This window comes from Mustela nivalis (assembly GCF_964662115.1).
Source record: "Mustela nivalis genome assembly, chromosome: 5".
In the NCBI taxonomy this organism is placed as follows: Eukaryota; Metazoa; Chordata; class Mammalia; order Carnivora; family Mustelidae; genus Mustela; species Mustela nivalis.
The window spans coordinates 45,013,845-45,085,933 of record NC_139024.1 but is presented as its reverse complement, the minus strand read 5'-3'; the positions used below and the strand labels follow the sequence as shown (position 1 = coordinate 45,085,933).

Genomic DNA, 72,089 nt, shown 5'->3' with positions numbered 1-72,089 from the left:
TTATTTTGCCTGGCAGGAGACCTATTATTAGCATCTTTATAAGATTAGACAATGTCACCTTCTTTAGTTCCTTTATTTCCTAGGGGCAACCCTGTGGAGAATGGATTACAGACCTGCTGCTAATCCTGTCCCAGACAGAAAGTGGCTGCTCACTTGGAAAGCCCGGCGGAGAGCACTGCTCTGGGGAATCCAAGTTGAAAGCAAACATCAAAGTCCATTCTTCTTATCAAAGGAATGAGCCCTGTTACGGGTAGTTTAAAAACTCCTTTTCTTCCCCCACCCCCCAAGTTTGTATTTAAATTCAAGCTAGTTAACATACAGATCAATATTAGTTTCGCATGTAGAATTTAGTAGTTCATCACTTACGTCTAACACCTAGTGCTCATCACAAGTGCCCTCTTTAATACCCATCACCTACTTACCCCATTCCCTCACCCACCTCCTTCCAGTAACCCTCAGTTTGTTCTCAGATAATAGTGTTTGTTGCTGTGCCTCTCTTTCCCTGCCCATTTTCGTTTGTTTTTTTGTTTCTTAAATTCCACATGTCTGTCTTTCTCTGACTGACTTATTTCACTTAACATTATACTCTTCGCTCCATCCACGTCATTGCAAATGGCAAGATTTCTTTCTTTTTTTTTTTTTTTTATGGCTGAGTAACATTCCATTCCATATGTGTATCTCACAGCTTCTTTTCATCAGTTGATAGATATCTAGGCTCATTCCATAATTTGGTTGTTGTTGATAATGCTGTTAGAAACAAGAGGGTGCCCGTATCCCTTCAAATCAGTATGTTTTTATTCTTTGGATAAATACCTAGTAATGCAATTGCTGAATCATAGGGTAGTTCTAGTTCTAACTTTTTGAGGAAACTCCATACTGGAAAAAACTTCTTTTCTGTTTGAATGGGGTATACTTCTGCCAGAGATTTCTTTCCCTCATTGTTTTACTTATGCACCAGAGTTTGAGTTCCCCAAGCCCACATAATTTCTTATGAGAAGGAAACAACCCAGATCTAGAAAACACTCAGGCACAGAGAAATAGCACAATAGGAACCACAGGGAGCAGCTGCATTGTCTCTCTGGGAAATGTTCTTGTTTCATGGAAATCCTATATGAGGCCAACGGCCTTCAGATCTTATGGTGACACTAGTTGAAAATAGATTCTCCTTGATTCCACTTTTTATATGGATCTGGAATGAAAGCAGAATTATTTCTTACTTGTGAGGTTTGGATGAGTCATTCTTTCTCATAAAAAGGAGCACGCACAGATTCATTGACTTGCTCCAGTACAAACTTTACTTTTGGATTCAACCTGAAACTCCAATGTCCAGACTCAAAATCTCATCCTTTCTCTGTAAGGTGGAGACTTTGGCCATGTGATTGCTGTCTCATGAGTAACCAAGAACAATGCTATTGCCTTCTGTTGAGCAATTACTCTGTGACTGACCCCTCGTAAGCTCTTCACACAAGTGAGCTCCTTCTAGTTGCAAAAAGCCTGGAGACAGTGCTTATCCCTACTTTGCAGATGAGAAAACTGAGACACAGAACAAGTTGGGGGCAGATCAGAAATTTGAACCTAGGTCTCTAACTCTGACCTCTATTCTCACGGCCCGTTACATTGACTCTACTTGATAGCTTGGATCCCTCCAAACAAGCTCATTTCAATCATTGATTTAACTTTTTTTTTTCCCCCACAAATGAACAAGGGTGAATTTTTTCATTATTTTGACAGGGCATAGACATCCATGAGTTCAGAGCTGTCCTCAGAATCGAGCTTCTGTGGATTTTCCCATCTACTCAGATAGATGTGAAGTTTAAATTATTTTCACGCAGTCCCCTTTCTCTTGCACTGAATAGTCCCTCTCTCTCATATTCATCTCATTGAGATGACAATAAAGGATTTAGAATATGACAGAAACTTTGTGATTAAGCAGTGGCAGGGTTTGAGAGGATCAACTCCCATTTTGAAAGTTCTGCTGTGGGTAAAAATGCTATCAAACAAAGTTGCATGCTACAAAGAAATCATTCATAAAAGGAAGAGTCACTCAATGCAACAAACTTTATTGTTGTATTATTTTAAGAAATTGTCACAACCATCTTAGCCTTCAGCAAGCACCACCCTGATCAGTCACCACCCATCAACATTGAGGCAAGACCCTCCACCAGCAAAAAGGTTACAATTGCTTAAAGTTCAGATGGTAAATAGTCATTTCCAGGAACACAGTATTTTTTAATCAATTTTTGTACAGTATTAAAGCTACAGTAGACTTAATAGACTTTAGTACAGTATAAACATAATTTTTATGTGCTTTGGAAAACCAAAAAATTCATTTGACTCACTTTATTACAATATTTGCTTTATTGCAATGATCTGGAACTGCACCCGCCGTATCTCGAGGTACGCCTGGATGTATATTTACAAATCTTTATGTAATTCTTTTGTTGTCTATGTGCATATGTGTGCGTGTATCCTTTTCTACTTTAGGTCTAATATGACTCTGTCCTCAAGTAATGAGAACTTGAAGAAGGGATCATGGTGCTCTCTTTTCATTCACTTGTCCCTCTACACAGAGACCTTCCAGAAACCCGCCATAGAAAGATCTGTTTACTTTTCTTAACTTCCATGGGTAGAGAATGCCGGTGATGACAAAAGATGACCCTACATGTGGATAAATACAATCTGGTGATTATGATGAAGACTTCCGTTAAAGTACTGGAAAACTAAAGGCCAGAATGTAATTAAACAGAACATAGTGAAATACACTATAAATCATGCAACTCCCCAAATAATCAAAGCTTTAAAATGAAGATTAAGTCAGACTCTTGTTTCTCTGAGGCATCCTACACACGTCTTACCAAGCATTTCTATAATCAATATGGAGATCCTTGCCTTACCCTTCTAGTTTCTTGGAAGTCATGTGAAATGTCTTAACTTTCCATTTTGGAAGTACTGTAATTTCACAAGAAGAGCATTACAAACACAACACAAGAATAGCATTTGTGGGGCACCTGGCTGGCTCAGTTGGAGAGCATGTGACTCTTGATCTCAGAGTTGTGAGTTCAAGCCCCATGTTGGGTGTAGAGATCAATAAATAAATAAACCTTAAAAAAAAAAGTAGCAATCAATATGACTTGTGGTTATCCACTAACAAACACTGAAAAAGTGTAAGCTCTGTGTCAGTCATAGAGTTTAAAAAAAAAATGAACAAAATACATTAGCTTTGGAGAGCCTCACAGCTTAGAAATTAAGGTATATTAGGCTTATAATGAACAGTGCTTCTGAGGTTTAATCTCTTTGCTACATGAAAAGTACAGTAACTTTTAGGGAATTGGGGACGTGTTTGCCACTCTCAAAGTCTGAGGTGGGAATACAGGAACACAAGCTCTTCTCCACACGTGGTGACAGGACATTGCTGGGAGCAGTGGGACAGGAGCTCACAGGGCTGGTTTCCATTCTTCTCCTACTTTTCAGTGTGTGCTTCTGGCCAAGTCACTGGCCCTTTCTAAGCTTTAGCTTCCTTGTGCATAGAGGAGAGAATCCTTGTTCTACTCATTTCACTCAATCACTATGAGGTCAGATAAAAAAAAATGCAGAAACTTTATTTTAAAAATGTTTTGTTTATTTGAGATGCCTGCGTGGCTCCGTTGGTTAAGCATCTGCCTTTGGCTCAGGTCACGATCACGGGATCCAGGGATTGAGCTCCGCATCCAGCTCCCTGCTCAGCAGGGAGCCTGCTTCTTTCTCTGCCTCTCCCTTTGCTTCTCTCTCTGCTCATGGTGCCTCTCTTTCTCTCTCAAATAAATAAATAAATAAATAAATATGTAAGTAAAAGAGGGGGCAGAGGGAGAATCAGGTTCCCCAGTGAGCCAGGAGCCCGACGCGACTTGATTCCAGGACCCTGGGATCATGATCCGAGCCAAAGGCAAACATTGAACCACTGAACCACTAAACCACCCGGGCACCCCTACATACAGAAACATTTTGAAGGTATTTGTAAGGCATGAATTTTTGTGTTTTGCTCACCCTTGTATCGCCAGCACTGAAAAAAATGTCTGAATCATAATACATACGCCAGGCGTATTTATTGAATCAGTGGAAACCATTATTAAAAGCAATTGCATTTTGGGGCACCTGGCTGGCTTAGTGGGTTAAAGCCTCTGCCTTCAGCTCAGGTCATGATCCCAGGGTCCTGGGATCGAGCCCTGCATCGGGCTCTTTGCTCAGCGGGGAGTCTGCTTCCCTTCCTCTCTCTCTCTGCCTGCCTTTCTGCCTACTTGTGATCTCTGTCTGTCAAATAACTAAATAAAATCTTTAAAAATAAAAAGCAATTGCATTTTCCCACTAAACAATTCAAAATTATCGTAATTGATTCCTTTCTATTTCACAAAAGGAAAAAAAAAAACCCTCATTTTGTGTGACTTTTTCCCCCCATTTTGTGTAACTTCTAATAGTCACTGCCCCTTGAGGCTGCAAAGGATCTCACAGAGCATCCAGCCCAGCTTTGCGGGGCCAGCCTTGCACTCCCTGACTCAGTCCTGGCCAGGGGCTTGTCCAGCCTGCTCCAGATCACAGCCACCGAGGGGGCTGTTCCAGGACTGCTTGGCACAAGTTCCCCGTACACGGCTGAAACCTGCCTCCACCTAAGGCCACAGACCAATTCTTCCCCAAGTCCTTCACCTTCAAATATTTAGTTATCATCTCTCCCTGCCCTGAGATTTCTCACGTTCAGGCCAAATTGAGTGGTTTCTCATTTATAAACTTACAGTGCTTCATAACTCTATTTCTTGTTAATAGGATAAGCAGAGACTTAGAGTTTGTAAATAAATACAAAACAAGAACTTTCACTAGGATACACCTGCTGTTCCCTGCAGCAGCCTCTTGCCAGGGCGACCATTGTTGTCACCCCCTGTGGGTATGCAGCTGCAAAATGTCTGCAAATGTAAAATGAGGATTAAGGTACAGACAGCATAACTGCCCTGACTCTTGTCATAGCTGCCATTATATAAGATAAATACAAATATCACAGCAAAACTTGTAGTAGAAAAAACCTGGAATCTATCTAAGTGTCTATGCATAATGAGATAGTCAAAGGAATTATAGCACCTACTTAATGGACTATTACAGCTAGTAAGTTTGATGCTTATAAAAATTATACAATAAAATAGAAAATGCTTGCAATGTAATGGGATTAAGTGAAAAATATATATGCATTATCAAGTATGTATACATGCACACACATTCACAGGTTCCATATGATTATTGTGTGACTAGCTATGTTGTACATCAAACTAACAGTAAATGCAAAAATGCTATAATTGGTAGCTTTCTGGTGGAAAAGTTATAGATGGTTTTCTTTTCTTCTTTTTGGCTTTCCAGTGCTGGTGCTATTTTATTTATTTGTTTGTTTGTTTATTTGTTTGTTTTTATTGACATATAATGCATTATTTGCTCTCAGGGTACAGGTCTGTGAATCATCAGGCTTACAATTTCACAGGACTCGTCATAGCCCATACCCTCCACAATGTCCATAACCCGGCAACCCCATCCCTATCCCCCACTCCCCAGCAACCCTCAGTTTGTTTCATGAGATTAAGAGTCTCTTATGGTTTGTCTTTCTCCCGATCCCATCTTGTTTCATTTTATTCCTTCCCTACCCTCTCAACTCCCCCTGCCTCAAATTCCTTACATCAGAGAGATTATATGATAATTGTCTTTCTCTGATTGACTTCTTTTGCTCAGCATAATACCCTCTGGTTCCATCCACATCACTGCAAATGCAAGGATTTTATTTCTTTTGATGGTTACATAGTATTCCATTGTAAATATATACCACACTTCTTTATACATTCATCTGTTGATGGACATCTAAGTTCTTTCCATAGTTTGGCTACTGTGGACATTGCTGCTATAAACATTTGGGTGCACATGCCTCTTCAGATCACTATATTTGTATCTTTAGAGTAAATACCCAGGAGTGCGATTGCTGGGTCATGAGGTAGCTTTATTTTCAACTTTTTGAGGAACTTGCATGCTGTTTTCCAGAGTGGCTGCATCAGCTTGCATTCCCACCAAGAGTGTAGAAGTGTTCTCCTTTTTCCACATCCTCGTCAACACCTGTCATTGCCTGACTTGTTAATTTTAGCCATTCTGATTGGTGTGAGGTGGTATCTCACTGTGGTTTTGATTTGTATTTCCCTGATGCCGAGTGACGTGGAGCACTTTTCCATGTGTCTGTTGGCCATCTGGATGTCTTCTTTGCAGAAATGTCCATGTCTTCCACCTGTTTCTTGATTGGATTATTTGTTCTTTGGGTGTTGAGTTTGATAAATTCTTTATAGATTTTGAATACTAGCCCTTTATCTGATATGTCATTTGCAAATATTTTCTCCCATTCTGTCAGTTGTCTTTTGGTTTTGTTGACTGTTTCCTTTGCTGTACAAAAGCTTTTGATCTTGATGAAGTCCCAATAGTTCATTTTTGTCCTTGTTTCCCTTGCCTTTGGCGATGTTCCTAGGAAGAAGTTGCTGCGACTGAGGTCAAAGAGGTTGCTGCCTGTTTTCTCCTCAAGGATTTTGATAGATTTCTTTCTCACATTGAGGTCTTTCATCCATTTTGAGTCTATGTTTGTGTGTGGTGTAAGGAAATGGTCCGATTTCATTTTTCTGCATGTGGCTGTCCAACTTTCCCAGCACCATTTGTTGAAGAGATGGTCTTTTTTCCATTGGACATTCTTTCCTGCTTTGTCAAAGATTAGTTGGCCATAGGGTTGAGGGTCCATTTCTGGGCCCTCTATTCTGTTCCGTTGATCTATGTGTCTGTTTTTGTGCCAGTACCTACTGTCTTGATAATTACAACTTTATAATAGAGCTTGAAGTCTGGAATTGTGATGCCACCAACTTTGGCTTCCTTTTTCAACATTTCTCTCGGTTATTCGGGGTCTTTTCTGGTTCCATATAAATTTCAGGATTATTTGTTCCATTTATTTGAAAAAAAAATTGATGGTATTTTGCTAGGGATTGCATTAAATGTATAGATTGCTTTAGGTAAGATAGATATTTTCACAGTATTTGTTCTTCCAATCCATGAGCATGGAATGCTTTTCCTTTTCCTTGTGCCTTCCTCAGTTTCTTTCATGAGTATTTTATAGTTTTCTGAGTACAGATTCTTTGCCTCTTTGGTTATGTTTATTCCTTAACATCTTATGGTTTTGTGTGCAATTGTAAATGGGATTGACTCCTTAATTTCTCTTTCTTCTGTGTTGCTGTTGGTATATAGAAATGCAACTGATTTCTGTGTATGGATTTTATATCCTGACAATTTACTGAATTTCTGTATGAGTTCTAGCAATCCTGGAGTGGAGTCTTTTGGGTTTTCCATATAAAGTATTATATCATCTGCAAAGAGTAAGAGTTTGACTACTTCTTTCCAATTCAGAAGCCTTTAATTTCTTTTTGTTGTCTGACTGCTGAGGCTAGGACTTCTAGTACAATGTTGAATAGCAGTGTTGATAGTGAACATCCCTGTTGTGTTCCTGACCTTAGGGGAAAGGCTCTCAGTTTTTCCTCATTGAGAATGAATGATATGTCCTGTGAGTTTTTCATAGATGGCTTTGATGATTTTGAGGTATGTACCCTCTAAGCCTATACTGTGAAGAGTTTCAATCAAGAAAGCATGCTGTATTTTGTCAAATGCTTTTTTAGCATCTATTGAGAGTATCATATGGTTCTTACTCTTTCTTTTATTAATGTATTGTATCACATTGATTGATTTGAGGGTGTTGAACCAAACTTGCAGCCCAGGAATAAATCTTACTTGATTGTGGTGAATAACCCTTTAATGTACTGTTGGATCCTACTGGCAGTAGGATTTTGGTGAGAATTTTTGCATCCATGTTCATCAAGGATATTGGTCTGTAATTCTCCTTCTTTTTTTTTTTTTTAAAGATTTTATTTATTTATTCGACAGAGAGAGATCACAAGTAGGCAGAGAGGAAGGCAGAGAGAGAGGAGGAAGCAGGCTCCCTGCTGAGCAGAGAGCCCGATGCGGGACTCGATCCCAGGACCCTGAGATCATGACCTGAGCCGAAGGCAGCGGCTTAACCCACTGAGCCACCCAGGCGCCCTGTAATTCTCCTTCTTGATGGGGTCTCTGTCTGGTTTGGAGATCAAGGTAATGCTGGCCTCATAAAATGAGTTTGGAAGTTTTCTTTCCATTTCAATTTTTTTAGGACAATTTCAGAAGAATAGGTATTAATTCTTCTTTAACTGTTTGGTAGAATTCCCCTGGGAAGCCACCTGGCCCTGGGCTCTTGTTTGTTGGGAGACTTTTATATTTTTATTTTTTAAATTTAAAAAAAAATTTATTTATTAATTTGACGGCAGAGATACAAGTAGGCAGAGAGGCAGGCAAAGAGAGAGAAGAGGAAGCAGACTCCCTGCTGAGCAGAGAGCCCAATGCAGGGCTCGATCCCAGGACCTGGGACCATGACCTGAGCTGAAGGCAGAGGCTTTAACCCTCTGAACCATTCAGGTGCCCCTGTTGGGAGATTTTTGATGACCGCTTCAGTGTCTTTACTGGGTCTATTCAGGTTTTCTATTTCTTCCTGGTTAGTTTTATATACTATATACATAGTATATATGTCTCTAGGAATGCATCCATTTCTTCCAGATTGTCAAATTTGCTGGCATATAGTTGTTCATAATACGTTCTTACAGTTGTTTATATTTCTTTGGTGTTGGTTGTGATCTTTCCTCTTTCACTCATGATTTTATTAATTTGGGTCTTTTCTCTTTTATTTTTGATAAGTCTGGGCAGGGGTTTATCAATCTTATTAATTCTCTTAAAGAACCAGCTTCTAGTTTCATTGATTTGTTCTACTCTTCTTTTGGTTTCTATTTCATTGATTTCTGCTCTGATCTTTATGATTTCTCTTCTCCTGCTGGGTTTAGGTTTTCTTTGCTGTTCTTTCTCCAGCTCTTTTAGGTGTAGGGTTAGGTTGTGTGCTTGAGATATTTCTTATTTCTCGGGAAAGGCTTGTATTGCTATATACTTTCTTCCCAGGACCGCCTTTGCTGTGTTCCATAGATTTTGAACCATTGTGTTTTCATTTTCATTTGTTTCCATGATTTTTTTAAATTCTTCTTTAATTTCCTGGTTGACCCATTCATTCTTTCATAGGATGCAACTTAGCCTCCATGTATTTGATTCTTTTCAAGTTTCCTCTTGTAATTGAGTTCTAGTTTCAGAGCATTATGGTTTGAAAATATGAGGGAATGATACCAATCTTTTGGTACCAGTTGAGACCTGATTTGTGACCCTGAATGTGATCTATTCTGGAGAATGTTCCATGTGCACTAGAGAAGAATGTGTATTCTGTTGCTTTGGGATGGAATGTTCTGAATATACCTGTGATGTCCATCTGGTCTACTGTGTCATTTAAAGACTTCATATTTTTGTTGATCTTTTGCTTGGATGATCTGTCCATTTCAGTGAGAGAGGTGTTAAAGTCCCCTACTATCATTGTATTTTTGTCAATTTGTTTCTTTGATTTTGTTATTAATTGGTTTGTATAATTGGCTGCTCCCATGTTTGGAGCATAGATATTTAAAATTGGTATCTCTTCTTGTTGGACAGACCCTTTAATTATAATATAGTGTCCTTCCTCATCTCTTATTATAGTCTTTGGCTTAAAATCTAATTTGGCTGGTATAAGGATTGCCACCTCATCTTCCTTTTGATGTCCAATAATTTACCATTTTGGAATTGGAATTGGAATTTGGGAATTACTTTCCACCCCCTCACTTTAAATCTGGAGGTATGTTTGGGTCTAAAATGAGTCTCTTGTCGACAGCATATCAATGGGTCTTATTTTTTTTTTATCCATTCTGATACCCTTTTGTGTCTTTTGACTGGGGGCATTTAGCCCATTTACATTGAGGGTAACTATTGAAAATATGAAGTTAGTGCCATTGTATTGCCTGTAAAGTGACTGTTACTGTATATTGTCTCTGTTCCTTTCTAGTCTGTTACTGTTAGGCTCCTTCTTTGCTTAAAGGACCCCTTTAAATATTTCCTGTAGGGCTGGTTTGGTATTGCAAATTCTTTTAGTTTTTGTTTGTCCTGGAAGCTTTTTATCTCTCCTTCTATTTTCAATGACAGCCTAGCTAGATATAGTATTCTTGGCTGCATGTTTCTCTCATTTAGTGCTCTGAATATATCATGCCAGTCCTTTCTGGCCTCATAGATCTCTGTGGATAGGTCTGTTGCCAATCTAATATTTCTATCATTGTATGTTACAGACTCATTGTCCCAAGCTGCTTTCAGGATTTTCTCTTTGTCACTAAGACTTGTAAGTTTTACTAGTAGATGACGGGGTGTGGACCTATTTTTATTGATTTTGAGTTGTGTTCTCTGTGCCTCCTGGATTTTGATGCTTGTTCCCTTTGCCATATTAAGGAAATTCTGTACTATAATTTGCTCCAATATACCTTCTGGCCCTCTCTTTCTTTCTTTCTTCTTCTGGGATCCCAACTATTCAAATATTGTTTTGTCTTATGGTATCACTTATTTCTTGAATTTTGCCCTCATGGTTCAGTAGTTGTTTATCTCTCTTTTGCTCACTTCTTTATTTTCTGTCATTTGGTCTTCTATATCACTAATTCTCTCTTATGCCTCATTTATCCTAGAAGTAAGAACCTCCATTTTTTATTGCACCTCATTAATAGCTTTTTTTGAATTCAACTTGGTTAGATTTTATTTCTTTTATTTTTCCAGAAAGGGATTTTATTTCTCCAGAAAGGGATTCCCTAATATCTTTCATGCTTTTTTCAAGTCCAGCTAGCACCTTGATAATCGTCATTCTGAACTCTAGTTCTGACATCTTCCTAAAGTCTGTATTGATTCGGTCTCTAGCCATTGGTACTGCCTCTCATTCTTTTTTTGGTGGTGAGTTTTTCTGCCTTGCCATTTTATCTGGATAAGAATAGATGAATGAGAGAACAAAATACTAAAGTGGTAGCAAAGAACCCAGAGAAATACACACTAACCAAATCAGAAGAGACCCCAAACCAGGGGAAGAAGAAAGAGGGGAGAAGATTAAAAAAAAAATTTAAATATACATATATACACACATACATTAGCATGGTGAATATTAAGATTTTATTTATTTATCAGAGAGAGAGTGGGAGAGAGCGAGCACAGGCAGACAGAATGGCAGGCAGAGGCAAAGGGAGAAGCAGGCTCCCTGCTGAGCAAGGAGCCCGATGTGGGTCTGGATCCCAGAATGCTGGGATCATGACCTGAGCCGAAAGCAGCTGCTTAACCAACTGAGCCACCCAGGCGTCCCTAGCATGGTGAATAAAACAGAGCCACCCACTTGATTTGGGGTGTATTCTGGTCTCTTGGAAGAAACTACCTCCTAAAATTTTAAAGAAAGAAAAACTTTATATATATATATATATATATATATATATATATATATACAAAAATAAACGCAATGAAGTGAAATGATGATAAAACAAAAAGTAAACATGATGAAGGGATGGAATATGACTGTAAAGATGAAACTTAAAAAGATTCTAAAAAAGGAATTAATAAGATACGTTGGTGGGAAGAAGAAAAAAAAAGGGGAGAGAATGTGATCAGGCTGGAGACTAGAACAAAGCCATGCACTAGATTTAGGGTATATTTTGATCTATTAGAAGTTGTATCCCAAAATTTTAAAGAAAAAAAAAACTATATGTATACAAAAAATAAGGTTAAATACAATGAAGGGATAAAATAAAACTATAAGCATGAAAATTTAAAAAGATTTTTTTTTAAAAGGTACTGATAAGGGGTGCCTGGATGGCTGAGTGGGTTAAGCCTCTGCCTTCGGCTCAGGTCATGATCTCAGGGTCCTGGGATCAAGCCCTGCATCAAGCTCTCGGCTCAGTGGGAAGCCTGCTTCCTCCTCTCTCTCTCTGCCTGCCTCTCTGCCTACTTGTGATCTCTGTCTGTGAAATAAATAAATAAATCTTTTTTAAAAAGGGTATTGATAAGATAAAATAGTTTAAAAACATTAAAATAGGAAAGAGGCAAAGTTTTCAAAAATAGAATAAGAAAAAATAAAATTAAAAAATTTAACTTTGAAAAACTAAAGGATCATGGGGAAAATGCTATGAATTCTATGTGCTGCGTTCCTCTAGCTCTGGAATTCTCCAGTTCTCATTGATTGGTGAACTTTGTCTTGGCTGGATGTTCTTGCTGATCTTCTCAGGGAGGGGCCTGTTGCAGTGATTCTCAAATGTCTTTGCCTGAGGTGGAATTGCACCACCCTTGTCAGGGGCTGGGCTAAGTAATCTGCTTGGTTTTGCTCTCAAGAACTTGTGTTCCCTGAATGCTTTCTGTACAGCTTTGGAGGATGGGAATGAAAATGGCAGCCTCCCAATTTCTGGCCTGGAGGAATCGAGAACTCAGGTCCCACTACTCAGTGCCCCTGCAGAAAAAATGCGGTCAATCACTCCCTTCTCCCTGGTCTCTGGCCATGCTTTGAGCTCACTGGGCCTGTGATTGAGTGTTTCTGTCTCCAGCGCAGGGCTCTGTTGGAGTCTCCAAACCCAGCAGATTCCGGCCACGCACTCCTGCACCACTCTTCCCAGAGGAAGAAGGAGGGGGTCTCTCTGTATCTGCCACTTGTGGGGTCCCTGCTCAAAGATCAGTGGCCCGGCTGTGCCTCAGATCATGGTTTAAGGTAACCCTGAGTTGAGAGCTCACTCCTTGGCTCTGTCTCTATAGTTGGCTTCCTGGCTCTGATAACTGGGAGCTCTGCTACACTCAGACACCCCTGGTCTTTCTGTAACCCCATGGGTCTTGAGACCACAGTGTCCCGGTGAGGGCTCCACCCCCTGCTTAGCCTCTGGAGCAACGTCACTCAGTGGAGCAGACTTCTAAAAGTCCCAACTTTGTGCTCTGTTGCTCCACCACTTGCTGGGAGCTGGCCCCTCCCACCGCGGTCTATCTTCCCGTGGTTTCGTATTCACTTCTCACATCCTACCTTCCAGAAAGTGGTCAATTTTCTGTTCCCAGAATTGCTGCTCTTGACTTCTATCTCCTATTGAGTTTGTAGGTGTTCAGAAGGGTTTGATAACTTGCTGGTGCTATTTTAAAGATAAGAAAAATTTAAATGTTTTTACATTTCTATTAATATTTCCTTGAGATTTTATACACAAACATGCACACCTAGATACACATGTGTATGAGTGTGCATGTACTCACACACACACACACCCCTTCCCTTCCTTCTGTTCCTCCTCCTCATTATTATTCATCTTCTATTATTCATCACTGAGTGAATTTCTACAAATAGAGACATGCCCTTTGGTGGAATTGGAAACCTTAAGAATAGTATCAGTGGTGATTTGAGGAGAGGCAGAAGCAAGCGGAATGCTTTCGGCACCTGGGGGCATATTCCTGTTCTTGTTAAGCCTTAATTTCCTCCACTGTGAAGTGAGATAATGGTAAAGGCAGCAGCTATATCATAAGGTGGTTCTGAGGCTGGAATGAGAGGTCTGTAAAGCACTTAGAAAGGTAGAGTGTAGTGTTGAGGGTTCTATAATTATAAAATTGCAATGGATTGAAATTGTGTGTGTGATTTTGCATGTGTGTATGTGTGTGTGTAATGTGTGAGTTGTCAAGGAAGGCCTGAGGGGAAGGTAGCCAAAGGTGGCAAGACTGTGGCTTCAAGGTTGAGGCCATTCCCCCCAAGGCAAGTCCCCCAGGGACCTGACTGCCTGATGCTCCTGGCAGGTGAGGGAAGAACAAGGAGGGTGTGGTTAGGCTCTGGGTCAGGAAGGCTAAGGAGTCTGCAGGAATTGAGCAAAGGCAGGTGGTGATGGGCTGCCACTGAAGCAGGTGGCAATTTAGGGACTGCATTGGGGTCAGTCTGTGTTCTGTGATGGCAGGGATACACAGGCTGGGTCATACAGTAAAACCTGAGAGTGAAATCTTTCATGTAAAGATGATGAGTGCAATAGTGCCCTGAGGCAAAGGGATTAGGAAGAGAAAAGTGGGAGAAAGGTAGACTCCATGGGAAGCTGAAGCCATGCGGGGTTATAAGATCTCCTCTTGTCCTCACCTACCTGCCTGCATGTAGGTAGACATGCAGACATGGACAGGCATGATTCTGTGGGATACATGCATGGCTATAATCTCCAGTATGAGCGCTGGAGTCAATATGCTTTTCGTTTTGGAATAATTCCTGCGTGCCTTATACTGGCTGTGACATACTGTTTTGTTTTTTAAGATTTTATTTATTCGTTTGACGTGGAGAGAGCATGAGCAGAGGGAGGGGCAGAGGGAGAAGCAGACTTCCTGCTGAGCAGAGAGCCCGATATGGGGCTCGATCCCAGGACCCTGAGATCATGACCTGAGCTGAAGATAGACACTTAACCAACTGAGCCACCCAGGAATGTCATGCCTGTAATATAATTTAATGAATAATAGGAAGCAAGGAACTAGAACAAACAAGTCTCCTTTTTCCATTTGCTCTTAGTGAGTTAATGAACCCAGAACCAGTATACTACAGCTTTGTCATTATTGTGTGGTAGTAAACAAATAAGGAGACTCCAGAAATTTACTCCAAAATGCACAAGTTGGTTTTGAGAGAAAGAAATAGGGAGTGTTAGAGCCTAGGGCTACAAGTTAGCATAACAAGGCTGTAGTTCTTCCCCAGTGCACAGTGTCTCTCTCTGATGGTATAAAATGTATTCAGGTTGACATTTCAGAGTGGCTCAAAGCTCCGTCTTCCTGACTGAATGCCAAACATGAACTAAAATACGTTAGATGTTTTGTCTGCCTGGTCCCACGCTCTGTGGGTGGACGTCTGTACAATTCTGCCAGAGAAACAATAGGATTAGCTGCATGAGGAAAGCTCCAAGCAAACGTGGGCGCACTGTTTGGGAAGGAATGGAATGGCTACAGGGACAAGGGGTCCCGTCCAGGCACATGTGTGTGTATGACCTTCTCTGGTGTATGTTTATTCCATGGAATAGAAGGTCACAGTTGGTAAGGATGTGAGGAGTGCAGGCTGTAGTTGGTCATGCATGTTACATACACTCAGGCATAATTGTGCTACTTTAAGAAGAACAAAAGCATAAAGCCAAGATAAGGCAATAAAATGCAATTCATGCAGAGTAAGAGAAAGGTGACAATTCTCAAATCATCTAGGAAATGAGGTGGAGAGCTACCACTGTTAAATGACTTGGGAGAGAGTCACAATGACCAACTACAGCCTGCATTCCTCACATCCTGCATTTCTAAACACTCACTATTCTATTTATTTTCTGAAATTTAATTGAGCAACTGTATCATAGAAGTGAGTTGCGCTTGCTGCTCCCTTGGGTAACTTGGCATGGTGGAGTACCAGTGCCTGTGTGTGTGTGTGTGTGTGTGTGTGTGTGATTTTGCCTTCCTAGTGGGTTGATGATGGATTACCCTGTTCTTTGAAGAAAACAATTAAGTTAGAGAGGTCACTGTGTTATATATTTTAACATCTGAGAACACTGTCTTTTCATCTTTTTCATTTTCCTCAGTTGGTTCTTGCCGTATTATTGGACTCTCTGAAACTTTGCCAAATTTTCCTCACCCAGACACATTAACTATTAGGGATATGTCCTTCTCTGAGACAAGTCTGGATTTTTACTGCTTCCTGCTGGGCACATTGGCACAGGTCCTAGTTAACAAGGAAATAAATGGAGCTGTCCCAGGTCCTGGGGCAACGCTGAGCCCTGCCTTCTAGATGCTGGAAGCTGCCAGCTAGCCCATTACCAGCAGGCCAGGGCCACCTTCCCCTGGTTCTTCTCTGCTTCCTTTTCCTCTCCTCTCCTTTTCTGCAGTGCATTTTCCTAATGCCTCCAGGTTTCCTTTCTGTCCATTCTGTTTCCAAATATTTATTACTCAGATAGTTGGGATCATGCTTGCTGTGTTAAATCATTGTTTATCTTTTTCCACGAGAAATTTCTTAACTAGGTGTTGTGATCTGAAGAGCTGGAAGGGAATAGCTCTTTTGTATCCACCCTCCCCTTTGCCAAGTTTTCCCACCCCTGGTAGGGTCCAAGATAAAGCAAGGTAGTCACCATTGAATGAATAAATTAATTTCCCAAAGGATGATTCAGATTTTTTTTTTTTTTTTGTCTCTCATATTTATGTTGATTTATTTTCCTACTCCATTCCCCTAGTATCTTATGTCATCAATTCTTTCCTCTCTCAAACCTGTCTTCAACCTTCTCTCTTCCTTCTGGGTTCTTGCTGTCAATCTATAAATACGTTTAAGACTTTTTCATCCCAAACAAAGAAATAAATGAAGACAAAACAAAACAAACACAACTTGTCACTTGACTCTGTTTCCCATTAATTGATTCAGCATATGTTGCTTTGCCTACTCTGCCAGGAGCTGCAGCGAGTGCCTGATGGCGATGGAACAGTTCCTGCTCTCATGGAGCAACAGAGGGGACCCCAATACTAAATAGACAAGGAAGACTCCAGCTACAGCTTTATTATTCATGGTGAGGCAGTTTGGTTCCTCTGCTGGAAGACCTTCCATTGACCTGCAGGCTGATGCAGGGACAGAACATGGAGCTGGATTTTAGAATCTTGGACCCCTGGGTCTTTGTATGCTTGCACCGAGGTCCTTCACAGTCCTACCTCCAGCCCCTCCCCAGTCTCCTTAGAGGAATCGCCTATAATTGTCATCTTTACTCCTTAACCAGCAGAAATCTGACCTCAGTTTCCATCACATGACCTCTGTGCCAAGACCAATGGACTCTAGTTCTTTTTTTTTTTTTTAAGATTTTTTAAATTTATTTACCAGAGAGAGAGAGAGAGCATGAACACAGGCAGACAGAATGGCAGGCAGAGGTAGAGGGAGAAGCAGACTCCCTGCCGAGCAAGGAGCCCGATGTGGGACTCGATCCCAGGACGCTGGGATCATGACCTGAGTCAAAGGCAGCTGCTTAACCAACTGAGCCACCCAGGAGTCCCTGGACTCTAGTTCTTAATCACATAACTTTGAGACTTTGACATTATTACTCATCTCTCCATCAGGTTCCACCTTCTCTTGTTCATCTATTTCTCTAATTGTTCTTTCTCTGTCTTCCTTCCAGGTTTGTGTTCCAAGCTTCTGATATCAAGTCTTTCTCTTCTCTTGTCTTTTTACTTTGTATTCCCAGGAAGCAATCACATCCATTCCCACAGATTCAATCACACTCTCACTCCCCGATCCCAAGCTGTCTATAGATTGTCACTCCTGTATTCCTAAGACCTGGCTTCAGGGTGTTGTGACTAGGATCGCAGCACAAGATCCCATGCTTAGGAAAGCCCTCATTTGAGATTTAATGTTCTGTGGCCACCATATTGAATTTCTTAAAACGTTCATCTTTGAATTTGAATTTATGTTTTATAAATATATTGGTTTTCTAGGGCTGCCATAACAAAATGTCATAGACTAGATGGCTTAAACAATAGAAATGTATTGTTTCATTGTTTTGGAGACTGGAAGTCCAAGATCAAGGTGCCAGCAAGGTTAATTTCCTCTAAGGCCTCTCTCCTTGGTTTGTACATGGCCTTCCTTGGTACCTCTTCCCATGATCATCCCTTTGTGTACACAAGTCTCTGTGTGTCTTTACCTCTTCTTATAAGGACACAAGTCAGATAGGATTAGGGCCCATTCATATGACCTCATTTAACCTTAATCACATCTTCAAAGGCCTGTCTTAATCTGAGGTATTGGGGATTAGGACTTCCACTTAGGGTGCTGGGGTGGGAGCACAAATCTGGCGGGACAATGGAGCATGCACTGAGGGCTTAGGGTTCATGTGGTCCTGCTTTCTGCTGCCTTCATGGTAAATGTTCTTAGCTGTCAGCTCCCTGACTTCTTGTATGTTGACTTCCCAACTACCCCTTTCTTCTGTCCTGGGAGGGGATCTGGGTGCAGGTGCTAAAGGGGTCAGGGTTCAGCCATCCTTGCCCAGGGCTAGTGAGGTACTATATATCTGGAGGCGATTTGGCAGGGGTGAGCCTCGCACCTACCCCCAATCCTGATGTTGCAATCCCTTGGGGGTTACCCATGTTCTGTGGACTGGGGTCCAGATGGTGGCTGACTTCCTCACCTCCTGACCCTGGGTCAGTCAGGTCAGCCCCTTGGAGGATTTGACTAAAGCTTTCAAACCTCTCTGCTGCAAAGTTCACAAACATAGACAGCCATGAATTTGTACATTTCAGAGCATCCTGGACTCCATGAAGCCAATCCATGCATCCCTTGTATTTAGGCTGTGCCTACATTTCCAGCTTCCTCTCAGTGCTGCTCTTATCATGCTGTAGCCCCAGGAATCATTGCAGCCATCCCTGAATGTGCCTTATTCCTCCATGCCTCCATAATTTGCATATGTTCTTTACTCCGTTGGCCATATGTTCTTCTTCATTATGATTATAATATCCTTCAGAATTAAAATTACATTTTATCTTCTCAGTGAATCCTTATTGTCATTATCTATTCTAAAACAGAGTGTCCCTTTAGGGCCTCTCTGCATCTCTTTTATAAGATTTATAATGGAGAAGCCTGAGTATTTCCTACCTCCTTCTCCCTTCTACTAGATTACCTAGTTTTGTGAGCAGCAACTCTTGTCTTTACCTCCAGTTTTATTGAAATGTAAATGACCTTCATCCCTGCGTAAGTTAAAGGTGTGTATCATAATGGTTTGATTTACACGTATTGTGAAGTGATTACTGCAATAAGTTAGCATCCATCCTCTCATATGGATACAATAAAAAGAAAAAGCAAAAACAGAACAAAAGTTTCCTTGTGACAAGAACTGCTAGAATTTATCTCTTAGCAACTTCCCTACATATCCTACAATATTAACCATGGTCATTGCATGGTATATTCTGTCCTAGTGCCTGTCTCTTTATCTTCTAACTGGAAGTTTGTTCTTTTGGACCACCTCCCTTCAGTTCCCCAAGAACTGTGTTTGCATCACTGCTATTTTGACAATGTCTGCTGCAGAGTTGAGACCATAAATGTTGATCAAAAGCCCAATGAATGACTGAATAAGGAGCTACCTGAGCTCGTGGAGGAGAGCATACCTTTTGGAATCAAAGAGTACTGGGTTTAAGTCTTGATTCTAGCGATATTTAGTATTGTGACCTTGGAGAAAGTACTCTTAAACCTTGGTTTTCAAACTTCAGAATGGTGCAAAGAGAATTTAGCTCAAAGTAAACTGTTGTCCATGTGTATTGAAAAGCAACAGCTACGGCTACCTATAACTCAGTCTTGTCACTCAGTTACTGTCTGCTTAAAAGCTATTTTGGAATGAAAAGACAGAATTAAGAGACAATGCAATATGGGGCGCCTGGGTGGCTCAGTGGGTTAAGCCACTGCCTTCGGCTCAGGTCATGATCTCAGGGTCCTGGGATCGAGTCCCGCATCAGGCTCTCTGATCGGCAGGGAGCCTGCTTCCCCCCCTCTCTCTCTGCCTGCCTCTCCATCTACTTGTGATTTCTCTCTGTCAAATAAATAAATAAATAAAATCTTAAAAAAAAGAGACAATGCAATAGAGTTTTCATAGATTAATTTATTAACAACAAAATCCTCATCAAAGGTCTGCTGGGTGCAAGGCACTATACAAAGACTTGTGGGGAAATGAAATGTAAAGTAGGCCTATGGAGGGACAGGAGGAGGAAATATAAGAGCAAAACTCTCAAAGACAAGTTCTAAGAGAGGGATCAGAGTTTAGAAGGAGAGTTCATTTGTAGCTGTAGGAAGGCTTCCTGAAACAGGTAGCCTTTGGGGTAGACCTTGAAGGACAGCTGGGAAGATATTCCTGGCACGGGGGAGGGAAGAAGGGAATGATGCAGCCATGAGAAGGCAGAGGTACCTGGGAGAGAAATGGGGAGCTCCCCTGCCCTATTGGTGGTGATGCTCATGCTGGATGCTGTGGTCCCAGCCCCTGAAACTGATAGGACAATGTGCCCTTGCTTTCTGCCTTATGAGCCACTGGCACTCGGCCTCAAAGAGGCCATCAGATTCTGAATGCTAAGACAGTGACTGGCTGGTTGGCGCTGTTGCCTCTGCCACTCTGCTCTCTGGTGGCTTCATGGCATGCAGAGCAGGCTCCAAGGCAGGTGTGATGGGTTGCGGCCACATAAACAGGCACAAGCCACTGGAAGCAATGCAAGGAGTTAGGGAAGGACTCGGACACGGAGACATGGAGTTAATCCCACCTCCACCAGACGGCATGTGGGCTGCTCATGGTGCATTTTCCCCACTGCACTGTGGTCCTCCTTAAACCATGGTTCTGGGGGGCACCAAGCTTCCGGAGTTCTTCCTTTTACTAATTTGGGACCTCAGGCCATTCACTTAACCTCCCTAAGCTACAGAGTCCTCATTTGTAAACTGGCAATAATACTGCCAGCTATGGTATGTGAGTAGTGTAAGAAATGCCTTATACCATAAAGAACAACTTGGGGCGAGGAACACCGCACAGGGTTTCTCCCCAGATGCCAGCATGCTTCCTCTCCCATCTTCAGTTCTTTTTTTTTTTTTTCATTTATTTATTTTCAGCATAACAGTATCATTATTTTTTCACCACACCCAGTGCTCCATGCAATCCGTGTCCTCTATAATACCCACCACCTGGTACCCCGACCTCCCCCCCCACCCCCCCTCCCCACCCCCGGCCACTTCAAACCCATCTTCAGTTCTTTACTCAAGAGCCATCTTCAGTTTGGGGCCACCTCTGACCACCGAATTAAAACCGCCCCCCCCCCTTATTTATGCCCTTCCTGAGTAATTTTTTTCGGTATAGCTCTTATCGCTACCGCACATGCTACCTATTTCATGCATTTATGTTTACTGAGTGTCTCTTTACTGGAATTATAAGGTCCAGGAGGCAGTATCCCTAACGCCCAGATCGGTGTCTGGCATGGACTACAGTCTCAGTAAATATTTACTGGAGGAGTGAGCCAGTCTGCTAACTTGAAACTACTCTCGGTCCAGTCCTATCCTTTCGGGGCCCTGCTTGGGGGACATTTAGACTGTCTGTTGGCACCCACACCTGCAAGCAGAAGGCAGAACTGAAATGGAAGGAATTTTAATAGCTCATGATGGAGGACCTCGGCCTTAATGAACTTGAACTCAACGTGAGGATCTCTCATAAATCTTATTCGTGCTGCCCCGCTCCTTCTTGCTCAACTCATTAGTCAAAACTGCTCTGAGGGACCCACTGCAGAGCTGGGGAGGGTCAAGTATTCTCTGATTTCTTCTCCTTCTCCCCTGCGGAAAGCTCTTAACCAGATAGAGAGGGGTTAGTGTGAGCCGGGCAGGGCTGGGCAAAGCTCGCTTCCTCTTAGCCTCGGCGGCCCCAGGCTCTGGAGGCGGCCCCCTGCGCCCCTTGCCGCCGGGGCTGCAGGTCTGGAGCGCGCGTCCCCGCCGCACCGCCGCGCCACGAGCGACACGCCGAGGCCCCGGGCGCCGGAGGAGGTGGAGGCAGTGGCGACACTCACGCACCTCGGAGGAGCGGTGTCCGCGGGCCGGGGAGCGCCAGCCGGTAACAGCGGGCGGAATGGGCGCCCGGGGCCATGCCGAGCCGCGGCCCGGTGTCGGGAGGCTGGGGAGAAGGCAGTCGGGCTCATCGGGGTTGGCGGTGGTTCTTCAGTTGGGGGTGGGGTGAGGGGTGTTTGGGAGGGTGGGAGCGGGAATGAGATAACTGGGGAGAAGAGTGAGACCCCTTGGAGGGCACCCAAGTTGAAGACCTTGCTCGAAGCCCACGGACCTGAGTGGCCCGCCGGAAACCTTCCGGAAAGGCTGGAGGCGGTGGAGCTCGGGGCTCAGGGCTCGGACGGGTTTCCTCCTCTGCATTGGGAGGGCCGTGGAACACCTTCTCCCGCCCATGAGAAAACTTTCCGAGTCCGGGTCCTGGCCTGCCTGGCACCGCTGTGCCCTACAACGGAGAGCCCTTCTGGGCGCCGGGACCCTGCGAGTCCAGGGAAAACGCGCGGTTTGCTGACCCGCGGTGCACGCCCCCAGCAGTGGGCAGGGTTCCCGGAATCAACCCTGGCTGGACTGTTAATCCATTTCGTTAGCACTAGGGAGCCTGCCCGCAGGTCATTTTACTGATTAGAGGGTAAGATTGGTTTCGTTTTTCTTCGCTTTCCATCTTTTCTGCATAATTAACTGAGGAAGACTAAAGGTTTCCTCATTAGAAACTTATTTGGAGGCTTTGTGGTTCCTGGAGCAGTTCAGACGACAGGACGAATCCCAGCTATTTCCCAGGATTTAATCTCATGACAAAAGGGAGCAGTGTATGGTGTCCTGAAAGCAAAGGGAGTTTGGGGGTAATTGTCCATGCTACTCCAGGGAAAACAAGGGAATTTCCCTATATAAATCCTCATGAAAACCCCAAAGGTTAAGTGGTAGTATTTCCAGTTTGCACATGAAAAAAAAAAATTAGGTTGAGATAAGAGAGAAGTTTTTCTACTGAATCCCCTGGTCAAGAGTGGGGAGTAGTGGGTCTGGAAACTAGGACCCTGAGGCCAGTGTCCCTTAGGTGCACCTGGAGTGCATCGAGAAGAATGCATGCAGGAAAGTGGCTGCTACAGGTAAGGTCCAGAACAGAGAGGCTACTGTGAGCTGGGTGCCCACATCAAGGAGTCAGGCTCTGATCAGGATGATCTGCAGTGTTTATGGAAGATGATATCAGTAGGTTTAGGAGAAGGCAGAAATGCTCCCAGTTTATTTCTTCCTGGGTGCAAAGAAATAAGAGCCCCTTTAGAGGTCTTGAACCTCAAGACTGGGCTGGATAACTCAAGGCCCAAATAACAGGGATCCTAGAGCAGTGAAAAGTATTCAGTCACCTTGCAGCAGGCTTGATAGAGGACCACGGTACCTGACTTTTCCAGAGAGGGAAACATTGAAACCTGGCAACATTCCAGAGTAGATTTTTTTTTTTAAGATTTTATTTATTTATTTATTTATTTATTTATTTATTTGTGAGTGTGTTTTATTCTGTGTTGTTTATCCTGCTGCCTCTGTTAGGGTGTACACACCTCTCCCTGGCTGCCCACATTGATCCTTCTAGGCTAATCCCACTCTGCTCACGGTGGGGTAACCTTTTACTGTGCAAATTATATCATCTGCACATTCTAGAAAATGTAGCCTTCCTCCTCCCTATTTCTCTAGGCCTGATATTTTGCCAGTCACAATTCCTCTGAATCCTTTATTTTTAACCTTTTATTTAGTTTTTGAAGTTTTTATTTTATTTCCAGTTAGCATACAGTGTAATATTAATTTCAGGTGTATAATATGGTGATTTTTGCAATTCCATACATCGCCTGGTGCTTATCACAGGTGCCCTCCTTAATCCTCATCAACTATTTCATCCATACCCCCAACCCCTCCCCTCTGGTAACCACCCTTTGTTCTCTGTAGCCAAGAGTCTCTTTCTTGGTTTGCCTCTCTCTTTCCTGCTCCATCCCCTTGCTCATTTGTTTCTTAAATTCCACAGTGAAAGCATATGGTATTTGTCTTTCTCTGCTGACTTATTTTGCTTAGCATAATACTCTCTAGTTATATTCACATTGTTGCAAATGGCAAGATTTCGTTACTCTTTTTTTTTTTTTTAAGATTTTTATTTATTTGAGAGAAAGAAGGCACAAGCAGGGGTAAGGGCAGAGGGAGAAGTTAGGCTCCCCCCTGAGCAGGCAACCTGAATCCGGACTAGATCCCAGGACCACCTGAGCTGAAGGAAGACCCTTAACCAACTGAGCCACCCAGGCTCCCCAGGATTTCATTCTTTTTTGTGCCTGAGTAATATTCCATTGTATATATACACCCTTCTTCTGTTTGTCAGTGGGTGTGGACATTTGGGCTCTTTTTATAATTCGGCTATTGTTGATAATGCTGCTATAAATATCGGGGTGTATGTACCCCTTTGAAATAATGTTTTTGCATTGTTTGGGTAAATACCTACTAGTGTGATTACTAGATTTTAGTAGAATCTATTTTCAACTTTCTGAGGAACCTCCATACTGTTTTTCTGAGTAACTGCACCAGTCTGCATCCCCACCAGCAGCGGAAGAGGGTTCCCCTTTCTCTATATCCTCACCAAAACCTGTTTTGTTTCTTGTGTTGTTGATTTTTGCAATTCTGACAGGTGTGAAGTGGTATTTCATTGTCATTTTGATTCGCATTTCCCTGATGAGGAGCGAGCATCTCCTCCTCATGTGTTTGTCGGCCATCTTGTATGTCTTCTTTGGAAAAACGTCTATTCACGTCTTCTGGCCATTTTTAAATTGGATTATTTGTTCTTTGGGTATTAAGTTATAGAAGTTCTTCATATATTTTGGATAATAACCCATTATCAGATATGTCATTTGAAAATATCTTCTGCCATTGCATAGGCTGCCTTTTAGCTTTGCTGATTATTTTCTTCCCTGTGCAGAAGGTTTTTATTCTGATGTAGTCCCAATAGTTTGTTTTTGCTTTTGTTTCTCTTGCATCAGGCTGCTGACTTATTTCCGCTTAGCATAATACTCTCTAGTTCTATCCAGTGTCTGAGTAATGACTGCCTGTACTACCTTCAAGGATTTTTATGTTTTTAGGTCTCATATTTAGGTCTTTAATACATTTTGATTTTGTTTTTGTAGAGGGTGAAAGAGAATGGTCCAGTTTCATTGTTATGCATGTGGCATGCAGTTTTCCCAGCACAGTTTGTTGAAGAGACTGTCTTTTTGCCATGGAATATTCTTTCTTGCTTTGTCAAGGATTAGTTGACCATAGAGCTGAGGATCCATTTCTAGGTCTTCTCTTCTGTTCCAATGATCTATGTGTCTGTTTTTGTGCTGGTACCAGACTGTTTTGATGATGACAGCTTTGTAATAATGCTTGAAGTCCAGAACTGTGATGCCTCCAGATTTGCATTTCTTTTTCAAGATTGCTTTGCTATTCAGGGTCTTTTGTGGTTCTGTACAAATTTAATCCATGAGCATGGAACGTCTTTCTATTTCTTTGAGTCATTTTTTATCTCTTTCATCAGTATTTTGTAGTTTTCAGAGTACAGATCTTTTACCACTTTGGTTAGATTTATTCCTAGACCATACCGTTCCTGGCTATCTCTTTACTTTTGGTACAGTTGTAAATGGGATTGTTTTCTTAATTTCTCCTTCTGCTGCTTCATTATTAGTGTATAGAAATGCAACGGATTTCTGTATGTTGATTTGAAATGCAACGGATTTCTGTATGTTCATATGACTTCACTGAATTTATCAGTTCTAATAGTTTTTTGGTAGAATCAGATTTTCTATATAGACTATCATGTCATCTATGAGGAGTGAAATTTTAACTTCTTCCTTGCCAATTAGAATACCCTTAATTTCTTTTTGTTGTCTGATTGCTATGGAGAGGACTTCCAGAACTATGTTGAATAAAAGTGGTGAGAGTGGACACCACTGCTGTGTTCCTGATCATAGAGGAAAGCTCTCACTTTTTCCCCATTTAGGATGATATTAGCTGTGGGCTTTTCCATTAATGGCCTTTATTATGATGAGGTGTGTTCTTTCTAAATCTACTTTGTTGAGGGTTTTTATTACGAATGAATGTACTTTGTCAGACGTTTTTTCTGCATCTATTGAAATGATCACATGATTCTTATCCTTTCTTTTATTAATGTGATGAGTCATGTTGATTGATTTGTATAAATTGAATCACTCTTGCAGGCCAAGAATAAATCCTACTTGATTATGTTGCTTTTTTTTTTAAATGTATCATTAGATTTGGTCTGCTAAGTATTTTGTTGAAGATTTTTACATATATGATCATCAGAAATATTGGCCTATAGTTCTCTTTTTTTGTGGTGTCTTTATCTGGTTTTGGTATCAGGAGAATGCTGACCTCATAGAATGAATTAGAAGTTTTCCTTCCATTTCTATTTTCTGGAATAGTTTGAGAAGAATGGGTATTAACTCTTCTTTAAGTGTTTGATAGAATTCACGTGTGAAGCCATCTGGCCCTAGACTTTTGTTTGTTGGAAATTTTTTGGCTACTGTTTCAATTTTGCTGGTTATCAGTCTGTTCAAGTTTTCTTTTTCTTTTTCTTTTCCTTTTCTTCCTTTTTCTTCCTGTTTTGGTTTCAATTTACACAAATCAATCAACATGACTCATCACATTAATAAAAGAAAGGAACTTGTCCATTTCTTCTAGGTTGTCCAATTTGTTGGCATATAGTTCTTCATAGTATTCTCATAATTGTTTATATTTCTGTGGTGTTGGTTATTTCTCCTCTCATTTGTAATTTTATTTATTTAAGTTTTTTCTTTTTTTTCTTGCATAGTCTAGTTAGAGGTTTATTAATTTGTTTGTTTGTTTTTTTTTTTCAAAGAACCAGCTCGTGGTTTCATTGATTTGTTCTATTTGTCTTTTTAGTTTCTATATCATTTATTTCTGCTATAACCTTTATTATTTCCTTCTTTTTGCTGGCTTTAAGCTTCATTTTTTGTTCTTTTTCTAGCTCCTGTAGGTGTAAGCTTCAATTTTTATTTGAGATTTTTCTTGCTTCATAAGGCAGACCTGTTTTGCTATAAACTTCCCTCCTAGGATGGCTTTTGCTGCATCCCAAAGGTTTAGGACCATTGTGTTTCATTTTCATTTATTTCCATATACTTTTTAAAATTTCTTCTTTTATGTCCTGGTTTGGCCCATTCATTATTTAGTAGCATGTTATTTAACCTCCATGTGTTTGTGGTCTTTCCAGATTTTTTTCTCGTGGTTGACTTCAAGTTTCATAGTGCTGTGGTCAGAAAAGGTGCATGGTATGACTTCGATCTCCTTTTATTTGTTGAGTCTGGTTTTGTAAACTAATATGTGATCTCTTCTGGAGAATGCTTATTCTTGACCTTCGAATGTCTTCAGGGTGATAATGACTTGGCTAAGTGCTTCCTAGTGCATAATGTCCTTTACTTCTCACAGCTAGGTTGCTGTTACTATTTTACATTTTACAAACAGGGCTTCCCAAAGCTAGGGACATACAGAGAATTCAGTCACTGGAACCAAACTCGGGTTGCGCTGACAAGGACAGACATTTTTTTTTTTTTTTTTTAAGATTTAATTTATTTATTTGACAGAGAGAGAGACAGTGAAAGAGGGAACACAAGCAGGGGGAGTGGTAGACACAGAAGCAGTCTTCCTGCTTAGTGGGGAACCGGACGGGCTTGATGCCAGGACCCTGAGATTATGACTTGAGCCAAAGGCAGAGGCTTAACGACTGAACCACCCAGGCAGCCCAAGGACAGACCTTTTTTATAGACATTTGTATGGAGCTTATTAGGTGCCAGGCACACGTATGAGGAGTGTTTCACAATTTTATCTCAACCCCATGAAGCAGGGGAAACAATTATCAGCATTCTCATTACAGATAAGGAGGCTGAAGCACAGAAGGATTAAGTAATTTGCCTAAGATTTCACAGCCAGTAAATAGTAGAGCCGGCATTAGAACCTGGGCCCTTAACCACTATCATCTAACCCAACCTAAGGCGACTGGGTCAAGGGAGCCCAGAGTCCCTCCACATGTTGCCCCCTTCTTGTGGCCCCTTAATAGAGGACAGAAACTGACTTTGCAGCATCAAGAGGAAGGTGACCTGGATGATGATGACCTAGACCTGAAGACTAGGCCATACGAGGAACAGTGAGTGAGTGTTTAACCTGCCAGAGAGAGGAGCCTTGGCCGGTTATAAAGCCAGTCCTCAGATATCTGAGGAAGAGGAAGTAAGTATGTTCCAGTGTCAGATCAAGGCAATATTGGGTGATCTTGTGTTAGGACTGGGAGAGGATTCTCCACCGGTGTCTGGAGTGTTGACTTTTATATCTCTGGATGCCCCTTTCAGTGTTCATATTCCTCAGTTTTATTAGCTATATGAGTAAAATGAACTTTGAGATAATTGGAAATTACTACTCCATCCTAAACATTTGTACGTGTGTGGATGTAAATAGAATACTGAATTTAAGTTTTGACTGAGCCACACATTAAAGTTATGTGAAATTCCAGAGGAAAGTGCTAGACCACCAAATAGAAGCTTTAATATAGATATTTGAGAATTTTTTCTATAACTCACAAACCCCACTGACCACTTCAGGAATATGAGGATTAAGAGAGGGGGCTGTGTTAAAGAGATTTATTCAGAAAGATCCATTTCCTTCATCCCAAACCTAGTTGAGGGGGTCTTTTGAGAAACCACTAGTTCAACTGTACATGTGTTTCGTGCATTTGGTGCTCATACAATAACCTGGGTCGTAGGATCACCAGCCTTCTCAGAGTTTGTTAGGGCAAAAGATGCCAGAGGATTTCCTGCGGACCAGGTAGGACCATGTGGGAAAGAGGCCTGGCCTGGAGACACTGTAAATTCAGCGAGGTTTCCAGCAGCTAGCGTTTCCAGAAATCCAGAGGCTGAGGTCAGAGTGAGCCAGCAGCTGAAGGAAAATGAGTATCATGAAAACTCCCATAAGTAGAGTGTGTGAAGACAGTTAACACAGTCCTGTCCTCCTTCTTTGATCTTGTTGGGGTGAGAAACTGGCCAGCAGTTAGACATAAAGTAGAGAAAAAGAAAAGAGGTCATGCTCCACCAATCTCTACAGGAGAGCAACGTGCAGAAGGACCTAGCTGCACAGACCAGGACATTTAATGTTATAACCTGGTTGGAGTTTCTTTAATTTCCAGGCTGCACATTAGAATTCTTTTGGGACTTTAAAGTGGTTGCTTGAGCAGCAAAGTCATGGGATTTACCTAAGTGTTCATCTGAGGACAGGGAGGATGTGTCCACCGAATCCATTTAAAGGGCGATGGGAGACAAGAATAAAGTGGACATGGGGCGCCTGGGTGGCTCAGTGGGTTAAGCTGCTGCCTTCGGCTCAGGTCATGATCTCAGGTTCCTGGGATCGAGTCCCGCATCGGGCTCTCTGCTCAGCAGGGAGCCTGCTTCCTTCTCTCTCTCTCTGCCTGCCTCTCAGTGTCCTTGTGATTTCTCTCTGTCAAATAAATAAATAAAATCTTTAAAAAAAAAAAAAAAAAGAATAAAGTGGACATTTGATCAGGTTCCACAGTTGTGCCCTCTCAGAGTATGGATTGTATATGCTTGGGTTGGAATAGTAAAGAGTAATGGTCTGTTTCCTTGAGGTTGCATGGACTTCAGACTTAGAAGTGGGAGCATTTAGGAAAGAAAATGTTTACTTGCCCAGAGTGCAAGGGAGTCAGGCTTCAGAAGATTGGCTCATCAGATAAAAACAATAAATACTTGAAAGAAAATACCTCATAAGATTATCAGAGTTCTCAAGTGTCCATTAGTCTATTTTTCATGGTTGAAGGCAACTTTCACACATGGTCTTTTTATTCTCTGAAGTCATGACTTATCTTCAGACATTCCATAGCAAACAATCAGGAAAAAAATAGTTTTTTTCTTGGGGAGTCCAGGCTTATGGGACACGTTCAAGGTTTTATTACTTTGGGGGACCAACTTTCAGACAGGATGTTCGTGTTATTTTTGGCTTATATCAGGGTACAAAGTGATTTTTCTTCTTGACTGGAGAAAAAGAGATGCTTAGTCCCATTAGAAAGAGAGGAAAGTATGCATTTTGGCTTCTCCTTCCTTGGGAATGTGATTCTTCTATCTGTTAAGATGTTGCCGAGAGGTGAAATAAAAAAGCAGAAGTTGAGCATCTTTTTATGAAATGCTGAAATTATGGATGTTAAAGTCTGGGTTGAATTGTTGCTTGAGTCTCTGTTATCAAGATCTATGGGATGTTCACCTGACTAGAGAACATTAGCCAATTTCATAACCCTTCAACTGAAAATAATTTATAAGCTTCAAATAATTATTCTCCTCGAAGATGTCTTTGTATTCCTCACGTCCTCAGTAACAGCAAAAAAAAACAACTAAAGGCAAAGGTGGGGCAGGGCTGAGGGAGTTGCTTCCTATGGATCAGCTCTACAGTTGCCTAGTCGGTCAAGAAAGAAAACTTGGAGAAAAGTGAGGGTATGTGGGTGTATACAGCACCCATTGTTCTGTAAGCCTTTGTGCAGATTTTCCCCCAAATATAATTCTCTTGTGTGGATCAAGAAGAAGAAGAAACAACAGATGAGGATCTGAAGATTTGGAAATTTTATCACATAAATCGATACATATGCCTACCAGTGCTCCCCTAAAATCTCCATTAAATTACCTCAACAGGAGGGGTGCCTGGGTGACTCAGTCATTAAGCATCTGTTTTCAGCTCAGGTCATGATCCCAGGGTCCTGGGGTCCAGCTCTCTGCTCAGCAGGAAGCCTGCTTCTCCTACTCCCCCTGCTTCTGTTCCCTCTCTTGCTATCTCTCTCTCTGTCAAATAAATAAATAAAATCTTTAAAAAAAAAAATTTACCTCAGCTGGAGAGTATGGTTAACCCATATTTCTGGGAGAATCAGAGGCCAAGGCTGCCAGAAGCAAGTCTGTGTTTATCTTGCACATTCATTTGATATTTGCAGTTTACTCTATAATATCTCTGAACTTAATATAAAAAAAAAATCATCTTTCAAGTTCTCTTCCAAACTGATGCTCCAGGAAGATGAGCCAGGTATGTCCCAGGACTTGGGGGGCTGACATCCCCAGCATCTCTAGGCATCCAGAGTGGGGAACCTGCTTTCTGACCCTCCCTCCCTGTGCTAGGCTTCCTCTGGCTCTCTCCTGACTGGCCCCTCCCTGCAGATGAGGAGGCCTGGGGAGCCTGGAGCCTGGCTGGCCTTGCTCTACCAGACTGTGATTTGTTTATCATCAGGGATGGCACTAGGTTGGCAGTGGGTGGGGCAGATGGAGAAACTAGAAAAGACGCACCGCTGAGTGTCAGAATCCCAGACTGAGGAGAAGACAGTCATTAGAAAATATAGCGTTTCTGTGGCCCTGTCTGGGGGCCTCAAATAAACACGGCTTTAGTCTACATTTCCTTTTCTGTGAAACAGAGATTGAAATACCTGGTCCTTCTCTTTCGGCTTGTGTTGTCAGAAGAATGATTCAGCTCAGGGCTATAAAGAACAGTGTGTGCTGTTTGGAGACAGAGAGCATGAGCAATAAATACAAAGTCGGCTTGTGTGCCAAATCATCCTCAAAGTGATTTACGATATGGCCAGTCTCATTCTGCTTAGCCCTATGATGCCAAGTGTTCCCAAAACTACACTAATTAAAATGGAGAAGGGGGTTGTTTCCCTACCATGGTTAAGATGCTGATTCACCTGGCTGTGATGTTTTATAATAGCAGCTCTATAAATCAGCATGAGAGTTCAGCGAGAGGCAGAGTCCGATCCTGAGGGAGACTGATTTATACTGTCCTTATTAAAGTGAGAGATGCGGGTAATCCGTGTGATGGGATTTGAAGGAAGGGGCACAGACCTCTTGGGCTTGGGCAGGACTGGGGGCGGGGGGAAGTGGTGACTGAGCTCTGTTCTCAGAGGCTGGTGGGAATCCCAGGTAGGGGTAGATGGCAGTCCAGGCTTTCAGGTGGAATAGAGTGGGCAAAGGCTCAGAGGACTGTCTGTCTTTGAGCCCTCCTCCACCTGGCTTCTGTGCTATCAGGGGCCTCCCTGTCATGCTGAGCTGTTCACCTGTTGCCTACCTGTGTCATCAGGTTTCTGTGTTGCATCTTAACGTCTGCATGCGTGGATTTGAAGGGGTGACATTCAATAGAGGAGAGTTTAGTTTTGAAGACCAGCCCAGATTCTTTGAGGGCACAGGCTTTGACTTTTCAAAGTTGCCTACAACTTTCATTGTTGAGCTCATTGTGTTTAAAATACCCTCATTGGGGGCGCCTGGGTGGCTCAGTGGGTTAAGCCGCTGCCTTCGGCTCAGGTCATGATCTCAGGGTCCTGGGATCGAGTCCCGCATCGGGCTCTCTGCTCAGTAGGGAGCCTGCTTCCTTCTCTCTCTCTCTCTGCCTGCCTTTCTGCCTACTTGTGATCTCTGTCTGTCAAATACATAAATAAAATCTTTAAAAAAAAATACCTTCATTGGTCTGAACTGACCCATACTAATTTTACCATATACAAGACTCGTGCTCTTTCTCCTTGAAGGACATGCTGATGGGAATGTCATATATGTATTTGGTGAAGATGGCGTGTAGTGGGATAGAGTTATGACATTTTGACAATGGTTTTCTTTCTAGAAATATATTTGTTGTTTAGTTGTAGTAGAAGCGGTTGGTATTATGTAAGTCATTTTCAATGGACTTTCTAGGACAGTGTATCTAATTAATGAAAGCTATATTAGTTCACTAGGGCTGTTATAACAAAATACCAAAGACTGAGTGGCTGAAATGACAGAAATTTATTTGCTTACAGTTCTGGAGACTCAAAGTCCAAGATCAAGGTGTCAGGGGTGGTTTTCTCGGTGAACTAGGAGAAGGATATGTTTTAGACCTTTTCCCTTGGAGGTGGCCATCCTCTTGCTGCTTCCTTCACAGGGTTGTCCCTCTGTGCCCAGGTGGTCTTGGTGTCTCTCTGTGTGTCGTTATCACTTCCTCTAAGAACCCCAGTCAGACTGGATTAGGACCCACCCTAATGGCTTCATTGGAACCTACTTTTTTAAAGACCCTGTTTTCAACTAGGGCCACATTCTGAGGTATGGAGGAGTAGGGCTACAACATACAAATTTTAGGGGGACACAGTTCAGCCTGTGACAGCACATATCCATGTTGCACTGTATATACACACACTCATGTACACACACACACACACACACACACACACACACGATTTTTACAAATAGACACACATCATTGACTTTGTGTTGCAAATGGAAAGCAACTTGATGTTAAGTTACAGAATCATAGCTTCTGTAGAAAAAAGTCTCGCCATGTCTCTTTCAGTCCTTTCCTTTGCTTTCAGAACGAATGACTATGTAAGCCGTTTCAGACAGGTATCGCATGAACACACTGGACAGAGCTGGTGTAACGCCCACCCATGAAAACATACCTGCTTGCTGTGACAGTGTTGGTCAGACTGCCAGCCTTCCTTTTTCACAGAGGGCTACCTTTCCTGTGAGATTCTTTCTTTCCTTGGAAGGTGCCTCAAATGACCTTTTGTTTCTAGGATGCTAATTGTTAGTAATAGCTATTTTCAAAAAATTTCCTTATTTGGTAAAATAAAAATGTCTGCAGTCCTGTTTCCCAGGTCCATGAATTCTGGCTGGTCTCCAGTTAATATTTTTCAGAGACTAGAGCTAGTGTTAGGAGAGTACTTCTTTGTGGTTCTCTTCGTGGCTATATTTAAAAAAAAAAAATTAATTATTATTCATTTGAGAGAGGAAGAGAGAGCCTGGGTGTGAGCTGGGGGAAAAGGCAGAGGCAGAGGGAGAGAATCAGAACAGAGGCCTCACTGAGTGTGGAGCCCATGAGGGGGCTTGAACTCACATTCCCGAGATTAGGACCTGAGCCAAAATCAAGAGCCAGCTGCTTAATCAAGGGAGCCACCCAGGCACCCTCTCTTTGTGACTTTAAATGCGAAAAATGCTCTGGAAGCTCTGGAGTGGTAACTTCTATTGGCCTTCTGCTGAAATGAGGTTGGCTAATGACAGAACAGCAGGAGGTGAAGGGGGGGCGGTGGAAAGCAGTCAGTGCTTTTCCGGGACTGGTGGAGGGAAGCACCGGTTTTCTTGCAGCTGCCCAGGGCTGTCTCAGGCAGGGAGAAGGAGGAATCCCCACAGCCCAGACAGAATGTTCCTTTTACATGGAAAGGAGTTCTCACTGCAGGGTCTCTTGAGAAGAGCAGAGCTGAATACAACTTGAAGGTCAGCCAGTGCCCGCATGTCCCCAAGGGAGGGTCTTTAGTTCTTTCTGGGGAGCTCTCACTTACACTTCCCTCAAGTACCTTGGGTGGGAAGTGCTGATTTCTTATTATTTTCTTATTAAGAACAGTTTTAGAACTTTTAAAAATTTTGGTAAAATGTATATGACGTAACACTCACGTTGTTGTGCAACCATCACCATAATCTGTCCCCAGAACATTTTCATCGTCCCAAGCTGAAAGTCTTTGTCCCCTCAACCGAGAACTTGCCATTCCCTGCTTGTCCCAGCCCTCGACAGCCACCATTCTACCTTTTGTCTCTGTGGATGCGAAGACTCAAGGCGCCTCACAACAGGGCAGTCGTGCAGTATCTGTTCTTGTGCGTCTGGCTTATTTCCCGCAGGGCCGTGGTTTGTAGTTCATCCATGTCATAGCCCGTGTTGGAATTTCTTTTTCGGGCTGAATACTATTCAACTCTGTGTACATACTGTATTTTGTTTATCCATTCACCTGCCACTCTGTATTTGGATGGCTTCCAGGTTCCAGCTGTCGGGAGTAGCATTGCCATGGACCTCGGTGTACCAATACCTGTTAGAGTCTTGGCTTTCGATTCTTTGGGGAATATTCCCAGAGGTGGAATTGCTAGATTGTGAGGTTTTCCATGTTGAAACCTGTGGCGGGCGGGGGTGGGGGGGAAGCTGCTCTACGGCCGTTGGTAGCTGCTGCACCACTTTACATACCCACCAGCGACACACGAGGGTGCCAGTTTCTCTACATCCTTGCTAACACTTATTTTTGGGTTTTGTTTTTGTTTTTGTTTTTGCTTTTTTTTTTTTTTTTTTTTTTTACATAACAGCCATCCTAGGTGTGAAGCGATATCCCATGGTGAAGCCCTGCATTTGGATAGTTGGTTTTTTGACTCGAATCCAGTACTTTTAAACATACTTCTTCTGAAGGCTCTGGAATAGAGCAAAGATAAATAGACAGTATCCGGGACCCAGCAAACCTTACGGTGATAGAGTGGTCAACTTGGGATTCCACAGCTATGCTCAATAGGCCTAGAATTTCTTGATGTCCAGACCCAGGAAAGCAAGGTGTAGAAAGATGTGGGAGTTAATGCCTTTCTGGGGTGGACACCCCAGCCTGCCACAGGAGTGGCCTCAACTTTGCGGCTGCCATAGGGCATCTGTGTTGGGATATAGGACAAACATCATGGCATCCTGTAGTGGGGTAGAGGAGTAGAGCCCTGTTTTATTACATGACATAACTCCTTTGCCCTAATTCCACAGTCATCAATTAATCTTTGGAACTTAAAGTTTGCTTCCCAGATCATGGGACGCATGTGCTCTGCTCTGGTCTCCTTGGCCATTTATTTCTTATTGTAATTCACCAAATTGATGCTGTGGTTGAAAATCATTCTCCTACACTTGGTCAGGGTGACCCAGTTCATTGCCTTTCTTGCCCTTGGAGTACCGTGAAAACCCAACTTCCTAAATCTTCAGAGCTGGGACTGAGGTGTGATTGCCCAGGGCAGTGTGCCTGCCTTCCTATGCCTGTCTCTTAGCCATGTCTCAGCTCCCTTTTTGGAAAATCTTTTTCAGATGGAGGCTTCCCAGCTTCTTCCTGGGGTGTTTTTTCCCTTCTGTGTGGGTGTGATGTTCTTCTCCCTGCCCGACTGAGGTTTCTATCAGAATGGGAGAACTCTGTTCTCAAGATCAGGGTGGGGTAACAGAAGGAAAGAGGAGAATTCTGTGGCTTCTCCACAGAATAAGAAACTAAATCAGCAAGTATTTATTGCATTTCTGCTATGAGCCAAGCCTCATGTGGGTTGCTGGAAATATAGCGGTGAGCAAAGCAGAAGGAGGCCATGCTGTGTTGGTGCTTACGGAAAGGACCAGAGAAGGACTCAAAAGGAAGAGACAGCCCCAAAGGACGGGTCTGTGCAGTCCTAGCATTGCCTGTACTATGATGTGATGCAAGGATCTGTTACCATCTCCAAAGACATCTCCGAAGGGCTCCAGGATAGTCATTATGTCCCAGCATCGAGTAGTTCATGCAGTAAGCATTTGCTGGACTGAACAGAGTCAGGAAATGCTAACTTTAAGAATTACTTTCTAGTCTTTTGACTACTCTGTGGCTGCCCAGGGCATAAGTGGAGGACGTGGATTTGGGAGTCCAGACAACTGTCCTCTTTGAAGCACCAGCTGCTGGGAGAAGGATGCCCACTTGCCAATTAAGCATCTCTCCATTTCAGATGTTAACTGAATATTTATCTGTACAGACTATTAAGTCCCGTTTCTGGCTTCGGAAGTTGTTCTTTTATTGGCATTGATTCTGATTTTAAGACCAGTGTAGTCTTCGGGCTTGGCAACCCTTGTGGTTCTGTTTTGCTTCTGGAAACAAGTTGCTGCTGTGCGGCAGGGATGTGGGGATAGAGAGGAAGAAGATGCATCTGAAATTTCTCTGCCAGCTGTCAGTTGTCACATTTTTGAGATCTGCTGGGTAACTGCATACTTTCTAGGAAGTACCCAGGAACAGCGTAAAACTTGATAGCGTAGAGAAATGGGGGAGTCTGTCTGTTTGAGAGGGGAAGAGGCGTGTGTGTGTGTACGTGTGTGTGTGTGTGTGTGTGTGTGTGTAAGTGATATCTCTAGGCTGAACTGAGCGGCCAGAGATGCAGACTTCAAAAGTAAGATTCATGCTTAAGCCACAAGATAGTAGTTAGGAGGAAAAGACTTCCAAGTCCCAGAAGCAAGACCTCTTCAATTGGAAGAGATAAAAATCCACACTCCGTGAAAGAAATTGCTGACTTCAAATGGGTTCACAGAAAAGGAATCTGCAAACATGAGACTTAATATAACAAGTACAAAGAGAAGACAGTTATTCACACAGAATATATAAAAAGGAAAAGTACACTGGAGGGGAAATGTCTGCATTTTTTTAAGCACTGCCCTGGGAGGAGACCGCAGGGGCTCTGATTTTAGAAGATAGAGTGTAATTCCTTGCTGGGATGTTGCCTTATGGAAATGCTTCAGGAATACCCAGGGGCTCTGGTCTGTCATGACCTGACTGATAGCTTGCAGACTCTCCTCTGATCTCTGGGTGGCCCTACCCCACTGAGATGCGGGTAGGCTGAGTGCGTCATTAGTCTTCACCTGGGGGGCCTGGTCACAACTCTGTGCAATGAGGGAACTAAGCTTCTAAAGCTGCAATTCAGAACTTCTCATCTTGGGCTCCTTGGCCGCTAGAATGTCGCCTAGCCAGGCTTTACGTTTGGTTTCTCAAATGCCTTTGCTTGGAGAGAGAAAGGTTGATGGGTTACAAGAGTGATTTCTCTTGGGGGCGCCTGGGTGGCTCAGAGGGTTAAAGCCTTCGCCTTCGGCTGGGGTCGTGATCTCAGGGTCCTGGGATTGAGCTTTGGGCTCTCTGCTCAGCGGGGAGCCTGCTTCCCTTCCTCTCTCTCTGCCTGCCTCTCTGCCTACTTGTGATCTCTGTCTGTCAAATAAATAAATAAAATCTTTAAAAAAAAGAAAAAGAGTGATTTCTCTGGGTTTTGCTGGGGACAGTTGTTCTTAGGAATAGGAGAAAGAAAGAGATAAGTACATGTAACTGATGAGAACCTTATGGCCCAGTCCAGAACAGAGATTGGTGTGCTGGCTAGTATGCCCACAACTGGAATTTGGGGACTAAGGGGTATGAAGATAGTGTGTGATGCGGAATTTTGATCTCAAAACTGAATGGGTCATTCAGTCTTCCTCTGTACCTACAGGTTACTATGGGGCTTTGGATCAGTGACCTTGGCCCCCAGCTTCTCGGAATGCTTTTCTGGCTGGGTTGTCAGCTGTGTGTATGCATGTGTGTGCGTGTATTCATTTTTTAGGGTTTATAGGTATCTTTAAGGCTCTCTCCTTAATGTTCTAGTCTGAACATTGACCGAATTGGTGGTCACTGGGAAAGCATATCTGCTGATGTTTACACCTTAGTATGGAAATCGAGGTCCAACTTCAAGGAAATAACACCCTGGGCACGTGTACGCATCATGGCCCTCAAAAAATGGCCACGAAGAGCCTTTATTCACTCCAGAGAAGGGTCCATGGCCACAAGCGTCTTCCCAGTTTGAAGGAGGTAGAGAGAATGGCTTGACGCGTCTGTAGGAAGAACAGAGTGTGCCCAGGAGTGGTGTGGGAAGCTGGATAGGAGAAGAAAGATCGGGTGATTGGAAGGAATGAGTGTTGGGAACGTGTCCGGGAGAAGCGGGACATTTACACAGCCTTAAGACATGTCTGGGGCTGCTAACCCTGCGTTCTCACTGTGGGTTTGAGGTCTTCTTCCCTCCTCCAATCCTAGACATTGGCCTCAACTGCCACGTGCGTACCTGAAGAAGGTACACTTCCTTTCCTGGTGTGGTTTTTTAGGTTCAGTTGTGATTTTTCATTATTGTGGCTGTTGGGAAGAGTGCTCTCAGCGGTTCCAAAGAGCAGTTAGCTCCGGGAAGCTTGCTTATGATGCATTTCCCCTGGAAGAGGTAGTTTTTCATGATGCTGATATTACGATGAAATCTGACATCGAGGAGATTTGGGGAGGGATGCTGAGGAGTGGCAGAAGCACAGAAGGTAGCCGCTTGGCTGAGCGTTGCATTTCCTGTTTGCTGTGTTCAGGAGAGAGCAGCTGTATGCTCTCAGCCCCCGAGTGAGTAAGCCCTGTGGTGCCAGACTGCCTCCTCCACAACAGGGCGTTGTATCCCGACATGGGTCCCTCACTGTCGTGCAAATACCGGACTCTGGGGGCTGTTGCCCAGATGTGCTGGCATTTCCCACAACAGTGAAACAGTGCCAGCTTCTGTCTGCAAAGCTAAGACAAGCAACTTGAGCCTTCCTACAGGAGGCATAATACAAAATCCGGCCAGACAACAGCCTTCTGTTTATTTCCTGTCCTGGTGTATGCGGTGGCCCAAGCTAATCTGTTTGAGACTTGGATGAGAAACATTGCCTCATGGGCTTTTCCAAGCTAGAGGAGAGACGGGAGCGAGAGGGGAGGCCAGAGATGCCGGCTCCCCCAATCTATCTTTGGGATTCGTGAACCTAGATGAAATAGAGAAAATAACCCCCCCCCCCCGAGCTTACCCCCTGTTCTAAAGGCAGCCAAGATGATGGCCGCTCAGGCAGAGGTTGTCTAACATTTCATTCAGCTTCCCTGGAGAACCTCTGCTAGTCTGGCTCTGTTCTTCACTCCCTCTTGTGTCCAGGCATCTGCCAGCACTTTACTCCTCTCTTAAAGGACCGACTTTCCACTTTTAAGATCTCTGTACATGTGACTTGCATGACCCTTTGCTCTCTAGCTGTTGCTAGATAGTACATGTAGATGAACAAGGATGGTGTAAGGGAGAGTAAAAGAAATAATGGGTGAGGGGCTGAGGCTTCTTTCCTTCCTTCCTTCCTCCTTCCTTCCTTTTCTTTCTTTTTTTTTTTTTCTTTTAAGATTTTATTTACTTATTTGTCAGAGAGAGCACACAAGCAGGGGAGCAGCACGCAGAGGGAGAAGCAGTCTCCTTGCTAAGCAGGGAACCCAATGTGGGGCTCGTTCCCAAGACCCTGGAATAATGACCTGAGCTGAAGGCAGACACTTAACAACGGAGTCCCCCAGGCTCCCCAGGGGTTGAGATTTCTTGATCTCTGATGTTTTGTACAGACATCGTCTGTTTGCTAGTTCCTGGCCAGCCCTATGAGGGTGGCCATGATGCTTCTTTTGACCTAAGAGAGTCGCAGGGAGACGTGCTGGGCTGGGCAGATGGGCCTGGGCAGCCACAGGTGGCGATGGCCGTTAGGTACAGATGTGAACAACTGACACAGAGATCGGAAAAGACTCCCATCTTTATTTCCTTCGGTGTTTTATGTCCTTTTTGCCATTTTTCTGTTACTTCTTTCGATACCAGATGAAGTCTAGTGCCTCCCTCTGCTCTGTTTATTACATTGGCTGTAATACCTGATTTCCAATAAAAATGAGATGATCTAACCAGACTTACTATTTTCTTTAAAAACAGGAGAGATTATTACCATATTTTTGACTTGATGGAACAGCGCGAGTTTTGTGATGTACATATTTCTCACTAAAACTTTTAAAGCATCTAAATAAATGCCCCAGGAGTTGTTCCCCCCCCCCCCACAGGTGTATTCATTGTCACATAGATCAATGACCCCACATAGTGAGTTTGATAGGAACCGGCTGACAGGGGAGTTGGTGATGCTTGAAGAAGAGGCCTTGGCTTTTCTATCCCAGACTAGCATGTCTTACCTTAGAGTAATAGTGCTGGTTGCTATGTGTTGGTCTTAACTGGGTCCTGGCTACCCATACTTCATGTAACAGCACATTTAATCTTTACGGCAACTCATGAAATAGGTACTGTTATCCTCTTCATTTTCCTGATAGGAAAATTGAAGCTTAGATCTTTTTTTCCCCCCGCCATTGCCCTAAAGGAGGGTTGGCAAACTTTTTCTATAAAATACCAGAAAGTAAATGTTTTAGGCTTTTGGGCCATAATACCTCTTTTGCTACTATTCAACTCTGCACTTGTAATGCTAGAGAAGCCATAAAAAAATACAAAAACAAGGGTGGCTGTGTTCCAATAAAACGTTACTTATGGGGGCGCCTGGGTGTCTCAGCTGGTTGAATGTCTGCCTTCGGGCTCAGGCCATGATCCCCGCGTCCTGGAATTGAGCCCAGAACTGCTCGGTGGGGAGCCTGCTTCTCCTTCCTTTCCCTGCTCATGCTCTCTCTTGCTATCTCTGTCGCTATCTCTACCTTTCTTTCAAACAAATTAGAAAAAATAAAATAAAACCTTTATTTATGGACTCCAATATTTGAATTTCATATAATTTTCTTATGTCACAAAATATTTAAAAATTATTTTCCAGGAATGCCTGGATGGCTCTGACAGTTAAACAACCAACTCTTGATTTCAGCTCAGGTCATGATCTCAGGGTTGGGAGATTGAGTCCCACGTCAGGCTCTGTGCTGTTTGTGGTGCCTGCTTAGGGTTCTCCCTCTCTCTCTCTGTACCTCCCATCCACTCCTCTCCACACTCTCTCTCTCTCAAAAAGAAATTGTTTTCCAACCATGAAAAAATATAGAAACATTCTTCACTTGGAGGCTGTATAAAAACAGGTGGTGGGCCAGATTTGCCAGCTCTGGTATAGATAAGAGTAAGTCAAAAAGAAGAACGGGTTAGGACGGGCTGTAGGAGGCACACTCTTGCCAAAGGGAAGAGCATGTGTGCAGGGAACACAGAGCATGAAGTCTCCGAGGAACTGCTGGAAATGCAAGCACAGTTTGGTAGGATACAAGGTGGGATAAAAGGAGACAGCAAGACCCAAGTTGTGACCTTGTGGGACATTTCAAAGATTTTGGGCTTTGTCTCTAGAGCAGTGGGAAGACATTAAAAATATTAAGCAAAGGAATGGGGAAATTAAAACAAAACAAAACAAACAAACAAACAAACAAACAAACAAAAACATTGGCTGATAGGTGAAGAGTAGATTACAATTGGTCAGTGAGAGTAGAAGCAGAAAAACCAGTTAAGCAGCTCAAGAAGGGGGCCAGGTGGGCAGTGATGGTGTCTACTAAGGACTGTAGCCAGAACCATTTCCTGGCACCATATTGAATGGAGGTAGAGCAATATGAAGACCCTGGTCTTCCAGTTTCAGATCTAGTGCGTTGCTTGCATGGTGTGAAATTCTTAGCCTTTTCAAATGGACATTGTGTTTATCTGAATCTACCATTTATCTCTGAACCCTATAGCTGAAGAGCTACTCTTTGCTCACACACAATTCTTTCCTTCTGGAGGAAGTGCTCATAAATGAGGATCGTGTTTCTTAGGTTTGAGTTATTAATTTTCATTTCCTGAGAAAATTTATTTCATCGAGGGAAATAATCTCTTGTTCAAATAATACAAAGACCAAAGATAATACTGTGGTCCTTGTTTTATGTTACTTTTGTGTTGGTGTTAGAAAGATCACTGAATACTTCCTTGAAGGTCAGCTTTTCTTAAAATTTGTTTAGCTTTCTTTTCCAAATGAGAAATGATACATTCTTTTCTACCTTTGAAGGAATGATTTGTCTGCCTGGGCACTCATAGTAACACTCCAGTTTTTTTTCTTTTCTTTTCTTTTTTAGGATTTTATTTATTTATTTGACACAGAGAGAGACAACATTGAGAGAGGGAACACAAGCAGGGGAAGTGGGAAAGGGAGAAGCAGGCTTCCCACTGAGCAGGGAGCCTGATGTGGGGCTCAATCCCAGGACTCTGGGATCATGACCTGAGCCGAAGGCAGATGCTTACCAAGTGAGCCACCCAGGCACCCCAACACTCCAGTTCTGATACTAGCCTATATCTCTGGATCAGAGCACACTATCCTTTGAACAATATGACACCGAAGGGCTAGAGTCTGTTTCTGTGGGGTCCAGGATTGGGGATTACGGAAGAAAGGAAAGAAAGGGAAAGATGAGACTCACAGAGGGGTGATGGTGATTTTGCTTCAACTTCTCTAGGGGTTGTGCCCTAGAAGCAGCAGTGGGTGATACTGACCCAAGGTGGGTGGAAGAAGGGGAACTTCAGAAAACTCTTAGGGGTGAGACACAGTGGTTATGACTTCTCAGTGAATCTTGGTGTTAGCTGATCTGCCATTCAAAATTTTCCCTATAGTACTGCTATTTGTTACTTTGTATTCTTTCTCAAATATAAAGCAAGATCTGTAGGGTCTGTGTTTGTATATCAAGTGTCGTCTTCCATCCCATAATGTGAAGTGTCTTGCACACAGTTGATGCCCAATATTGAATATTGGATCTGTTACTTTGTCACCTTTGGTCTACATGCTGCACAGTGAAACCACTTGTCTCAAAGAAGTCAGAATTTTAAAATCTAAAATCATCACCACGGAGACTCTTGGGTCATCCTGAGAATAGGTCCAATTTTAGGGATAAGCAGTAGCCAAGATTTGGGCTTCCACGGAGGATGTTCTCCCATTATGGGACTTCTGTTGACCACTTCTCTTTTGGCCACCCCATTTCATTAGCCTTTGGATGCTTGTCTTTGTTTTTGCACAGCAGATGCTCCATACATGTATGCAGAGAAAATTCATCTCTGGTACTGATTTTATTTATTCTCTGTAGCCTCTGCATATTCATGCAGGTATAAGTGGTGGGGCTGAAGTTGCAAGCTCAGAGACTTTGATACATTCTCTCCCTTCTCCCCTTCCTTCATTTATCAGTTATTGAAAGTTGGTTCTGTGCCAGGCATTGGGTTAAGTGCTGGGGGATGTCAACAAAAAAGACATGGTGTATGACTTCAAAAACATTTCAGTCTAGCGGAGAGGTAAAAGGAAACAATGGCCACTTGGTGTGAAGTAGAGGCAGCCATTGTGGACCTCTCTCCGCCCTAGTGGATGGGACCTCCCTGGTGCATTTGCCTTCTGAACTTCTGAATGTGGTCAAAAGCAGGTAGTGGATCTGGGGGGTTGAGGATGAATTAACAGGTTCTACACTTCCTTTTCTCCATTTGTGCAGGGAAGAGATGTCTGGCCAGAGATTAATTTCTAACAGAACATCCCAGCAATCTGCACCTAATTCTGATTACACCTGGGAATATGAATATTATGAGATTGGACCAGTTTCTTTTGAAGGACTGAAGGCTCATAAATGTAAGTCTTATACAATTCCCCATTGTAAACATAATGTATTTGTCTTAACCTGTGAAATCCCCTCATGATTAATTTTCCTGAAGATTCTATCTTTTTACACAACTCTATTCTGTATCCCACAAGTCCCAACACCCCCTTCTTCACATAAGCTGATTGCTCAGGGATAGTATTGCATGAGTGACAAAGAACTTGAAAGATTCCCTTAGTGGGGGACCCTGAATCAATGTCATTTTCAAATTGAGATTCTTTTTAAGGTAGTAATGATTCCAGCTCTCCCAAACTGTGTGAACATTTGGACCATCAAAAATATGTACAAAAGTAAAGTCTGAAACTATTATTTAAAGAACCTTCTTTTGTAAAACATGGTCAACAGCATTCTTTCAGCCCTGCTGGGTTTCTTGGGGCTGTAGAAAGCAGTGCGTGTGCATTCATAATGATGGACTGAAATAGCCTGCGGCCATTCCTAATTTGGCGTGATAGGCATAAATTGTGCATTGTGTTATTGGAGTGACTAATAATCCAACACAAAGCAAGGAAATACAATTCTGTGGAAGGTTACTGTCCAGCTCCAGTCATACCTGCACGCTGCTGGTCAGCACAAAGAGTCTGTTTTCCAGGAACTACTGCCCACTCGCAGGTTCTGTCATGGTTACCCCATAAATATTCCAGAGATGTTTGGCTGTTTCAGAATGAATCCATAGCATGATAAAAATTTAGGTTTTTAACCGGTTCAGTTAATGGAACACATTAGGAACTCTAGGGAAGATTGGAAATGGAGACGCAAATATGACAACGGAATTGCCTTTCTTCTTTTAGTATTTTCTGGGTGCTGCCAGACTGAGCTGTCTTGGTGTTCGTGATCCTTTACATTCATCTGCTGCTCCCTTGCGAGGAAGGCTTTCTAATTTTTTCCCAGCTTTTTTGAGGTGTAATTAACAATATTGTAATATATCTAAAGAGTACAAAGTCATTATTTGATAAATACATACATTGTGAATGGATTCCCTCCATCAAGTTAATTGAAACACTCATCACCTCAGATATTTCCCTTTATTTTTTGGTGAGAACATTTCAGTTCTGCTCTGTTGCAAATTTCAGTTATACCCTACACATTGTCAAAGATACTGACCGTGTTATATGTTACATCCTCAGACCTTATTCCTCTTATAACTGAAAGTTTGTATCCTTTTACCAACCTCTCCCTGTTTCCCCCACCCTCAGGCCCCTGAGAATCCCTTTTCTACTCTTTGTTTCTATGAGTTTGAATTTTTGGGGGGATCCCCATATATGTGATACCATGCAGTATTTGTCTTCTCCATTTGGCTTATTTCACATAGCATAATGCCCCCCAGGTTCATCCATGTTATCATAAATGACAAGATTTCCTTCGTCTTCAAGGCTGACTAATATTCGTGTGTGTGTGTGCATCAATATAAGCGATGGACACTTAGGTTGTTTCCATACCTCAGCTATTGTGAATAATAGTACAGTAAATGTGGGAGTATAGATACCTCTTCAAGATAATGGTTTTGTTTCCTTTGAATATAGATCCATAAATGAGAATGCTAGATCATAGGTAGTTCTGTTTCTACTTTGAGGAAACTCCATACTATTTATCATAGTGGCTGTACCAGTTTACATTTCCACCGACAGTGTCCCATGGTTTCCTTTTCTCCACATCCTCACCAACACTATCTCTTGTCTTTTTTGATATTAGACATCCAAATAGGCATGAGGTGGAAGCTCATTGAGGTTTTGATTTGCATTTCCCTGTTGATTAGTGATGCTGAGTACCTCTTCATGTGCCTGTGGCCATTTGGATATCTTTGGAAAATATCTATTCTAGTCCTTTGCCACTTTTTAATTGGGTTGCTTTTTGGTATTGAATTGTGTGGGTTCTTTCTATTTTTAGATATTAACCCCTTATCAGATATGTGCTTTGCAAATATTTATTACCATTCCATAGGTTCCATTTTCCTTTTGTTGGTGCTTTCCTTTGCTGTGCAGTAACTTTTTGGTCTGATGTAGTCCCACTTATTTATTTTCTTTCCATTGCCTTTGCTTTTGGTATCAAATACAAAAAAATCATTGTGAAGACCGATGTCAAGGAGCTTGCCCCATATGTTTATGACCATTATTTTGAACTCTCTATCAGGTAAATTACTTATTTCTATTTCATTAAGATCTGCTTTTGGAGATTTATCTTGTTCCTAAGCTTGAAACGTATTTCTCTATTTCTTCAATTTTCTTGACTCTCTGTGCTAGTTTCTGTGCATTGAAGAAAACAGCTACCACTCCGAGTTTTGAGTGGTCTTGTGTAGGAGATCAACCTTGTCAATCAGCCTACCCTGGACTCCTAGTTGCCTCTTGAAGTTTTATGATTGCCAAAACCAATTTCTTTGTTTTTAGTGGCTCCTAGTAGTTGAGGGTGTGTCAAGACCTGCCTTTGTCCCCAAGGGAAAGATTGTGGTCAGCACCTACCCAAATGAAGGCTGATTAGAAGCCCATAGGATAGGCAGCAGCTGGAAAAGTATGTAATTAAATCCCTCCCCGGGAGAAACTAGGAGATAGAAGTTTTAAAGCAAGGGCACAGGGGTCCAAGAGCACCTGGCTCTGGGGGTCCTAAACAGACCAGGTTTGGCCACTTACAGCTGACAAAATCCACAGGCAGAGAGACGAGTCCTGGTGGAACAAGAAAGGAATTTATTTCAGTAAGGCCAACACTGGAAAGACAGCAGACTAGTGTCTCAGACTCTCTTCAAAGTGCCAAAGATACTTCCAGGTTTATATAAAGAAAATGTTGGACAAAGGTGGGCAGGAAAGGTCAGGTTGGTCATTGTCTTGGAGTCAGTCAAGGGCAGGGTCTTGCTGGCTCAGGGCAGTCATTACGGGTAGTTTCCATTCCCATCAGGGGACCTTTTGCTCTGGGATCTTTTGCCTGATGAAAGAAATAAATAAGCTGGAAAGAAGAACTTAATCAATTAGAAAGTTTGAGGTCAAAATGGAGGTAGTGGAAATCCTCTTCCAGTTTTTGCCCGTTTCCTCTCTTTTCAGCCAAGTAGATAGCTGGGCAAGTCCGCCAGCTTGTTAAGAATGGCTTTTTTGTTCCCTGCAGTCCTGTAGGACTCCTGAATGTAAGCACCGTTGGTATCAGAGCTAGGAGACTGGGGACCTGTCCCTTGGGCTGTAGCCACAGAAGCTAGAGTGTCAGACATGTGTATAAGCTCTCTCCGGGGAGATGCCGGTGACTTGGTTTTATGATTAGAATAGGCTGCAGGGAGAAGGCAGGGTGGGTTGGCAGCTTCCCTGGGAGACTGCTGGCAGCCGCTGGCTGGGTGCTAAATCCGAGGCCCCGCCCTGAGGCCTCATCCTTTAAAGCAGGCTGAGAAACTCCTGTCCAGGAAAGAATGGGAAGTGGGCGGTTTTGTCTACTTCCTCTGCAGTGAGCCTTGGGGGGATAGCTGTGGTGGGGGCTCCCCTGCCTGTCCTTGAATTACTGCTGCTTTGCTTGCTGTGTAGTCTTTAGGTTCTCATGCACCTCAGCCCTTTTGACTTTCAGAGCTAGGCCTTTTAGCAGCCTAAAAGGCCTAGCTCTGAAAGTCAAAAGGGCTCTGTCTTCTGCAGTGAGGGTCTTAAAACTGGGGCTCCAGAGGTGCTGTCCAAACCATTTCCTTCTTAGGGAAAAGCTGGAATTTGGGGGTTTCCTTCCAACTGTATCTTGCTATGTTGGGGGTAGGGGTTATGGCAAGAGACCTTCCTACCCATTTTCACGTGGGTGTTTTCCTCTTTTGCCAGAGGTGTCGGAGGGGACTTAGCTAGTTTCTGGATATCTTTCAGAGGGAATTCCTCCATATGCAGCTGTATATTCAATGTGTTTGTGAAAGGAGGCAAACTCAGGAGCCTCCTAAGTCTTCATCCTGGTCAAGTCCCATTCCAGCTTAATTAAGTGATCGAGACTTTGTCCCCCATTCTCCTGTGGCAGGAAGGCTTTGCCTAATGGGTCCCCGGGGCCTGGAAGCCACTGGTGGCTAGTGGCTGCGGCAGAGTCTCTAGTGGGCCAATTAGAGGGCAGTGATACTGTTAGGAATTAGTTGGACAGTTGGATAGTCAGGGCCAGGGTCCCCAACAATGAAATGAAAATATGGAGGTGGGGCAGCTAATATAGAACAGCACTGACATCCTGTTTTGCAGCTTAAGCAGGACCCCACTAGCATTCTGCTTTGCAGCCATTGCAGAAATGACTTCTGCAAAACGTCCTCAAATAAGGCAGGTAACCACAAAACATTTGTCAGTATCACTGGCAAGGGGCGGTTAATAAAGAAGACCCCAGATGTGAGGAAAAAAAAAGAAAAAAAAGACCATCAGCACGTAGAATTTAGCCTAATAGCCTAATAATTAAATGCTTTCACTCTTTCACGTGGATGGATACAGGACCCAAGCTCTGATTGGCACCACTCAGCACACCTTGATTGCTTTAAATAGTTCCGGAAAAGAGCTCATAAAACCCCCTAAACTTAGAAACTCCAAGGGCAACACTCTTGCCACCCCTCTACCCCAACCCAGGAGCTTTATAACATTGCTCAGTAAACTTTGCTTTACTGCTGGTCACTCTTCATCGGGTCTACCTCTTCATTCTTTGTGGGGGCATGACCAAGAAGGAGGGGCGGCGCTAAAGGCAGAGAAAATCCTACAATACTCTGGCTGGTTCCCAAGTCCTCGTCTCCACCAGTGGACCTGCAAAGGGCTTCAGAGTTACTCCCTTATCAGATCAAGGGATTTCTATATTTATTCCTTAAAAAGTCATTAACTAAATCATATATCCTTAATCCCTGAAGAGAGCAGTAATAATTAAATGCTTTCACTCCTTCATTTATTGATGTCTTCTCAGTATTTCTCTGTGGAAATTTTGAAAAGCGGATGAAATCCATGAGGATATGCTTCATTGATTATCTGTTGGAAGGCCGTTGCTGTCAGGGCATGAAATCATGCTCTTTCATTTACTTTAATTATTCAATCTTGTTTTTCTGGAGCAATCTTTAGGTAAAGACACTTGCTTTTTAAGAATTTTAGTACAAAGCAAATTTTAGTACTGGGCAAATTGCCAAATATTTCCCTATAATTTGCACGTTTACAGGTTGGCAAACCAAATTTTTTCTGTCAGCGTGCTCCTATCTCTTTCCCTTAGTTTAAGAGACAAAGAAGACAGGCTTGCTGCTATTATTTTGGTTGGTATATCTCTAGAGATAATTGGAAATCTTTTTTTGAGCATATTACATTCTAGAGATGACTATAACTGGTAAGAATTCCTGCAAAATGTAGACAGAAGTATGACACATTACATATTTTCTTTACGTACTATACCATTAATAAGGAATGCTTTGTTAGTTTTAGCATTCACATCAGGAAAAAACGGAATGCCTGGTTGAGTCCTTACTGTTTGGATGTAAAATAGAGGTCCTTAGCTTCCAGAACCTGACGATATATGAGGCACAGAAAAGAGAATAAGAAACAAACGAAAAACAACACAGACATACAGGAAAATAAAAAAAGAATAAGTCAACTATTATACTGTGTACTTTGGTAGAGTCTCTTCCACTTGAAAATGCTCTGATTCTGGGGTGCCTGGGTGGCTTAGTCATTAAGGGTCTGCCTTTGGCTCAGGTCATGATCCCGGGGTCCTGGGATTGAGCCCTGCTCGGCCAGGAGCCTGCTTCTCCCTCTGCCACTCCCCCGGCTTATGTTCCCTCTCTAGCTGTATGTCTCCTTCTGTAAAATAAATAAAATCTTTAAAAGAAAAAAAAAGTTTAAAATTAAGTTGTGATTCTGACCTTCAAGTGTGTCTCCTTGTATTACAGAGCAGAATTCAAAGCCAGTTAGGTGTAGATTTAGAAAAATAGAAGCCAGATATTTCAAGGGGAAGCATTTATTGAGGACAGGATAACAGTTGTCTTCATTTGCTTTACCTGAACAGATCATACTTGGCAACAGTAGCTCCATCTTTAGTTAGGTTCTTCTGCCTGCTGAAATGAAGAGTCCTGCCTTCAAAGGGTCTTTCATCTGAGAGGCAAGCTCTGGTGGTTATTGTGAATTCTCCTTTTGCTCTCAGTTTTGCATCTGGTATTAAACCTTATAATTCATCAGAAGTGGAAGTATAGCTGCATATATTTGGCACCAACAGAATGACCATCCACTCTTTCACTCTTTCTTTCAGCAAGTATTTACCGTGTACCCGTTATGTGCAGCACTCAATTAAGAACTGGAAACGCAGCAGCAAACAAAAGATCTATACCTCAGCTTATAGATCTTGCTTCCTCGTGGGAGAGATAGACAATAAATAAGTCAAATAAACAAACCATGCCATATGGTCATAGGAAATAGAGGTAGGAAAAGGAGATGTGGAGTGCGGTGGTAAAATTATACACAGGGTGGCCATGGAAGGACTTACCGAGAAGAAGGAATTTAAGAAAAGACCTGAAGGAAGTGAGAGGCTGAATTGGAAGGTATCTGGAGAATAGCATTCCAGAAAATGCTCCATGGCAAGAATGAAATGGATCATCCAAGAAACAACGAGGAGACCAGCATGGTACCGGGGGAGTCACTATGAGGCAGGATAGCAAGAGAAGAAGTCAGGCAATAGAGAAGAGGAAGAATGTTATAGAGCCTTTAAGGTCACTTTTTCTCTGAGATGTCATTTGGAGCAGAGGAATCGCATCTGGTTTAGGCTTCAATAAGACGTCACTGCGGGTGGGGGAGGGAGCGAGGGAGATTGGAAGCAAACGATCAGTCAGAGGAGGCTATCGCAGTAGTGCAGTCAGCTGATGGCAGTGGCATGGCCATGGTGGGGGACAGTGGAGTGGCGAGGTACATACATTCTGGATAGTTCTAAAAGATAGATCTGATAGTCTTCATCAGTAGATTGGTCATAGGGCATAATAGAAATTGAAGAGCCAAGGAGGATTTGAAGATACGTGATCTACTTGGCAGCACGAATTGCAATGAACAGAGATGGGGGAAACTATGGGAGAAGCAGGGACATCAGGAGCTCAGCTTTGGACTTGTTAAATTGAGACCTGTCAGACATCCAATAGGACATGGCAGGAGAGATGAGCTGTGAAGGTGTGAATTTGAGAGTCACGGCATATAAATCATATTGAAAGTTAAGAGGCTGGATGAATGAGTATAGACAGATCTCTCAAGAATTTTGCTATGAAGAAAAAGAGAAATAGGACATTTAGGAAGACCTTGACTAGGTGAGACAAGATGTTCTTAGAGAAGCAGAAGCAAAGCCTGTAAGTGCATATGTGGACACATTTACATTTTAGCAAGACCATTAGCTGCTGTGTTGAGGAAAGACTGAAGGAGCACCCTCTTATTCTGAGCCATCAGTGGAGGTCATATCCCATGCTTTTTTTCATATGCCAACTTGCAGATAATGCCAGCCACACTCATGGACGAATTAGTAAGAAGCCAGGTCATCAAGACGAGAAGTAGAGCAGGAGCGTGCGAAGACTTAGAGTAAGACATGTCATTGGAAGCGCAGTCAAAGCAAGCAAGTTCTGGAACAGCACTGTTGGCTCCTTGCCAGGAATTCAGACCACCAAATTGACCCTAATGCATTAGAAAGCAGAAGTGCTATGAGGACAGCTATGGCTCTCGTATCCTGAATCCTCTCGTTCAGTTAGTATTAATCCTTGTTTTTCATACAGCCAGGAGATGGAAGGGTCACAGTTCATTCTTAGGAGGTAGAAAGGAGGGAACTGGGATTGGGTATTTGGCCCTAGTCTGACCCTAGAGTAGAAAAGATAATCATGGTGAAAGAGCATCCCACCAGTGAAAGCCACGCTGTTGTCAGCTTTCTTCTCTGTTTCATTCCATTCACCATCTAGAATTCCCCCTGACAATTTACTCTACCCCTTTATTATAATGATCTCTAAATAGTTCAGTTTCTAGACAGAACAGAAGTGGCCGCTGGGCTCTGTTAGAAACACCTTAGGAAAACTTCTCTTGGTTTCCTTAACCAGCTGGCCTCACTGGAGCTTTACTCTCTATAAACCTTTATTTTGAATCCTTCTCAGGGAGGGGTGCTTTGGAAAGGGCCAGGTTCTCTGCTTTCCCTCTTTGACTGCCATGCCCATGTCTAGGAAACATGGTATATAAATAAAAGTGCAGGAGAGTTTGGATATGCCTGGGCCAAGATGGGGACCTCTGATATTCCCTGAAAGGGGCTCGGGGTAAAAAAGTGCCCTAGGGTCAGGCCATGTGACACAGGATGAGGGAGAGGAAAATTAATGGAAATAACTAGAGGAAGCAAAATCTGTTTGAAGAGGAATGTGAGTAAACAGAGCCACTCGAGGCATATTGTAATAGGATATGTAGATGCCATATTATCAAGGAAGCATTTGGAAATGCCGTTGGACCACTGGCATTCTCAAGTTCTAACTATCGCCCTGATCCTCCCTCACTTGCTCCCCCATGACATCAAGGAAGGGCTGTGACTGTCTCATGCCCCACAGTATTGTTGCCTTTTGATCAGCTTCCTGGGGTGCTAGGAAGGCAGAGGGAAGGAACTAGGCTGGATTAAAGGCACCCCTCCTCCATCTCTGCCCACCCTGAGCTAGAGAAGCGAAGAAGTCTCTGCCATTGTTTGCAGGGCAAAAACTGTCCTAATGCGAACACCTTCCAATGTGAATCAAGGTGACAAGGTTAAATTCTCAACTGAGAACTTCAGTATAATTCTTGCATATACTTTAGAACTTGCTTTTGCTCTGCAGGCTGTTGATGAAGTATACAGCATGCTGAACCATCTTTATCAGTGTGGTGGGACTTCCCAGGCTGTGCCCCCAGGACTGAGGTGTTATTCTTGAATGTTGGTTGCACTTGTGTACACGTGTTTTTTTGGTATTCATCCTTTTGTCCTTTTTAGGCTTCATTTCCACTATGTTATAAGGCAAAGTCTACAATTTCTATTGCTTTGGCACTCTGAGTCCAGGGAAAGATACATTAGTTTTGTGTCCAAAGCACTGAATGAACATGGTTGAATAAAAATGAACTTCAGGGCAATCCTATATGTAGAATGAAATATGAATTATTCAGAATAAATTGCCAATCTGACTTCTTAACTTTAGAAAAAGGGCAATACATGATTTAATTAAATGATGCTTTGTACTGAAACACATTAAATGTTTTTTTAATTTAATGTGTTTTTTCTTTAAATTTCTAAGCATTCTCATTGTAATCTCATGTAGGGGAACTTCTTAGAACAGATAAGAAAATGTGAAGTATTTTTTACCATTCTGACTGGTGTGAGGTGGTGAGGATGTGGGGAAAGGGGAACCCCCTTAAAATTGCTAGTGGGAATGAATGCAAGCTTGTTTGGGCAATCTGGAAAACAGCTTGGCAGTTCCTCAAGAAGATAAAAACAAGCTACCCTACAACCCAGCAATTACACTACTAGGTATTTACCCGAAGGATACAAATATAGTGATCTGAAGGGACATCTGCACCCCAATGTTTATAGCAGCAATGTCCACAATAGCCAAGACAGGGGAAGAGCCCAGATGTTCATCGATAGATGAATGGATAAAGAAGATGTGGTGTCTATATACAATGGAATATTACTCAGCCATCAAAAAATGAAATATTGCCATTTGCAAAGACATGGAGGGAACTAGAGGGTATTATGCTAAGTGAAATAAATCAATCAGAGAAAGGCAGTTATCGTATGATTTCACTCATATGTGGAATTTAAGAAACAAAACAGAAGATCATAGGGGAAGGGAGGGAAAAAAGTAAGACAAAATCATAAGAGACTCTTATCCTTAGGAAACAAACAGGGTTGTTGCAGGGGAGGTGGATGGGTGATGGGCATTAAGGAGAGCACTCCATAAAATGAGCCCTCGATAAAATGAGCCCTCGGTGTTATATACAACTGATGAACCACTATATTCTACCTCTGAAACTAATAATGTACTATATGTTAATTAATTGAAGGTAATTAAAAATAACTTTAAAAAAGAAAGAAAATGTAAAATGATTCAATTTTGGTGCCTTCCCCAGATCTGAGACCCTAACGTGTATGTGCCAGTTTTTGTAGACTAACCAGTCTCATCCCTGTCCCAAGGATGTATACTTGTGACTATTAACCAAGATAAGATCAAGGAAGGGCCCTTGTAGAGAAGCATAAGCATGTTATGGGGTTCGAAGGAGGGAAAAAACACATCACTTGGGGAAGTTAGTCCAGGCTTTGTGAGGGAGATGGTGTAAGGAATGGTCTTTTTTTTTTTTTTTTAAGATTTTATGTATTTATTTGACAGAGAAATACATAGCGAGAGAGGAAACACAAATAGAGGGAGTGGGAGAGGGAGAAGTAGGCCTCCTGCCAAGGAGCCCCATATGGGACTCCATCCCAGGACCCTGGGATCATAACCCCAGCTGAAGGCAGACACTTAATGACTTACCACCCAGGAGCCTCAAGGAATGGTCTTTGAAGGATGGATAGACTTATTAGCTCTATGTTGGGGAAAATTGTTCCAGCCAGGTGAGGATAAGAGCCCCTGAAAAGGTGTGGATCTTAGGAAGTTATGGCTAAGAATTAAGGTAAATACAGAGACACAGTGTTCCCTTGTCTAATTGGAAACATGGCTTTTAAAGTACAGGTAAGCTGAGAGAGATTGATGGTAATTTTTTTTTTTTTAAAGATTTTATTTATTTATTTGACAGACAGAGATCACAAGTAGGCAGAGAGGCAGGCAGAGAGAGAGAGAGAGGAGGAAGCAGGCTCCCTGCCGAGCAGAGAGCCCGATGCAGGACTCAGATCCCGGGACGCAAGATCATGACCTGAGCCGAAGGCAGCGGCTTAACCCACTGAGCCACCCAGGTGCCCCAGATTGATGGTAATTTTAACCATAATAGCTGGCAAATATGGGGTACATTTTTCTCAAATGCCAGACATTGTAGAAAGTGCTTTACATATGGAATCTCTTCTAATTTGGAAGAGGTCAGGGCTCTTTTTGCCAAAGAGTTTTTTTGTTTGTATTGCTTTGTTTTTGCTTTGCTGAATAATTTTTCATAAAGGAACAACATTAACAGAGTTGTCATAAAGTAGGTTCATACAGAGATGAGACAGAGGAAAGACACAAGATAGGGAGCGCACTCAGAAGGTGATTTGTACGTTCTCCTCAAGAATTAATGAGTTATTATTGAGTTATTCCAGTATGAATGTAAGTGAAAATACAAAATTGGGTTGGTTTGAATGAGAATTAATTTTCTTTTTTTAAATAGGCTCCATACCCAGCGTGGGCTTGAACTCACAACCTTGACATCAAGAGTTAGTTAATGTTGGGTCAGCTAGGTGCCCCCAGAATTTATTTTAAGTTTCGTATTGCAATCTCTGCTAAAAAAAGATATTTTCTAACTCGGGACACTTAACGTGGAAACTTAAGGACCTAGATGATCTACCGTCTTTCTGAGGTTCCTTCACTAAGATACGGAAAAAAAGAGTCAACAAGGCCAAAGTCTCTCAGTGTCCTCTTGGGACAGAAACCCTGCAGCACACAGGATCTTCTCTCTCCCTCATTCCTTACATCTTATCTGTCCCCAGTTGACTAATGGGTCAAGATTGTCTTATCATATTGTTAACTTTCTTCTCTTATTTCATGTAATGAAAAAATCAGATTCCTTGAATGTTCAAGTTTTTAAGCTGTTATGAAATGCTAATCCCAGTATTAACTGTTTACAGATTCCATTGTGATTGGATTTTGGGTTGGTCTGGCTGTCTTCGTGATTTTCATGTTTTTTGTGCTGACTTTGTTGACCAAGACAGGAGCGCCACACCAGGAGTAAGTTTGGGTCTTTCCTATATATCTATTAAGCCCCATGGGAACTAAATAAATAGACATACTGTCCAGGGCTGGGGTTGCTTCCAGTGGGGGAAGAAGGGGCTGGTTATGGATTTACTGCCTGTATCCAGTTGCCTTTGGGTGGAATCACCTTCCTCCTGGCACTTTGCCTCTTGGCACTGCAGCTTGTTTTCAAGAAGACCCTTGTGAACCTAGGTTTCACAGTGATCTAGGCCTGATTTTTATTTTGAAATGTTTATTAATTAGGTTGTATTTTCTCCTATTCCCAGAAGAATTTGGGTGACTTACGAGACCAAAAATAGTGGGGAAGAAAAAAAGATAGTAGCAAAATGGGATGAAAACCAGTTATTTATTTATTTATTTATTCATTTATTTTCATTTATTAATTTATTCATTCTATAAATATTTTCTAGGTAACTATGTGCTACATATTATACTAAGTGACAGGAAGTTAAAATAGGAAAGTCCTTTTGTTCAGTAACTCACTATTTAGCAGAAGTAAATTAGTTACTAATTAAGAAAATTCAAAAAAATTAGAGTATGCTAGGATCTATATTAATCTATGATGTAGTTTTTAATTAAATTAAAAAGAAATTTAATTAATTAATTAAGAATTGATTTAAATAAAAAATATTTTTGTTATGTTATGTTAGTCACCATACAGTATGTCATTAGTTTTTGATGCAGTGTTCCATGATTCATTGTTTGCATATAACACCCAGTGCTTCAAGCAATATGTTTTTTTTTTTTTAAGATTATTTATTTATTTATTTGACAGACACAGAATACAAGTAAGCAGAGAGGCAGGCAGAGAAAGAGGAGGAAGCAGGCTCCCAGCTGAGCAGAGAGCCCGATGTGGGGCTCGATCTCAGGATCTGGGATCATGACCTGAGCCGAAGGCAGGGGCTTTAACCCACTGAGCCACCCAGGTGCCCCCCAAGCAATATGTTTTAAAAAAACATTTCAAGGAGCAGAGAAATAGTTACAACTGGGTACTCCGTTGAATTATTGACAATAAAACAGTGAGTTCAACACTGAGCTTCCTTGAAGCTAGGATAAAAAGAGAAACACCAAGAATTATATAATTCTCAGGGCAGGATAAAGAACATTTGTGTTGGGCCTCGGATTTATGGAGGAAATGATTACATGACTCTTAAAGAACATTGCGTAACATCAGAAGGTGTTTTTTCAGTTGTGGATTGCAAAAAACTCAGGAATGTTTTCGAGGATTTTTATTATCCCAACTCTTCAAACAAAGCAAGAAATAACATATGTTGAATACCTTTTTAGTCAGTCCCAACCAGCAGAGATAGCACACTCCATATAGGTAATTGGAAGAGCTTTTGATGACAAGACTATCCCCGAGTTGTGGCCAGATGGAAAGATAATCCGACAGGACAGTGCAGGGTCCCCCAGGCGACCAACACTGAGGAACAGGTACCAGCCACCCTAGATCTGAAGGGGACCCAGGAGTTTCGTGAAAAGGGTGGCCAAAAGGAGCTGTGATTTTGGGTTGAAGGACAGAGCTAGCCCGATGGGACCCATCTCAGGGAGGGACCTCAAAATAAATACCAAGTCCTTATTTTCCTTCTTCCTTCCACCTCTTACCATCGCTCTCCATGGGCTGACCACAGGGGCACAGCCAGCAGCCAGTCTCCTCCAACAGAGGTCAGTTTTCTAAGCCACAGAGCGCACAGCAGCAGGCAGAATGGCAGAGAGCGGCCTGGGAGAGTAAATGGAAGAAATGTAGCACATATCCTACCATTTTCCATCTAGTCGCCCTCCTACTCCGCATAGCCTGGCAACAGGATTCTCCCCGTTGTCGTATCTCTTGTATCTCCTCACACTCTCTCCCGTGGCTGTTGTTCAGTCTTCAGCCTGCACTTGCGTACTGTAACAAGTTCCTGGGGAAAGGGAGCGGTTCTGCTCTTCACTCAGCTATTTTCAGACATTAAGGTGCAGAAAAAAAAAAATTAAACACATTTTAAATGGAAAGAAAATAACATTTATTGAAGCCTACGGAGACATCTGGTTGAGAATCTCTTTAACAGCCACTGAAAAACCACTAAAAAGACAGGGAACTTCCCTTTCTTCTGTGGGCTCATAAAAATCCGTGCATGCCTTTGCTTCTGTTATACTGGTCCAGGGAATTTGAAGATAGGGTGTGGGTTGCAACAGTGGTAAGAAAAGCAGAGGACAGACTTAGGTTAGGGAACACCTCATGGAGTGGTCAGTGAACAGCAGCACTGTGATCTTCCTTTTCTTCAAAGGGACAGATTTTCGCAGAACTGTTGGGATGTGTTTGCTTGATATGACGCACGTGATCTTTACGCTTGAAAACGCCCTACCCACAAAGAAAACATGACTTCACGTCATGATTAACTTTATACACCAAGCGGTCGAGGCCATGATACCGAAATAGTTGATCAAATATTATTCTAGGCATTTCTGCATTTATGTTTTTCATTGAGTTAACATTTAAATCAGTAGACTGAGGAAAGCAGAACATCCTCCGTAATGTGAGTGGGTTTCATCCAATCAATCATTGGAAAGCCTCCCTTGAAAGAGAATGACGTCTCTCAAGCAGAGAGGAATTCCCACTGAAGATTGCCCACAGCCTCCTTCTGCAGCTCTTCCCTGGGGCCCCAGCCCGCCAGCTGACCTGGCAGATTTTGGACTTGCTAGCCTCCACAGTCCACGTGAACCAGTTCCTTAAAATAAAAAATTAAATTAAAATAAATTAATATATTTAAACAATTAAAATAAATCTCTCTCAGATACACACACACACTCTCTCTCTCTCACACACACACACACACACACACACACACACACACTCTGGTTGTTTTTGTCTCTCTGGAGCCCTCTGATCCATCTCCTTAATCTGTCACAGTGACCCTGGGTAGCTGAGACTGTTTCCAGTCTTTCAATTGGCAGTTCAGTCCTCCTGCTAGCTGGGTTTTCTGAATAATCTGAATGATATAAGATGGTGGTTCTGAATAATCTCAATGATATAAGAGCGGTTATTGTAATTCTGTGCTTTTGAATGAGGTTAAGGAGAAAGTCTAACCTTTTTTTGACTTCAATAAATGGATCAGCCCTCGGGGCCGCATTGTAGATGCTTTTTTGAGTCTGCGGCAGTATAAGACATGGCGTTTGCTTGCTTTATATCATAATAGAAGCCTGAAAGAAACAGACATGAGGCAAAAATCCCTGAGTGGATCAGTTAAAGAGGTTTTTAGATCTTAGTAAATTTGACATTCATTTGGCAGAAATTTTCTCTAAAGGAGACATTATTTTTTTCCACTTGGTCAGCTTTAATCTAAAACAACCAATTTAAGCTTCCCTGTGTGATAATTAGGCGTGGAGGAAAGAATGATAAATCACTGAGAATAATAAGAGCTTTTTAAAAAATATTTACCATATGCTAGGGTCTGCTCATCCCCTTATTTTTATAATCTCACTAAGTCCTCACAGAAAGATGAAGTAAATCTTTTAGGCATTCCAACTTCACAGATGAGAAAAATGAATCACTTGTCTGACGTCTCACAGGTAAAAACAACTATTGGTCCAGGCCTCAAACACAAACCTCGTGGACTCAGAAGTTCTTATTATTAACCACTACAGGAATGATCTCGTGTTGGTAATTTTTAATCTCTTCCTTCTCCAGAACTAAAGATACTAGCAACCAATCACATTTGTTTCCTTCTGTCACTTATTGGACCATGCGTGGGTTCTGGAGTCAAACATTTCCGGATTGACTTACTGAGTGAGACTTTGGGCTGGATTCTTAACCTCTCCTGGCCTGAAATTCCTCTTGTATAAAAATAAAATAGTATCTGCCTCCTCGGATTATTATTATTTAAAGATTTTATTTATTTATTTGACAGAGAGAGAGACTGTGAGAGAGGGAACACAAGCAGGGGGAGTGGGAGAGAGAGAAGCAGGCTTCCAAAGGAGCAGGGAGCCCGATGCAGGACTCGATCCCAGGATCGTGGGATCATGAGCTGAGCTGAAGGCAGATGCTTAACAGCCAAGCCACCCAGGCGTCCCTGCCTCTGAGGATTATTGTAAAGGCTCAATGAGCTGACACCTGTGGAATGGCTTGCACAGGCTGGATTCACGGTGGTACTCAGAGAAGGTTAGTCCCTCCCTGGCTTGCTGGTTGGAGGTCCTGCTGAGAGCTGCGGGTCTTGGTAAATAGGAAGAGGGAGAACAACAAGAAACCCATGCTCCCATGGGACAGCCAGGCCCTAAGCGTTCACATTTTATCTGCACTTGGGAGTTCTCTACCCCAGCCTCATCTTGGGTGTGTCTCTCAGGCAAATGGTGGGATGATTTTAGAAAGGAGGCTAAGGAGAGAGTCTTGGTAATTGGTCAGAAAAACTGATGTGTCTGCTTTGCACATCAGGCTCTCTGCGTGGTTTGTCACAAAGAACAGTTACTTACTCAAGTAAGATGTCAGGCAGCATCCTTTTGAAATATGACTCCAACACTCTGGTTAATATCCCTGATCGAGTCTGCAAGTTCAGATTGGACTAGTGCTGAGTTTACTGCTTAACTGTCTTTCTCTCCATGGAGGTATTTCAGGCCAGGATGTGCATCTCCTTAAAAGTAGTAAGACGCAAGGATGGTAGCTGCCACAACCCATGCTTCTCATCCTTGTTCCCATGCCCACAGAGACATCACTAATCAGCTGTGCTATCAACCTATAAAGCTGAGACTTGGCCTCAGAATTGTTTTCAAAACATCACTTGGGGGACACTTGGGTGGCTCAGTCGGTTGAGCATCTAACTCTTGATTTTGGCTCCACTTGTGATTTCAGGGACCTGAGATCAAGCCCTAAGTGGGAGTCTGCTCGGATGCTTTCTCTCCCTCTGCCCTCCCCTTACTGTGCTCACATGTGGGCTCGTGCATGCTCTCTCTCAAAATAAATAAATAAATCTTTAAAAAAAAACCAAAAACATCTTTAAACAAACAAACAAACAAAAAAAAAAAACCAAAAAAAAATATTTAAAACAACAAGAACAACAACAACAAAAACAACCCAAAACAACCCTTTGGGCAGCCATCAGGAATCAATCACAGTTTACTCAATAGAGAATATGTGTTTGCCGTCTCTGGCTGGACCTTCATTTAATAGTGTTGGATGGTGGGAGTTGAGATCCATTCACTCCACAGAGCCAATGACATCACAATAACATGGACAAGTTGTTTCCCTGAAGATTTCACATTGGGATCATATCAGCATAAGAACTTCAATTCTGGAGTCACTGGCTTCTCAAGGGCTTTGGCGAAGAATGGGAATGTACAATAATCAGACGAGGTAATGAGACGGTAACAAACAGCTCCTCAGACCTTGGTATGACACAAGACATGGTTATTTCTTACTCAAGCTGCATGTTTGCCGAGGGTCAGCAACAGGTGGATAGAAGCTTCTTGGCTTGTATCTGCAGTGTCTCCAGCACTCAGCCTCCTGGGTTCCTGTAACAGGGAAGAGCATCTGCAGAGATCTCACAACCGCCCTTCTGCTCTTCAGCCAGGAAATGGCGCACATTCCTTCCTCCCAGCAGCTCATTGGCCAGAACGAACCACACCCACGCACTGCCCAGGCTGAGAAGGGTAATCTGTGGGCCCAGAAGAAGAGAACCAGAACTAGAGAACACTGCTAGTAAAGTATACTGCAGAGGAAAAAAGACTATTAGAAAGCTGACATCACCTTTCTTAAAAGCTTTTAGGCCCAAGAAACAGCTTTAATGGGGATTATTTTTCTTATGGAATATTTGCTGCTGTGTGGGGGGGAAGGGGAGCCAAAAAATCCCCTCTTACCTGGATCCTTTATGGACGATGAAAATAAAAAACCATTTCCTCCTGCTTTCTCAGCTAAGGGGCCATTTACTGTGTGTGATTTCCTGTTAAAGCATTATAGCCCCATTATCATAAATCTGCCAGAGAGAGAGTAACAGAAAAGGCTTGGATCACATTTTTATGTCTACTATTTTGGACTTCCTAAAAAAACTATCAAACCCCAGATATCATATGCCTCAAATACCCTCCTTTTGTAGCCTTTCCTAAGAGCACCTTGTCCAAGTGGGGATGTTCTTCATTTTTGAGTGAGTGCAGAATTGTTTGTGTGTGACCTTAGAGAAATGGAAATTTCTCTAAAAAAATTGTAAATTGTTGAATTGCAATTTACCCGAATATGGCACCGCTAAAAGATGGGTACAGTGCACCTAAAAGCTTATAGCAAGAAAGTGTCAGTGCTCAGTGTTTTTGACAATGACCAAGGTCCAAAGGAACTAGTTGGCAAGGTGCAGACATGGTGTGTATTCCCGAGGAAGCCCTGACATTTCGTGAGGTCTACCACCATTGACAGGTAGAAAACCTATGTCATGTATCAGATTCAGTTACTTTTAATTTCCCATCAGTTAAGTGGTGCTTATTGAGTGCACAGCTGTGGCTTGCTCAGGACTCTGCGGAGGGTTGTTGTAATGCAGTAAACTCTTTCTTGCCCCCAGAGAGACTGACATCTTCCTAGTAAGTGAGAACTAGCACCTATAGCCACCAAAAGGCACGTCCACACCCAGACAGAAGGGCCGGCACCTCTAGGGCTTGTTACATGAGAGAAAGCTTTCAGCACATCTCCGTAAATATTAGTGGTTATTATTGTTTTCTCATTAGTTGTTAATCACAGAGATTTCACTCTTTGTAGGTCATTGTTTAGCTTAACGCACCTGTAAAAGACCACTGGGAATGACTTCTGAAAGTCCGGATTGCCCATCACTTTTCCTGAGCAAGGCAAACCTGAAGACAATCGTGGGCATGCTAAGACTCAGCATAGCAGAAATACTTCATTTGTAAAAATTGTAATAAATCTGGAAAAATCCCTAGAGGAATAACCTGGAGCATTATAGGTATTTTCCTTCTCCAAATGGAAGTGAGAGATTCTGTCCACCTGACCTGATTTATCTCTCGGGCAAAGAAGAAGGAGCACTGTGCTTAACACTGGGGGAGGCTGTGTCTTTCATGGGAACCAGGGCTTCAGGCCACCTGCAGACGCAGCTGTTCAGGACACTCACTGAGGCTCTAATGACTGCGAGGCTTTTCAGGAGATGCAAAGATGGATAGAATATAGACAGCGGTGTAGAAGAGAAGAAGGGCTGTGCGTAAATAGCTCTGCCATGAGGCAGGAAGAGATGCATCTTGTTAGTGAAGTACAGCAGGAGGGAAGGACTCTGTCCTTCCCATTGGGAAGTCAGAGAGTCTCCCTAGAGACAGTGACATTTGTGTTGGGTGGCGAAGAAGATATTTGACTTTGATGGACAGAAGGGCCCATCAAGCAGGAGGAACAGCACAAGCAAAGCACAGAGACAGACAGTCCTGAGCACATCTGGGGATGGTCAGGTGCCATATGGCTGGACTATAGGGTTAGCAAGGGGACTCTGGTGGAAGAGCACACCAGAAAGACTGGTTGATGCAAGGGTGGGGAGTCTGAGCTGACCAGGTGGGGAGTCTGGGGAGCTGGTGAAAGTTTGTGAGCTGAGGAATATCATAGGAATAATGGCAATCAGTGCAGGTACCAAAGGACTGGGTGTTAGAGGCTCTCTGTTCAGGTATAGAAAATTCCCCAGGGGCAGGGAATACATGACCAAACCCATGGGGAGAAGAAGGAAAAACCAAGAATCAGAACAGTCTGAACAGTCTCTTTATTCCGGCTTGTGCAGTTTAGTAAGGTTGCAACAAATAGGTTAAGTCTCAGTTGCATTTTTTTACAAGATGAAAATGAGGAATATCAAACTCCTAAAACAAAGAAATGAACAGGATTTCAAGGCTAACTGTCCTATCAGAATAAACTATTATAATTTTTAAACAGTTAAGATGACACAGGAGAACTTCTCTTGAACACACTAGCTAGATCATCAATTTCATGATGACAAGATCTAGAATAGGTAGGAATGGAACAAAAACAATAAAAAATGCTAAAATTATTGGTGATTCTAAATTTTCTGACAAATTGTCTTGGTTTGTTCAGGCTGCTATAGAAGAGTACTGTAGACTAGAAGGCTTATAAATAATATAAATATGTTTCTTATGGTTTTGGAAGCTGAAAGTTCAAAGTGCTGGCATATTCAGTATCTGGCTCACAGATGGTAGACTTTTCACTGTGTCTTCGCTGTGTCTTCACATAAAGCGAGGGGTCTTGCTTGAGGCTCTTTATAAGGACACTAATCCTATTCATTAAGGTTAAATATCCTTTTTCTTTGCTATATTTCAACATAGCAATTTTGGAGGGACACAGACATAATGGCCTATAGCACAAATATTCTTCAGTGTTCTCTCTTTTCCTTGTGAGAGCTTATGACATGGTATTAATTCCTAGTCAAGTAAACATCTCAAAGCTACTCTTCTTTCAGTGTTTCAGTTTTTGAAGCTTCTGGCTGCTGGATTTACCTGTAATTTGAATCAAGGTAGAATTTAAGATGTTTGACCCTTGTATTTTTTCATTTTCCCAGTTGTAACCAAAGCCGTAGGAGAATGAGTTGACTTCAGACTCTCCTAATGGATCTAATAGGTGCTGTAGAGCATCGTTTTCTCCTATGCCAGCTTCATTTGAGAGTATGAGAAAGTCAGAACTTTGTTGTCATTTCAACAGTCTTTATAGCATCTTTATCAGGAGTTGACACCATCTCAAGAATCCAATTTCTTTGCTCAACCATTAGAAGCTCCTTATCCTTTCAAGTTTGGATCCCCAGTCCCATCTTCAGCTCCACTTCTATTCCAGCTCTCTTGCCATTTCTACCACATCCACAGTTACTTCCTCTACAGAAATCTTGAAGCTCTCAAAGTCATTCATGAACATTGGAGTCAGTTTCTCCCAAACTCCTGTTCATATTGATTTTTTAAACTCCTTTTCATAAATCATCAATATTTTTAGTGGCATCTAGAATGGTGAATGCTTGGGAGGTTTTGACTTGTCTTTGCCTAGATCCACCAGAGGAGTCACTATCTGCCACAGCAATAGCCTTATGAAATGTGTTTCTTAAAAAGTAAGACTTGAAAGTCAAAATTTCTCCTGATTCATGAGCTGCAGAATGGATGTCATGTTAGTGGACATGGAAACAACATGAATCTTGTTTCTGTAAATGTCCATCAGAGCTCTTGGGTGATCAAGTACATTATCAGCGATCAGTGTTATTTGGAAAGGAATCTTTATTTTAGCAGTAGGTCTCAACAGTGAGCTTAAGATATTCACTAACAATGTTGTAAACAGATGTGCTGTCATCTAGCCTTTGTTGTTCCATTTATAGAGCACAGGCAGAGTAGATTTAGCATAAACTCCTTAGTGCCACAGGATTTTCAGAATAGTGCATGATAGTGATGTCAGTATCAAGTCACCAGCTGCATTAGCCCTTGACAAGAGAGTCAGCCAGTCCTTTGAAGCCAGGCATTGACTTCTCTTCTCTAACTATTAAAGTCCTAGATGGCATCTTCTTCCGATAGAAGTCCGTTTCGTCTGCACCAAAAATCTGTTTAGTGTAGCCGCCTGCATTAATGATATCAGCTAGACCTTCAGGATAACTTGCTGCAGCTTCTACACCAGCACCTGCCACTTCTCCCTTCCCTTTGATGTTATGGAGATGGTTGTTTTTCCTTAAACCTCATGAGCCAACCTCTGCTAACTTCAGGCTTTCTCTCTGAAGTCTCCTCAAGTCTCTCAGCCTTCACAGATTTGAAGAGAGTTAGGGCCTTGCTCTGGATTAGGCTTTGGTTGAAGGGAATCTTGTTGCTGGTTTGGTCATCTATCCGGATCATTAAAACTTCCTCCATATTGGCAATATGGCTGTTTTACTTTCTTAGCATTGGTGTGTTCACTGAAGCAGCACTTTCAATTTCTTTCAAGAACTTTTTCCTTTGCCTTCACAACCTGGTTAACTGTTTGGTGCAAAAGGACTAGCTTTTGGTCTGTCTTGGTTTTTGACGTGTCTTCCTTGGTATGCTTAACCATTTTTAGCTTTTTATTGAAAGTGAGAGATGTGTAACTCTTCCTTTCACTTACACTTAGGGCCAGTGGAGGGTTATGAATTGGCACAATTTCAATATCATTGTGTCTCAGGAAATAGGGAGGCCCAAGAAAAGGGAGAGATATTGGGAAGGCTGGTCAGTGAAGCAGTCAAGACACAACATGTATCAGTTGGGTTTGCCATCCTGTGTGGGCGCAGTTCAGGGTGCCCCAAAACCAATTAAGAGAGTAACTTTAAAAATAACTAATCACAGATCACCATAACAAATGTAATAATAATAAAAAGGTTTGAACTATTGCAAGAATTACTGAAATGTGACACAGAAAGTGAACAAATGCTGTTGGAAAAATGGGGCTGATCGACTTCTCAGACACAGCGTTGCCACAAACCTTCAATTTGTTAAAAAACACAGTATTGTGAAATGTAATGAAATGAAAAGCAGTAAAATGAGGTTTGCCTGTGTTCTATTTTTTTGATGCTATTGTGAAGGGAATTTTTTTTCTTATTGTCTATTGCTGTGTAAAGTAAATTGAAAGGGAAGTCTTTTAAATGACAGTGGTGGATCAACTGGATAAACTTAAAAATGAACCTTGATCCCTATCTCAACATGCATCATATGCCCACAGTAAAAGCTCCTCGAAGAGCTCTATCCAAGAGAACTTTTATGATGTTGTAACTATTCTCTGTGCTGTCGAATTAGGTAACCCTGGGCCACATGTAGCTACTGGGCACTTGAAATGTGGATGATATAATGGAGATACTGAATTTTATTTTACTTAATTTAAATTTAAATAGTCCCCTGTGGCTAGTGGTTATTATATTGGACAGCCTACTTCTAGAAGAAAGCATAGAAGAATATTGTCATGAATTTAGGGTAGGCAATTATTTCTTAGAAATGATATAAAAAGCACTAAATATAAAATAAAAAAATTAATAACTTGAGATTAACTGAAATTTAAAGCTGCTGCTCATCAAAAGAGATCTTAAAAATGAAAATGCAATCTGAAGGGAGACAAACCATAAAAGGCTCTTAATCTCACAAAACAAACTTGAGAGTTGCCGGTGGGAGAAGGGGAGGGAGAGGGTGGTTGGGTTTTGGACATTGGGGAAGATATGTGCTATGGTGAGTGCTGCAAAATGTGTAAACCTGGTGATTCATAGACCTGTACCCCTAGAGTTAATAATACATTATATGTGAATAAAAAAATAAAAAATTTTAAAAAATAAAATGCAAGTCACAGATCAAGAGAAAATGTTTGCAATACATTTGACAAAGGACTTGTATTAAAAATGTGTTATGAAACAATCACAAATTGGTAACAAAAATAAACAATCCAATTTTTTAAATGTGCAAAAGGCTCATATAGAAACTTCACAAAAGAAGATAAACCAATAGCCAGCAAATACATTCAAAGGTGATCAACATTGCTAGATACCAGAGAAATGCACATTCAAATCCTGACAAGATGCCATTTCTCTCCCACTAGCGTGACTAACTTGAATAGACTGACATCATCAAATGTTGACAAGGATGAGGAGTAACTGGAACTCCATACTTTGTGGTAGGGTGTAAAATGGCAGAGCCACTTTTGGAAAACTGCAGTTTCATAAAAAGTCAAGCATAGATCTACTGTGTGACCCAGTAATTCTACTCTTAGGTATTTACTCAAGAGCAATAAAAATGTATATCTACAAAGAAACTTACCCAGAACGTTCTTAGCAGCCCTAAGCACAACAGTGCCAAATTGTCAACAACCCAGATGCCCTTTAATTGAACATATAAACAAATTGTAATAAATTTATATGATGAAATATCACTAAGCAAGAAGGATAAACTATTATTATACGAAACAACATGGACCAAGCAAAAGAATTCAGGCACAGGAGGCTATATATTGTATCAATTTGTATGAATTTCAGAAACAGGCTAAACTAGCCTGTGGTGATAAAAATAAAAATGTTACTTATAGGAGGTGGAAATTGATGGGAAGTTCAAGAATAGACAAAAGCTTATCAATAGAAATCAAGATCAAGGCAGTGTTACCTAAAGGGGATAGAAACTGAATGGAAAGAAACTTTCTAGGAGAGTATTCATTTGAAAGAGGGAAAGAGAACATGCGTGCAGGGGGGCAGTGTGATGGTGCTCCCTGATGGCACACACATGCAGATGGTAGGGCCCGATCTCAGGACCCTGGGATCATGACCAGAGCTGAAACCAAGAGTCGGACACTGAACCGACTGAGCCACCCAGGCACCCCCCAAAACCATGATTTCTGAATGTGACTGAGCTGGTGTGTAAAGCAGTCTTATCTTTTCCTTCTCCTTACAGCAATGCAGAATCTTCAGAGAAGAGATTCAGAATGAATAGCTTTGTGTCAGACTTTGGAAGACCACTGGAGCCAGATAAGGTGTTTTCTCGACAGGGCAATGAGGAATCCAGGTCTCTCTTTCATTGCTACATCAATGAAATGGAACACTTGGATAAGGCTAAAGCTTGTCAACAGACCACAGCCCTTAACAGCAGTGTTCAACTCCAGGAAGCCATTAGAAGCAACGGGCGGCCAGAGGAGGAGCTGAACAGGCTCATGAAGTTTGACATCCCCAACTTTGTGAACACAGACCAGAACTCCTCCTTTGGAGAGGATGATCTTCTGATTTCAGAGCCACCTATTGTTCTAGAAAATAAGCCAGTTTCCCAGACCTCACACAAAGACCTGGACTGAGAAACTACTCTGTAAAGTGTCTTCCTGAAGATGTTGGGTGTGTCTTTGTAAAGCAAGAAATCTCCATTCACCAGAATTGTTTGTGTGGTGGGGGGGAGGGTTATGAGAGACAGAGACAGGAAGAGAGAAGAGAACCGAATAAGCTCAGAAAAGAACTGAATAAGCTCAGTTTCTGTGCCTTTCAACACAGTTCAGGCTTCTTGGGGAAAAAAAGTTTACACAGTCTCATCCTCCTTGTTGAAGAATTTGACCACATACTCTGTGTCAATGTTTTTGAGTGGCGGTTAGCATACTGCATTCCAGTCTGGTCCTGCTACTACCATGCTTTACCTTTAGCAAGTTGCTTTACCTCTCTGGGCTGCCACGTGGTTAACTGTAATGTGAGGAATCTGGAGTAGGTGATTCATCCCAGCTCGAATATTTTGTGAATTTGAGACTTTGTATCCAGAAGAGGCTGCGGTGTTCATAAAGCAGTGTAAGCTAGGGGACTGCCTACTATCTCTTGTAGGATCCCCCATGTCTGTCCCTTCCACACCACCCTTAATTGAATCCAACTTTTATCAGGGGGCTAAGCCTCTGTGGGGATGTCAGAAGATTCATCTCAGTCACTGTGGCCAATATTTCTGTTGGGTGTACTGAATTAGCTCTTCTGAGACCCTCTGGCCACCCATGCTAAACCCTACAGACGACAGCCTTGCCTCTCCTCTCCTAGAGTGAGTACCGATCCATAGTACATTGCATGACATTCCTGTCCCCAGAAATGTAGTGAAGGTTGTCAGCTGAGGTGGTAAATGGGTTGTAAATTCCCCAGCAACAGATACGCAGAGTAACTGGATGTGACACAGAGTTAATTTCATGAAGGAATCCAATCTGCACGCTGGTATTGGGGAAAAACTTGGTTTTGCATACATGGTTGCATGCACAGCCAGCTGCTAATCTCTGGGTGGCATTTTCATTATGAATTTGCTCACCACCTGTCTTGCTTAAGCTAAAAAATAAATGCATTTGATTGCACAGGAATTTTCTCTGGTTCTTTGTTTTCACACATCCAGATTTTTCATTTCCTTTAAAAATTATCCCATGTTTCTAATGCTTCCTAATTTCTATCATCTCGAGGAGCCCGTGGTCTGAGTCATGCATCAGATTTCATTTATTCTGTGGAAAGAAATCCCTTTGCCATAATATTTTTTGAGGAAAATATTATTCTTTAAGACTCTAACACCACACAGTAGAACAAGTGTGGAAAACTTCTTATTAACACATTCTCATAAATAGATACTTTCTATTAGCATTGAAGAGTGCTGAGTCTATTAACTTTTACTAATATGGATATTATTATTCATAATTTAAGCAAGCAAATATAAACCATGGGCTGTTTCTTATTTCCTAAGCTTCAAAGCTATTAAAGTGGTATCTTATTTAGAACTAGATTTATCAGTTACAAGGCTGAAGAATATTCCTAGAAGTTAGATAAATACCCATGACCATACCATCATTTTTATTAACTGAAGGTCGAGAACTGTAAAGGGTCTGAGATTGAACCCCTCCTGCAAGCTATTGAGTTAGCCTGGCCTGGATTTTTGGAAACTGGCAAAAGACATGAGATTCCCAGATCAGAGACAAAGAACTTCACAACAGCGCAGTCACCTGGGTGGCTCAGAAGGTTAAAGCCTCTGCTTTCGGCTCAGGTCATGATCCCAAAGTCCTGGGATTGAGCCCCACATCAGGCTCTCTGCTCCTCAGGGAGCCTGCTTCCTCCTCTCTCTCTGTCTGCCTCTATGCCTACTTGTGATCTCTGCCAAATAAATAAATAAAATCTTTAAAAGAAAAAAAGAAAGAAAGAAAAAAGGGGAGAAACTAGAAGAAAAAGGAGGAGCACCAATTCCAAGCAATTTTGAAATTCAACTGGGCTGACTCCATTCGGTTGCAAGTCCTGGAAATCATCTGCTGTGGCTCGTGACTTCTCCTTGGGCCTGCAGCTCTGTCCTTGCAATTATCCTTACTCCTTCTTCCTCTTCTTCTTCTTCTGCTTCTTCTTCTTCTTCTTCTTCTTCTTCTTCTTCTTCTTCTTCTTCTTCCTTTTTCTTAATAAATTTTATTTTGATAATTGTAAAAAGAAAAATCAGGCAAATTAAAGTGTTCAACTATATACTCCTCATATAATAGAGATTTGTCATTTCCAGGCCCTCTAGGGGAAGGGAGGCCCAAAAAGCAAAGGGGAAGGCAACAATGCCATCACACAATTCAGTCACTCAATCAGAAGAGACTTTGGTAAGAAAGATCAGTGGGCCTCTGGACGTGATGAATGGGAGAAAAGAGCAATAGTTTTGTTACCCAAAACTCAGTCCATCTTGAGGTTAACATAGATATAACGGATAAACTTTAGGGAAGAAAAAAAGGAGTTGATGCCTAGCGTGAGGAAGAAGACATAACCAGTGAGTAAGGAGTAACCAAAAAAAACTCTACTGTTTGTACCGCCTCTGACATGTTGAAGTGCAGGGCATAGTAGAAGACGGAGTAGAGGAAGATGAAGAGCCCAGTGGAGCCAACACTCAACACAGATGGCCACCACCAGCGGTAATCCTTCCCAGACAACTGGAAGTAGGTGAGCGGAGTGGAGATGCACGCCGCAACGCTCAGCAGGATGGCGAAGACAAAGAAGAGGTTGCCATACAGAGCATACTGTTCCCGCCCCTAGACTGTGCCAAAGAAGTTGTAGAGCTTCACAGAGAAGGCACGGGTGGTCACTGTGGAAAGTGGGTCTGGTCCACTCCCAGCCCTGGAGTGCCTGGCTTCATGGGGACTCTTCTACTCATGACTTGCCATGCTCATTTCAAGGACATCTGCCCTCATTTGTTGAGAGCAAGCATCCTTCCTTTTTCTTGAATGTATTTATCATTGAGTAGTTTATCCACCTGTTTCCTGCATGTAGAATTTTGGGGGTCTGACAGCCTTCGTTCATCTTGTCTTCTCTCTGGCCCTTAAAGTCCAGGTTGACAGTGTTCCAGCAGGTGTCATCTTCTCAACCCACTGTGAGCCTCTTCAAAAATGTCCCATGTATCTGTTGCATCAGACAGGAGGCACAGATTGCACCACAGAATCATTCCCTCTTGAGGTAAGGACATGACCTTTCATAGCTCCAAGCTATTCAGGAGCAGGCGGCTTTTGCTTTGACCAAGGGCCATTCTCTAGAGAAGGGAGCACAAGTGGGCCAATGCCCCTAGCAGCTGGGAATGACACCCAGCCTAGTAAAGGAATCTGGGTGGGACACTACCAGCACCCTTATAAACAGTAACAGATGACCTCTTTGGGGCACTAAGCAGCCTCTGTGCTAACTTAATTTTTGTAATGTTTCTATGAGAATGCTCAACACAGAGGCTTAAATTTTTGATCCTGTTAAATATAAGTCAGTCTGCTCAAAAACCTGCAGTGGCTTCCAGTTTCACTCCACAAAGAAGCTAGAGTTACAGTGACCTCAAAGCTTTCCACCCCCATCCCCCAGCTGATCTGATCTCATCTACTGTTCTTTTCCTGACTCACCCTGCTCCAGCCACAGTAGTCTCCCTTGAAGACATTAGACATTCATCTGTAACTGGGGGGCCTATTGCCCTAGCCATTCTATCTGGAACATTCTCCCTCTACATATCCACCTGGCCCACTCCCTTATCTCTTGAAAGTTTCTCCTCCAGTGCCCCCTGTTTGGGGTCAAATTGTAACCCCTCCAGACCCGCCAAAATCACGTGTTGAAGTCCTAATCTCCCAAACCTGAGAATGTGACCTTATTTGGAAACAGGGTTTTGCAGATGTAATTCGTTAAGATGAGGTCATGAGGGTGGGCCCCCCAGCCAATATGACTTGTGTCCTTATAAAAACAGAACATTCAGACACAGAGACACGCATAGGAGGAAGATAACGTGAAGAGAAATCCGGAGAGTGCAAGCCAAGGAGAGAGGCCTGGAGCAGATCACCCCTC

At 42.4% G+C, this 72,089-nt stretch overlaps 1 protein-coding gene across 6 annotated transcripts; it reads left to right on the top strand.

Annotated features, from left to right (window-relative positions):
• Nucleotides 1–21,088: 21,088 nt before the first annotated feature.
• On the top strand, nt 21,089–69,130 carry MRAP2 (melanocortin 2 receptor accessory protein 2). Of its 6 annotated transcripts, none has more exons than XM_082730674.1 (4): nt 21,089–21,171; nt 43,380–43,513; nt 55,251–55,350; nt 67,723–69,130. In XM_082730674.1, the coding sequence occupies exons 1-4, from the start codon at nt 21,155–21,157 to the stop codon at nt 68,114–68,116; spliced, it is 645 nt and encodes a 214-aa protein (XP_082586800.1). In that variant the 5' UTR covers nt 21,089–21,154; the 3' UTR covers nt 68,117–69,130. The 6 variants fall into 6 exon arrangements, with proteins under 6 accessions (XP_082586800.1, XP_082586801.1, XP_082586802.1 ...); XM_082730675.1 differs by lacking the exon at nt 21,089–21,171 and adding an exon at nt 21,243–21,578; XM_082730676.1 differs by lacking the exon at nt 21,089–21,171 and adding an exon at nt 21,745–22,154.
• The last annotated feature ends 2,959 nt before the right edge of the window (nt 69,131–72,089 follow it).

Bases quoted from the DNA above. Each gene is read 5' to 3' on its own strand.
- MRAP2 (XM_082730674.1), top strand. The intron at 43,514-55,250 runs GTAAGTCTTATA...AACTGTTTACAG, and splicing joins AGGACTGAAGGCTCATAAAT to ATTCCATTGTGATTGGATTT. The intron at 55,351-67,722 runs GTAAGTTTGGGT...TTCTCCTTACAG, and splicing joins ACAGGAGCGCCACACCAGGA to CAATGCAGAATCTTCAGAGA.